This window comes from Gallinula chloropus, assembly GCF_964237585.1.
Source record: "Gallinula chloropus genome assembly, chromosome: 5".
NCBI lineage: Eukaryota > Metazoa > Chordata > Aves > Gruiformes > Rallidae > Gallinula > Gallinula chloropus.
The window spans coordinates 17,861,156-17,933,244 of NC_140090.1; the positions used below are offsets into that span (position 1 = coordinate 17,861,156).

Sequence of the window (72,089 nt, forward strand, 5' to 3'; positions counted from 1 at the left end):
TTAATGGGATGCTGGAAGAATCTCAATATATTAAGTTCAGGATGACAAAGCCCATATGCCATTGTGTCTCTCAATTGATTTATTTTATAACATGAACTAGGCATTATGGGCCAAACTGCCAGAACTCTGGCACTTGCAAGTCAAAAGTGACTTCCTCTCTCTGCAAGCCTGGAAATCCCCCTGGCAAGAATCCACTATCTGAAAAAATAACTGTTCATTTTGCAGAAGAAATGGCTATTAAGGAAAAAAAAAATCTACCACATCATCTTTGCAATACGTTTGAGAGTTCCTAAATTTAAAGCCAAATTTTAATGCTGGCTCATGAGCAGATTCTGAGACGTATAAACACAACATACAAAAGCACAAATGTTCCCAAAGGAAAAAGTTGCAGGCAAATGCCCACTGCTCTGGGGCCTTGGACACAACGGCTCCATCTGAATGGCTGGAGGTTTATGGTGTGGGAGTATTTCCAGTTCCTGGCTTGTCCCAAGGGAGCCAATTTCTGCATGGTTCTGCCTTGTATCCTCCCCTCATCCTGCCACAAAGCAAAAGCTCTCCAAGGAAGGGAGCCCCTATGGTATTCATACCGATGGCTGCAGGGGTTTTCCCGGGTATGGGTACCCCAGGGGACTCCCGAGATGGAGAAAACCTCTGTAGATTGTGGAGTTTCATGCAGAAGGCACGACTGCTTGCCAGTTCTGATCAACTAATTGCTGTCACTTCTCTCAAACTCAGAAATGAGGATGCTTTCTTCCAAAGCAGGAACGTCAGCGTTAATCTGTGGCAAATAGGCGTTCCTAACCCACAGTATCCTGCGGAAGAGTCGGTTGTTCTGTCTGTACAGGCACCACAGAAAAAGGGAAACAGCAGTCAGCATCACCAGTGTCACGAGCACAGCCACAGCTACAAGCCCATGGTATGAGGCTGAAGGGGAAAGACAGAAACTGTTATTAAGCAAATATAGCTATAATTAGAGATAATTGTAAATATAGACAATAGATGTCTTATGGAAAACACATTATTACTCCTTATACGTTATACATTATAAATTACAGGTTTAACAGTGAACAATGTTACCTCATGAAATATCAGCTCAGAATGTGTTAACCACTCCTTATTAAAAAAAAAAAATTATAGAAGTACAGAAGAACTTACCTTTTTCAGAGGGTTCTGTTGCATCAATATCTGAAATAGAATGGAGAAGTCATAAAATTACCCAGAGCTAACAAAAGTTCCTCTGTACACTCACTGTAAAACTAATAGTGAAAAGACCTAAAACCAGGCTCTCCTTTTGCCTCGTGTCAATGGGATTCCTACTGGCCCAGTTAAACATGACCTAACCCGTTATCTAAAATCCCCTGCATTTGGCAGGGTACATTAATTGACATTTGTGTGAGGATGAGTGGCGGTATCTCTCCACTGAAGTACAGATGCTGGAGCAGAACTGTGCAGCGGTAGATTCATCGGGCCAACAGTGCCTCAAGCATTTTGGGTGGGCTCTGGAAACACTTCAGCTCTCTCACAGCCTCACATTCCTACTTGACAGGGTGTCTGCTGCTCTCCCAGGCTGCACCTGCTGGTCCCCAGAGGGTCAGCTGAGGTCAGCCCCGTGCTCTACACATAGCTCATCCGTGCCGTGGAAAGTCTACTGCAGTCAGCAATAACGCAACAGCTGCCCCGCTTCCTCAAAAGGAGGTCACCCTGCTTGGTTGGGGTTTTTTACCACATTTTTCTTTTTTTTTTTTCCTCCTAATACCAAGGGAGAGAATTATTTAAATGAAAACTAACAGCAAGTAAGCAAGCAACAAGGAACATGTAAAACAGTGGTTACAAGGACACAGCTGCCGCCTTTTATGTAAGCCCATACCTGCATCCATTTTACATACAAATCCCTTTTTTTCTCTGCATGGAGATAATTGCCAGACTCCATCCGTGGTCTTCAGGCTGATACAGAAATTCCCTTTGAGATGATCAAATTCAGGCTCCCTGATGCCCCAGTTAGAATAATTTAAGGGAGAACCATCAAGCCAGGAGACTGTCTCATCTAATGGGCAGAAGATACAGATCAGTAGAAAATATCTGTGTTTCAGTTGGACTTATTATGGAATGCCAGGATTTTGTTTGGCCACTATGGTTTGGTTTTTGTTTTTTTTTCTTGAAGGATTAAAAAACATCCTATAAGGCTGACACAGAAGACAGCCTGTACTGCTTCTTTAAGAAGAAAATAAAGGCATTCACATGCATGCATACATAGTAAGTATTCAGAATACTAATACAGTTACAGAAAACTCACCTGATTTTACTACATAATAAATAGGTAATAAGCAGAAAAAAATATCTCAAAAGATTAGTGTTTTGGAAGATGGTTCCACCAGCATTAAAATTACCAAAAACCAAAGCAGGTTCTTACATGCAGTTCTCTTCCAACCAGAACTTACTTTCTGTAACAAGCAGGATGTTCAACCAAATTGTTTGGACAGAATAACCAAAACTGTGCAATTCTTCCAAAATGAAGGCATTTTCATCTTCATCTTGAATAGTCAGAAGATTTGATCCTACAAATTAAAACACAGAACAGATTTTCAAATGTTCCATGCCATTAAAACGTACCATTGCATTTCAAAAAATTAAAATTATGAGCCTCAATTTAAAAGCTTCAAAAAATCTGGTTATACCTTGCAAGCCCATAAAACTTCGAGTAATGTGAAAATGCTCGTGCTGATATAAAACTGTTCTTACATGATTCTAAAACAAGTTTGGAGGGGAAAAAATGATTTTATGTATTATTCCAGAAATCAATATTTTCACTTGGAAGGGAACTTTTTTTTGATGCATTTTGATGGAATTTCATAGCTGGCTAACGAGCTCCACTATCATTATCTCGAACAAGAGAAAAGACATGCCATGATTTCAGTCATTTCAGAAAACACACATTTTAAGACATCAAGATGACATTTTGTAGCTACAAAATAATCACTTACCTTGATTTTTGCAGACTTCGTATGCAGTATCAAAACTTGTGCCCTGCAGAACTGTGGAAAAGCTGTAGCAACTGTTTTTGAATTTGATCCAGGGAACATTTTTTTCTGAACATAAGCCTTTATAGGCAGTGAGTTTCTTTTCTGTGGTAGAAATAACAGCACAGCTTTATTGGCACAACAACACACACATTAATACAACATTCCACACGCTGTTTTGGAGCAATGCTAATAAGCACGCTCTTATGTTACGCCTCTATTTTTCAAAATGAAGATCTATTGGCTGTGTATATTTGCATTAGAAGAGTAAAGCTGGTTTTATTTCTGATGAAAAGCCTTGCTGGTTCACAACATCAGGTCAATCTAACCACTACCAATGTGCAGGGGGGGGTTATGAGCAAAATACAGGCACATCAGAGCACTCCGGGCTGCCCCGCGTGTCCCAGAGGGCTGGGGATTTCCAAGGACCGCAGAGTTTCTCTCCACTAAGCCACAAAGATAACTTGTGCCAAATACCATGGCAGAGAAGAGAGCTTCCTGTCAGTAAGCAGCAGCTGTTTCTGCGGTGTGCAACGTGCTGCAGCAGAGTCCCTCCGACCCAGGGCAACCCCGCCAGCTCACTCTGTGATGGCCAGCACTGCTTTCTGGCAGTGCAGTAGTGCTGCCTACAGTCTCACATGCCTCCTACTTTGCTGCAAACCACATTTTTTAAAAATTAAGTAAACCTCAGGCAACGTATGATTATGTAACTTACAAATGAATTAGAAAGTTAGTCAGCTTCATTACAAAAACCACACTACCGAAAAATTATTGTCTCGAAGGATTCCAAACCAGCTTCTCAACAGGTCCAAAAGCTATAATAGGCTGTAGGTGAATCCCTGGAGCTCAATACCACCAAACAGGAACTCTTTGGAGAACTAGATGCTGCCGAAGGCTCTGCAGTCCAGAATGAAAGGAGTTCCAGACCTGAATCCTGGATTCAAGTTAAGGCTGGGTAATTGGCAGAGCTTTGCAGGATGCACACCATATTTTAGGGTATAGTAAAATATTCTTATCTTTTTAAAAAAATAATTATTGCAAAATCTTTGATGTGCAATCAGTGAAGATATGACTCATTTTTCACTTTGCTCTAAGTGCTTCCCTTCTCTCATCCTACAGTTAATTGCAGCAAACTGAATTTATTTCCCTTTGAGCTACGTTATTAGCAATCATCATTTTTCACAGATAATGTAGTGTTTGCTGAAGAGACGGAGTAGGTGATTTTCCTGTTTCTTTTCTATTATGAAAGGTCTCTTCCCATTCTTTTGCGGACCAGACCTGATGGCCGACATGTCGTGGGTGGTTTCAGAAATAGGAGATACAGCAAGGGAAGGCCAGAAACATGCCTCAGTTTTGTAAATACTACTACTACCACTGCTTAACCTCAAAGCAATTCATTTTCTTTCATCTATTTCCGCTGTCAATACGCACATTTGCAGCTGCAAACATTTAATGGAAAACTTCGCTCTGACTTACTAGGTGGCACATGGCAAACAGCTCCTTGCAGAAGTCGTTCGCAGTTAGCACTCTTCCAGTGCCCTGCAGTGTCAATGTAAACACAGCTGCCGAAGGCCTGGGACTCATCATCTTCCCAGAAGGTAAACAAAGACCTCGTCCCATCCGACCATTCAAAGTTCAGCCCATTCTGCCAAAACAGATTTCAAATTATCTTTCTGATATGATATAGCACCTCACGAGCTCATCATTTTCTGGTGGCATCCTCACCAGATATTGCAAAATGTCTTTTAGGTCTCTGAATTTTGGGTAGGTCCAGAATGATCTACAAAAGACAGATCAGAAGATCCTCCCAATTTACTTCTGGGAGACTACAGACTGCATCTAACCTGCTGTTTTCAGCAAGCGGTTCTTAGGGCCGTTGAGCAACTGCAAGTGAAAGAACATAATTTCAATGTTGACACTACAAGAGAGGTTTTTTGTATGTTCTAAAAATATTTTCTATACTTTTAGTTTTCAGTAGTAATTGCACTGGTTAGATTTACACATTATGTTGCAAAAAACTCAAACCAGTTAGGGCTTTCCAGGGTTTCATTTCCAGATGCAAACTTTCTGTGACTTCAAATGAATGACACAGCCCGTGAGCTTGTTAACTGGAAAAACTCCTTTGCAGCAACATGTTCATAGCCAGGGAGTCCGCTACATACATCTGAAGTGAACAGCCCGATCCAGTGGTTGTATCCCAGCCGATTCACAATGACTGTGAGGAAAGCCTGGTGGTACTGGTTTGTAATGCTGACCAACTCCGCACCATCTGCCATGCAGGTTTTTAAAGCTGAAGACCAGGTAAAATTCCCACGTATTAGTTTATAGGTTCTGTTTCCATATTCTAAAGTATCCGGCACAGAGTACATTTCAGAAGCATTGATGACATGTCTGGATGTGTCTGTTATGAACAGAAAGGAAGGATTTATTTCTTTTTTAAAACAGACAGCTTGAACATAGCAGAACAGCTCCTAAAAAATCACAACTATCCTTAAAAGCAAAATCTGATTTTGCACAGTCCTTGATTTCAAGAAGGCACCGTGAACTTCAAAAACAAAACAGACGACTACTGGAACAGTGTCCGAGATTCCATCACAGCACAAAACTCATCACATGGGTAAATGAGTGTAATGTAAAACAAAAGAAGGAAAACCTGGGCAGAGTTAGTTCTGCTGACTGGATCTTTGAACGTCTATAAGAAATCACCTAGGACCCAGCAGCAATGGGTTGCAGAGCACTCTTATCCCAGATACTCTGCATGTAATTTAGATTACCTCTTTTTTGACTCATCATTTTTAATCAAGATCAGTCTACAGCACAAAGCCTGGCCTAAGGAATAATTGTACGGACACAACTGAGAGGATGACAAACTGTGGCTCAGGGTACAAGTTCATGCTTGGGAGCTTCTTGAGCTCATCTTTACTGTCCATGAGCCAACGTAGGGAAGATCACGGTACTGGCAATTCTATAGAAATCCTCGGTGCATGGAGGCTTAACTTTGTTTTCATGATAAACAAGCACAGCAGCATCAAAAAGAAACTAAGTGTCTCCCATGAGAAAAAAAATAATCAGGAGACAGAGTCCATCTCCACCCCAGCCCAGACTGTGATGCTGCTGGGCTCACTTTTCTACAGGAAGCTTTTAGCCTTTGCTAATGTCTATGAATGCCCACAGTACACTTTAAGCAAGAGAATTAAAAATAAAGCAATGCTTCAGTTTTAATCTCATTTGTCAGTTTGGATTAAGCACTTCTGTCTGTGAAACTTCTCCATGATTACAAAATGAAGAGGTTGCTTTGCTATGAGGTCGAGTATTTTTAGACTTGGTTCCCTTTATGACTAAGATAGAAGGAGCGTTAGCAAGCATCTTAAAATAGTAAATTATTTTATTATTTGTCATTCACAATAATTTAAAATTAGAAATTCCTAAGCCAGAAGTTCTGTGCCTGAGCTAACTGAAGCACTCTATTTTGTTCCAGCTTTCAGTGTGTCACAGCTAAAAAAAGTTTTTAAAAAGCAGGAAATGCAATAAAATGCTGAGACAATTCTAACTCAAAGCCTCACTAAAGGATTAGAGCCCAGTTCACATCTCCTGCTAGCTTATTTCATTTTAGTTCCCAAGGGAAAATAATTTAAAAATGGAGACAGGATGTGGACAGGATGGCAGGAGCAAAGCACCAGCTCATCTTTCCAGGAACTGACACATTTGGACATTTGAGAAAATTTAGCAGTCCACTACTGCCAGCAAGAGGCTGTTTCACGTTTCCCTTCCTTGTTTCTCTGCTCTGACAACTGCATGTTTCCAGGCACGGATGGGTCTGGTGTTTGCCTGACCCTGCACCAAGCCAATGCAGCCTGGAAAAGCTGCATGAAATTACATCAATTATGGAAAATAATGAAGGGGGGAAAAAAGAGACAGGAAAGTTTCCTGCAGAATTAGCAAGCTGAGCTGCCTGATGGCAGTCTGGGAGAGTGCAGTGGGTGTCACACTAGAGAGGACAGGACAGGTCCCTTCAGCCCCGTGCTGGTGGGCAGCAATAAGACCAGGGTAGAACATAGCCTCCATCCCCACCACACTTTAGCCAGGCCCCCCAGCCCACTCTCATCTGGCTGGGAAGCGTGGGGAGGGTCCTGAGTGGCGCCCCCAGCCCCTGTTTCCCCAGGTGCCCAGCAGCCTGGCCATCATAAGGCAACAGTTTCCCTTCCTGCCTTTTAATGCCTTTTCTGTCTGTCTGTGGCACCAGCAAGGGGGTAAAATGCAAATGTTTGGGAGGTAAACAAAACAAACCAGCAGGAAAAACAAATTTTTAATTTTTTTTTTTCTTAACAACGTGCAGGATTACTCCATCACTCCCCACAACTGTAGTTCATAATAAATGATGTCAAACACAGCTATAGTTTGCTAGAGCCACATGTGAGCACTGCCCAAAGCTTGTATTTGTGTATTCTACCTCAGTCTCCCTCTCCTCCCAGGCAGCTGTCAGGACAGGACTGTCTCTTCAGATCCAGGGCTCAACTAAGAGGTGATACATAAAATTTGAGCGGGGTAAAACCACTCCTGCATACGTACAACACCCAAGGACACTCCTTACAGACTCAGATTACAGCCCTCACTTTGCTTTGAGGTTAAGAATTTGCTGCTGGTCTATTTTGGTAACGTGCCATGGCAGCTTCCCTCTGGCAGAGCTGCGGCAGCCCCTGGCACAGGGCTCCAAAACTGCCCCAGCACCCTGGGGTGCACTGGCTCCCATTTCCAGAGGCAGCGCTAGAAAACAAGGAGAGCATCTTCCCCACAAAAGCTTTGTGCTTCCAGCAAGTGACCTTCATGGCAACATTAGAGAAGCATGAAAGAAAAGCCAAACTCTATTTTATGGGCCAGTCAGTCCACAGCTTTCACAGAAATACATTTTCAACAGCCTCTTCCGATCTAATATTGCAAATCCCACCCCCTAAAAAAAATTAAAAAAACCCAAATTTTCATCAATACCCTTAATTTTGTCTTTTGTGATCTCATGCTGTTTCTCTGCTTGCCATGACAGAAATCATGAAATCCTGAATCTCAGATGCACAACAGAAAGCTCAAAGTCAAGAAGAAAACTTAATAACAAAGTCTTTTTTTTTCAAAATTACTTCTCTATCACAGCTATTGATTTATTGACTAGCGCAGAGTTAGTCTGTCTATCAAAGTAGAACTACCTTAGAAATCTTTTGTGTGTCTGGTTTTACAGACACCTCTAACAACCTGCTTCTAGATGAAAACAAGGTAAAATTAATTCAATACAGTAAGAAAAGAGAACAGAAATGAGCAAAAAGAACCTTACCCTGATCCTTTTGGCAGACAAACCCATAATTTTTCTGACAGTTTTCTAAGTACCATTTTCCCGTAAAATAAAAATTAGGGCTATTTGATACCAATGTACATAGTGGAAGTTGTTCTTGAATGTTTACATTGTTAAAACGCTGTCTCTGCAATCAACACAGAACCTTACATTAATTTAAAGAGACACTGTGGAAAAAACAACGAAGAATTCTTACATTACATTAAGAAGAATAATTATCTGAAAGTCGCTGTTACAAACATTTAGGGAGAATAATGAATGCTCCCATAAGCACAGTTTGAAATAGTGACCCCATAATAAAAAAAAAAGTCACAACTTTCACTGAACAAACTAAAGCACTAAGACAAATACAGACTAATGTGGTGTAAAACAATATACTAAAATATGAAATTCAAAATCTTACTCCTAAACTTCACTCAGACCCGGCATATGATACTAACCATATAAACAAACTGTATATAAAACCACACAAACCAACATATATGTATCTGTCAAGCTTTGGTGCTTAAAAACAATTGTAAGAGAATGTGACTATAGTCACAAATTACATAAATAACTGCCACAGTAGTGCCTGATTTTTTGTGACCTCTAGTTATGCCTGTAAATCTGTGCCCATAGTTATCTCTGAAGTTGCAGAATTAAAGACTCAGTTGATGTAACAAGTTAGGTCTCGTCTTCGTGGCTGCCATGTTTTTATGGATAAAACAACTTCCCACTGTCCTTAACCCCCCTGGAAATACTCACGCGCATCGATTCAATCGGGGACCAGTTGGAATACGTGGGAGGGTTTTCATTCACCCACTTCTCATAATCGTCACTCTGGAAGCCTATCCAAACACTAGTCTTCTGTCCAAATAGATTCATCGTTATGAAAGCTGGAAAATGAAACAGGAATAAAATATAATTAACTGGTAACAATTTAGGGATAGATGATGTCTCTCCTGACACACTAAAGCACTGAAAAAATGAATTACTAATCAATGGCATTAGTAACACAGAAAGTAAGAGGCTAAGAACATGAGTGGCATTTCAGTGTCATCTAACTATAAATTCAGTTAAATTTATTAACTGCAGTTGGGCTAGGATCTAGACCATTAACTAATAAGGTCTTCCAGAAACGTGCACAGCAGCTTGAACAACTTAAAGTACTAATTCAAGGTACTGTTCCTGTGGGAAGTTTTTCTCATTTTTAATTGAAGGTAAGATAGCCAGTGAGATTCTTTGTACCTTCAAAGAAGGGGTTTTACAAATGTATGAAATTCAAAAAGTTACAATTACACCTTAAAACATACCTGTCATATAGATTAGTGAATATCTGAATCTTTACATTTTGGGAAACTGTGAAAGAGAAACACTGATTTGTTTAAAACAGTGGAACCAGAAGTAGGATCTGAACATTCGTTTTTCCTAAACCTGTGCCAAAGATGAAACTTTACTACAGCATCCTCTACCTTGTTCCAGCTCATCCTCCAGGAAAGCAAGTGACCCATCATAGTTACCGCAGAACTCTTGTGCAGAGTACCAGTTCCTCAGATGCTCTGGTTCCTTTGGTATTTGTATCAAAAAGCACTGTTAAAAAAAAAATAAAGAAAAAAATAGAAAAGCAATCAGCCCTGGATTCGACTCAGTTACTTAAAGGCAAACACAATTAAATTTATCCTTGTAGTCACTGCAGTTCAGCACCAGGATACATCTGGCCAGTTCAATGCATGTTGCTATCAAGAAATGTATATATAAGAGAAGCTTGATGAAATAATTGCCTTTTGTCCTTCAATCACAAATAGACGTTGTTTTAACATTATCTTTGATGAACCCTACTTGAAACAGCATCTTTTGGAGGGTGGCAGCAGTTAGGGAGCCATTTAGTACAACAAGGGGTCAGAGATCTGTTTGGAGACCATAAAAGACTTGGAATTGTTGTAAGTGGAAAGAAGAGGATGGAGCAGGCTTTTTACAGCAAACGCACGGATACATTTAGATAATACACATACATGAGGATTCACTTCCTTGAACAAGAGTAAAATTTTTGATACCTTATTAAGACAATTTCAGTGCACAAAGCCACTTAATAGCCATAAACCTTTGTATCACTGTGTCAGCAGTTATGCCTAAAAGCCCTGCTTTCAAAAAGGAAGAAAATCTTCAAATATTGAATAACCCTTAAGAAGTCCAGTTTCTGTCATAAATATGGAAACCACTGTGAATAACCAAAGAGCAGAAAAAAACGTTTTACTTTGAATCCAAAGTGCAACCAGCCTTTGGGACATGCTCCTTGTTGGTCTTTTGGAATCTCTTTCTCTATTTTCCATGCAATTTTTCGTTTACAAATACAGGGAAGAGAGGCAGTACAGTTCTCAGCACCCCAGAGTCCTGTGTAAAAAGATAAGTCATGGTTCAATATTGGCTTGGGATTTGGAAAGGGTTTTTTTCTTATCTAGCTTAGATATTATTAAGAAATATATCCTTTAATGATTAAGATGAGACTCTACATCAAATGCATTTGGACACACCACATTACAGTGGATTTGATGGTCCATGGGGCTCATGCTTTTATTCCCAGTTTGATTTTATTATGTTAAATCAGTTCCTCTACACTGAGTCAGGTAACATACACCTCTATCATATATTTAAAAAATCAGTTATGCAAGACCAATATGAAAGGTATACAAATTATGCCTTCCACATAAAATAGTCTGATTTCCTCACATTGAACATTTTTTGCAAGATCCAGGTATTGATGTAAAACGCTGACCTGATTTGGAGGAAAATACATTTTTCAGTGGACCCAACAAGTTGTTGGTCAGCTCCCATCTGCTTCCTTTTATCAGATGCTAAAGGTGGCAGCACCAAACTCAAGCATTTGAAAGTCAAGAATCTAAACCCCGAGATCACATCTGGGGAAAAAAGGTTTTACACTTCTTTGGCTTGGGTTTTGAGGCTGAGTTTAAAAGAGTGCAGCTGGATTAATTTTTTTTTGCTCTTCTCACAGATACAAAACTGGATTTATTTTTTTTTTCCATCGCACCTGACATGTTTAGTTTATCACATAATTTGCAGATCTTCAGAAAATAGAGACCATGAGATGACAAACATCACTGGAACCAGCAGCACTGTACATTTTTTTATTACTCCACTAAATTCTAAAGCCATGTGATGATATAAAGGCTAGTACAAAACCCATGGTACTCAAAAATCCCTCAGCAGACTGGCTAGGAGATCAAAAATAACCTAGAAACCTGAGTATTTTAAGTTGGATGCTGATAGAAAAACAGTTTATAAATGTAGGAAAAACTGTTGCTCAGTCCTTCTGGCTCATTTGGCTACGAGAAAGCTGACTGTGAAAACCAGCAATGCATTAACATCTTTGCTGTGCCACGTACCAGATTCTTAAGCAAAACTAATGTATCAGTATCACTGTAATCTTTGTTTTTTGACATTAGAGGATCAGAACTATTAACATATGTTCAAATCAACCTCATCTCTGAGCATATTAATGATACTTCACAGAATCGTAGAGGCTGGAAGGGATCTCAAGAGATCATCGGGTCCAACCCCCTTGCCAAAGCAGGTACGAGACTTCAATATGGATTGTGTTTCTTGAGAGCCATTTAAAAAACCAAAGGTCCTTTCTGCCAACCACAAAATCAAGTCGCAGCAGCACAAGAAAATGTAAAATAAACCTGTTTGTGAAGAAATGAAGCCACATCGTTTCCCAGATTTCTGCAGATCTCGTTCCCTCCCTTCATTCCAGTTCTGGTATGTTACTGGTGATTTATCTCTCCAGCTGCACAGAAATGTTAAAAATGTAGTTACACTTCTGCCTATCTTTACCTAAAAATACACTCTCCATTCAAAGTGTCTGTCAGAAAACAGGAGGCAGAAAGCACTCCTTTATTAACTAAACATTAAAAGAAACAGACAACCCACAACAACAAGGCTGATATTCATGCTTTTGACTTGTATCTCTTATAACTCTGTCAGAAGAAGTCCTGTAACATGAAATTAAGGGCAATAGATTCTGAGGGATATTTACATGAGAAGTGAAGTTGCCTTGGCAATATCCCAGCCGACTGAACGGTACCCTGTAAACGGCACACCAAGGACAACCCTCAGCAGCTGAAGTGTAGGTATTCTTACCGAAATACATCACTGGATTCTTCTGCATGCAATCCAATCCACCAGTGAACGTCAGTACTTGATAGCTATAAAAAAAAAAAAAATTAATGTTTTGCCATATGTTTAGCTGTTGTTGGCCAGTTAGCAAAGCATTATCAAACTCCTAGAGTCAGACTCTGTATTCAGACAAATAGCATCTCCATTGGGTTCCAGTGGGAAGAACAGGTGCTAAATCCCACCCCTGTTCATTTATGTCACTTCAGTAAGACTATTCATGTAAGTAGTGCATGATTTATCACCCAGTTTCCACCAGATTGCTGATGTATCTTCTGTAAACTAGGGATTTACAATTTTAGGGGTTTAGAGTCCATCTGGCTTGAAAAAGGACTGTAGCCTTAGGCAAGAATTCGGCTTTCTGCAACTACTACAAATAGACAATAGCAACTATCATTCCCCTTCAGCATTAATATGATGCTGGTTCTTTGGGTTTCCAAAATGTTTTCTATGAGCATTTACTGACTTTGTGTAGCTCATATAAGAGATCTCTAGAGACATGTTCCAGGCTGACTGCTCTTCTCATGAAAGGCTCTAGACCTCCAGCCCTAAGGGGTGAAGTACTGTGGGTATAAGTCAGAGATACAACGTTATTCAAAAAGCCACTTCTTATTGCTATGCTGGCTTGATTCTGCCTTAAGCTGCGAATGCGCTTTGCTTTCAGGGTTAGCCACTCAACAGCCACAGTTTTGGGGTTTTAGGGAAAGAGCCATAAAAGCAAAAATGGTTCTGAATGTGCAGAACAGTGGCAAAGCCACCCAGCCTCTGAGAAGCATTTATTTCCTTCCAGAAAGCACTGTAATGCAGCCTGTGCTGTGGCAGCCCAGTCTCCTTGGAGTTATCGTTAGGATTTCACCAGGTTACAACTTACATAGCAATATCAAACAAAGGAAACAGGCCTTTCTAATCAAGAGGAGACTCGGAATCACTGATCTGGTATTGCCTAGTCCCTGTGTTCAATTTCTAATCACAGCACTCAGCCTATACATCGCAGGTTTTAAAGAAATAGTGAGAAGTGGGATTTCGAATTCCCTGCTAAGAAATTTTCACCAAGTTTTATAATGACACATGCAAAGTCAATTTGGGCTGCTGAGCATTACTGTAGTGATTGCCATTCTCACTCCTGCTTCCACAGTAAACTGGTTACCATCACTTGGAGACACACCTGGCTACACTGGGGAAGCTTTGCCAAGGACAGCAGGCTTTAAAATAGCTGCATATGTTATATTCCAGGACAAAACTTAAGGAAGTTAACCTGATTTGCAATGCCAAGGGTGTAAACTTGGCTTTTTCATTGCAGCATGCACACAAACTGCCACAATACCCACTAATATTAATGATAAATCCACTTAAAAAAAGATTAAAAGTAGACGTGACTTTAAAGCAGCATGCAAATCAGCAATTTTAAGTGATCTTAAGTTGCAAAAATACATCTACTTTTTATAGTTATATGATTATATAGTTCATAAACACTCATCTATAAAATTACTTCTGAAGTAAAATGTCTTTCAGATTCTATCTAGAGCAACAGGCACCCAGATATCCTAAGAGATGGAGCACAAAATAACCAGTTATGGCCTTAGCATTTGTTTCTTCAAAGGGGTAGTTTTCGTTACCTTCTTGATTTTATTTTGGATAAAGGCTTGTTCAGCAGAAGAATTTATTGTTGCCATTCCACTGCGAAGCCAGCTGCAGACAAACTCGAAGGTTTCCCAGTCTGTAGGGCTGACATGGAAAAGGTATTCTGCTCCTTGATAATACGACCATGGCAGTTCTAGAAAACAAGCAAGACAGTCAGCGCTGCGCAGGGGGAAGAACTCATGTCAAGCCTCATTCTTTGTGGGCCCTGTGGCCCATCTTCAGCCATGCATCACAGGACAAATAAGTGATAGCTAACAGAACCCTATTTGACATATTGAATTATGGAAGCAGAAATAAAAAGAAAAAAAAAAAAAAGAGTAATTTTTGATGTTTGATGTGACATTGCAGTAATGCAAATAAAGAATGCCCAGTCTTCTCAAAAAGGCAGTGTTAATGTGATGGAGAGGTTATCAAACTCCCATGCTCATTACTGCAACACTCCTGTACTGAACTGAAGTAGCATCTCTGATGTTTGGGGCCCTCAGCACAAGGACGTGGACCTGTTGGAGCACGTCCAGAGGAGGGCCACAAAATGATCAAAGGGCTGGAGCACTTCTCCTGTATAGGCTGAGAGAGTTGGGCTTGTTCAGCTTGGAAAAGAGAAGGCTCTGGGGGGACCTTATAGTGGCCTTCCAGTACCTGAAAGGTGCCTATAAGAAAGTTGGGGAAGAACTGTTCCTGAGGGCATGCAGCAGTAGGACAAGAGGTAATAGTATTGAATTAGAAAAGGATAGATTTAGGTTGATTATTAGGAAAAAGTTCTTCAATATGAGGGTGGTGGATCACTGGAACAGGCTGCACAGAGACACAGAGAAGGCCCCATCCCTGGAGATATTAAAGGTCAGGCTTCATGAGGCTTCAAGCAACCTGATCTAGTGGAGATGTCCCTGCTTACTGCAGGGAGGTTGGACTAGATGACCTCTGAAAGTCTCTTCCAACCTTACACATTCTATGATTCTATGTTTCAGTGTCCTAAGCAAGAGAGTTGCAGATTTCAATCTGTGACAAGAAGTTACTACAGAGTACCTTAATGCAAATCTGCAACTTAGAACATTTTAGTTATTTTATTTTTAGCAATAGCTTAAGTTATATTTCCAAACATACTGCTTCAAGATGCAGAAGAAGAAAATGTTTTCATACCAGCAATGTACCAATTTGGATTCTTTGGTTTAACACCTGCAAAAATACATAAATAAATTAAAACACTGCTGATTTAAGAGTGAAAAGAGACATTTCACCAAAATTTCTTTCTCCACATGGCAAAGATTTATTAAAAATAATGAAGAATAGAATACTGCTGTACTCATTCAGGGGCAAAAAAGGAATTACACACAGAACAAAGTTAAATAATCGCCACGTTTACCAAACCACCTTTTTAGTAAACTTTATAATCAAAACCTTTGATCAACTCCTGCTATCTAACTGCTAATCATTGCCAGCCATTTTTAGAGTGATTGCATATATTAAACTGCTTAACTAGCCAACCAACCCCAATGTCTACATACAGATTTGCCATGATTTCATGCAGAAGACCTACGAGAACTCCAGAAATCACTGAAAATCAGGCTTTTAGATTTACTTTATTTTTCCTTGACTCTCCCAAATTGCAAGTAACAGATATAATAGACAAGGTATGTTAATTAAAACTTCACCTTTTGGTATTTTGCATATCCATTCACGCTTTTCATTGCAGTGTGCTGGGAAGACAGTTTTATTTACTTTGAACACAGCGCAATTTCTTGAGTCATCTTCCAAATACTTGCTTTCCAAAAATGAGGACACAACCTGAAAACAGCAGGATGAAGCTTTTCAAAAATCTCATTATGGAGAAAAAGGAAGGATTTGAAGATGTGTGTACAGTAAGAACGTCATGTGTAACAACTAGAGGATCACCTAGATTAAGGTGTTAAAATCAAAAAAGAAGGGTCCTTAATCAGGTTCTCACCATGTCCTGTTCAACCTTCCCATCTTCTATCAGACTTCTTTATAAAAATAATTGAATAGCTATGAAACCAAACTTTTTTTACATGATTAGCAGCAGTTGCCCACACCTAACAGCTTTTGCTTTGGTGGAGATCATCTAGCCCAAACCCCCTGCCAGAGCAGGACACACGACTGAATTTTGCACTTGCATTCTGAACTGACTTAAATATTGATGGCTGAGCTAGCACTGCCCTTTAAGGCTGAAAGCCAATTACAGTTTAAAAACTGAGCTTTATTCAGCTACTCAATCTTAAATCCCAGGTACTAACCATTAGTGTGGTGTGTGGCACCAGCATCTTCAGGGATGCAAAATCAAAAGTGGTATTAGAAAAGGAAAGATGTAGCTCTGAATGCAGGCATGAACCTAACAGCCACAGAACAAAAAAAAGCTTTTAAGCCCAGCTCCAAAGCTTTCCAATATGTGTGTTTATATATATATATATACACACACAGATATATGTGCTCAACTCTGCACATACCTGGTGCTGGGTTAACCACAATGTGCTTTGCGGGAAAACACACATCTGCAAACCTTTATAACCCTAACAAATTCCTTCAGCAGTTGCACAGGCTGCTATTTTAAGGGTAGTGTACTATTAAGCCTATTGTAGCAATTACTTTAATTGAAATACTTGGACATGGAAAACAAACAGTTTTCCTCAGATGTGACCTGAAAGATTACTGAAATATGTAGTATGCAGATAGTTACAGGTGTCCTGTCAGACCACTGCCACGTCCCTCCAGAAAGTGGGTTTCTTTTATTAAATCCAATCCAGAACTGCCTTTCTTCTGTCCTATGATGGAAACAAAGAAAATACCACTTCTCAGGTACTTTTTCATTAGCTGGTTGATTAATTACTTTTTAAATAGTGGAAATACTCATGTCCATTTCTTCCCAAATTCAGTATATCATTCTGTAGTAAGCTTCTTCACTTTTTAGTATCCTTGAAGTAAACTCTGGTTTTCCTATCAAAATGTTAAATTAGATCTTTAAAGATGAACACATGTAAAATAGGATTAAAATTGACAAACTTCCATTTCAATGGGGAATATAAACTCACAAGAGTATCACCTTGACGTTAATAGTTGTTCAACAATTACTATAGAGATCATCCAAAGAGAATCACATTAGTGTTGCTAATACACTTCTTTTCACCCATTTCTAAGTTCATGTTACTCAAGAGTAGACTTCTTCAGCCACTTGTAAAGAGGATGGAAGAACCTAAATTGTAGATTATTTAGTATGATACAAATACATATAGGAGGTTAAAAGATATATTTACCTGTCAAAAATTGTATATAGTAAATTGTTTAAAAATGTCTCTTCATAGACATGGCTAAAACTTGCAAGATGCGCTCCAAAGTCTTGGCATAAGGCTTCTGCTTCATGCCATGTTCTTCTAATCAGAACTTTCTCCTTGTGAAATATCTGCAATAAAATAAACACTTCCATAAATTTAGTTGATTTTGGATACAAGTTGTTTCAGAAACCCATAAAATATTATTTGCAGTTTTTTCCTACAATAAAGCCATGTATTTTCCAATTATAGTTCTGATACAAGTCTTAAGACTTTTACTCGCTGAAAACAGTGAATGATGGTAGCAATTGACTTCTGTTTGTTGAGTAAAAGAAATGCTTTATCAAAAATTTTTAGGAACAATGTCTTCCTAAGTTTATGTAGAATCAGAAAAATTCAGAGCAAACGTGTCATGTACCTTGTAACAGTAGAGCAGATTAGCTTCCGACTCCCACCCAAAATAGCAGGAACTCAAATGTTTTTGAAAAGTAAGTTCAGGTTCTTCATAAGAATTGATTTTTTGCTTGCATAATGACATTGCTTTGAAGTTCTTACAGCTTTTCACTTCCCAGTAACCAACAGGGTGCTGCCCTTGCATGGCCACACATCCTCCAGAATGACCTAGACATGGAAGTACGTGTTGAATATCAGAATAAAGCATCTGAATTTTGATGAAGTGACTGGTTTATTGGCATCAGGTTCTGGGTGAACCTCGATGAACTTAAAAAGTAACAAATTCTCTGGTCAGCGGCAATTTTATAAGCTTTTCTTGGCTGACTTCAGCTTATAAACCAAATCATGACGAACGATTCCTCTAACAAAATGCAGGAGATGAAATGCAATTTAAAACAGTACTTCTGCAAACTGCAGTAGAAAAGCAATAAATGTAAAAAGTCCAAAACTCAGAATCAATTAGTGAAATGGAACATCGTTATTATGTCGTCTCTGTTCTCAGGTAGTGCAACCAGATTTATATTTCAAGAGATGAACAACTACTTCATTTTTTTCTTTTTTCCATTTTTGTTTCCGTGGAATGTTTTCATTTGCATTAATATAAACAAAAAAGGTCAAACAGCAAAGTAAAAGGGATGGAGAAAAAAGTCCATACATGTTCTCGTTGCTAGAAATATATCCAAGGCAAACTCTCCTCTCTTTTTTTGATATTAAATGCAAAGTTACAAACTGTGACTGTTACTGAATAAAATTCATGACTTCTCTGGGATCTTTAGCTCAGAGTCTTGGAAAGCCATGATGGCCTCTTTGAAAAGGCCAAAAAGAAATGTATGAAAAACATCTCACAGAAAAAAAAGAGTACATTTTCTTCCTGACTCAGTCTTTTCCTCATGGCTGCTGCTGTAAGTGAGATCACTGCCAACTCTCCAACTCACAAGTTTTTATATTACTTTGTCTTCCCTACAGATGAAGAAGAAAATGTTAATTTTCAGCCTGGGGAGTGGGCCAAGCAATGCCCAGCATCCTGCCACAAACAGGGTGCCCGTGACAAAGGCACATGGGTGAGAAGCAGGAAAGGAAGCTCCAGCTTCTCCCCAACATCCAACTAATCTAACTAAATCTGTGGAAGGAAGTTACATAGCTGACAGAAAACATATACTTGTCTCTCTGCTCCCTCGACCAGGCAGAGAGGAAAGGACTGGGACTCTTCAGCCACTGCTAAGTCACTGGTTGGGGGGAAAGAGAGTGCATTGCCCCCCCTCCCAGCCATTTCTTGGGTTTTTGTCAGCATGTTACTCACGTGGCTGGTACTTGTTCCAGTTTGTGTAGCTCACGGAGCGATTCTTCCCTGCTTCACCTAGCCAAAAGTACTCCCCTGTGTTGTTAAGGTCTTGCAATCCTATCCAAAAATAAGCTCCCTCAGATTTTTCCACACTACGGATCATGCTGTTGATAAAAGCTTGTTCAAACCTTAATAAAATAGTCAAGACAAAAAGCTTATTAGAATAAAATAGGCCAACTGGTATTTCAGTGAATAATTGATTAATCTCATTAATTGATTTAAATTATGCAAGGGGCAAAAAAAAAAGGTACTTCATTTTCTTTATAGAATGTTGTGGGGAACTTCAGGCACAAATCTGTAATATAAACCAGAACTTTACCCATTTTTTGCTCTTCCCTCCCTGCCCCCTCCCCCAGCATCTGGGCACAAAGGAAAAAACAGTAGATTAAGATTTTATAAGACCAATGCTTATACTGGCAGATGTAAAACCCGAATACATTAACGATGCACAGATAAAAATAAGACACTCCTTTTATGAAGAAGAAAAGCAGTGGGTCTGAAAAAGCTAAAGAGAGCAAAGAAGCAGCTCTGCACAGAAGTATCCTATTAGAACCAGACACACAAAACAGCCTGAGAAACCAGAGCTGAAGGGCTCAAAGCTCTAGCTGGCCTGAATACAGAAGGAATCACTTTTCCTTTTTAAATTTCCTCATTAAAGTTATGTGAGAGATTTACACCTTTCTGGAAGTATTAATTACTGCATATAGTAACCCATTTGTCACTTGCATGCAATTTATTCAGCTATAATTGGTATAGCATTACACAAAAAAATGCTATAGTTTACAAGCTCATTTAATCAGCTTCCTGTGAACAAATATACAGCAAAGTAAATCCCAGTTTGGTAAAGACTTCCATAACTTATTGGTTTCACATATCGTGAAAAGAATGGCTAAATACCTAAGAATCGCATTAATGTAAAAAATTGAACACATCTGCAGCACTGAGAGTGACTGAGAACTTTTATTTAACTTTCATTTCCTCTGCATGCTGTCTTTGTATATTAACTCTCCATCCTCTACAACCTACGCTTTAATGAATATTTCAGGATCAATACAATGAAAAGGTTTTGCATTTTTCACAATAGAAAAACAAAGCTCAGCAGTAATTTAGAAAAGAAAAGAAGAAGTTAAAGTAAGTTTCCTTTGCCATTCTGGGAACATAATAAAGAGCGACAGCTATGCCCAGGAAAAGTTGTCAGATAAAAAGCAATGAAGAAAAAGAGAGAAGGTGTGCTTCCAGCAGTGTGCAGCATGCCCTCAGCTCCCTGAAACGCTCAGCTTAAGAATTTGTCCTTATTCCTCCCTGTAAGGATTACTGTCATCCTGCAGCACAGTGCTGTATGCAGGCCTGAAACCCCCTGGCAGGCCAAATTCCCACCGATCTAAACCCTTAGGAGGAGTAGTCTGTGTCTTAATATTTCTAGCTATCATTCCTTTTATTGCTGGTGGTTACAGTATTTGCCCTGTCCCAAAAGGAAAGGGGATTTCCTCCTTACTGTTTTTTTTTGGGGGGATTTCTTTGTTTTGGTTGACTGGGTTTTTTAAAGTATGTATGCAATCTATCGCCATAAACTGTAACGGGAATCCAACATACAGGGTAAGTCACTAAGAGATGAGAGAAAACCCAAGGATCTGGACACCTGCCAAGGAGAAAGCCTTTGCTGAAGCTGGAGTACAGGTAAACAGGACAAAGCAAGGGAAGACAGACATCAAGTGCTTTCTGACATTTACTCTCTCCCTATTTGCTGAGAACTCACATAAAATGCATACATAACGAGAAACACTTATAAAACATTAATTTGAATTAAAGTTTTTATACATTTTTATTATAAAAATACATTAAATTTTTAGTATACTTTTCAAGTACACTAATAGAGTTTCTTAAAGATGTTACATACCTCTGTAGAGGGCACCTTGTTTAGAATCCTGCACGCCCACGTGTGCACACTGCTCCATTTATTAGCCTAACAATTCCTTTCTACTAAATTTATTTTCAAGTGAACAATAAAGCAAAGTGTATGTTTGATTTTAGCCAATGTTAGTAATTACGTTTGCCTCTCACACAAGTATTATTTCATAATGGTAATATCTTTTGCCATGCAAGACTTTCTAAAGTTAGAATAGCTCTTGTTAGAGGTATCTTCACGCTGTCTAATAGGATTAACTACCTGTTTGTTACTGATACAAGTGCAGATGGGCAGAAATAACCACTGGAGGCATGTTCAAAACTTCGAGGGGTACTGTCGATTTTGTAACAATATCCACCATGTCTTTCCCATCCCTTGAAAGAAACGAACATTGTTTTATAGATTATTAGTAATTATATATCTGTTAAAAACTTGATCCCTATTTGTACTTTCCGTCTGATCAGCACTGACATCCCTGTAGCCCTTTCCCTTTCTGCCACGGTTCAAGAGTAGTTACCCTCAAGGTCACTGAAAACATTGGTAAATTTAAGAAAATTCTGAAGCTTAAATCTTTAAATTATGCAAAAACTGGCTTAACCCACACACTCATTATAAAATCTTCAGTAGGTATGACAAAAATGCAGGCATCTGTTAAAGCTCTTCTCCCCACATTCTACTTGTGTTTCCGTTTTAAACTTTGAATATTGTTTTACTGTTGGATTTTGGGGAGGTACACCAGGCCCCCCAGACAGCCATCTCTTTGCATGAAGCGTGTAGTAGCACTTGGTGGTTTCCACTCATGGTAACTCATTGCTGATACCTAATACCTGAAGTGCAGGGTAAACACTGCCATGTCAGATTGAGTTCAGTTGTAACAAAAAGGTATTACAGCTGCTCTCTGTCTTCAGCTGTAAAAAGAAATATTTACTCCAGAAATTGCTGGCTTTTCATACAGTAATTCATTCTAGTTCTTCACCTTTTCACAGCTCCCTTTCCCATTTTCAAATAAGAGCTTCCACAAAAAAAATAAAAATAAAAAAAAAAAAATTACCAATCATCCTACTCTAATAGTGCAGAATTAAAAGGACTCATTTCCATGGCTTATCAGGTGATGGGAGCCAGAACACTGAGTCAGTGGTCACCCTGCCTAATTTCTTCTTATGAATATTTTATTCCTTATTACTCATCTCTGGGTGTCCATAAGATGCTACCAGGACTGGGGTGAGTTCTGTCTGACTGAGTTTATGCAGAGTACCTGCCTGCTCTTCCTGCCTGAGTGTTTTAAATAGCCAAGAGAACAGAGAAATGATAAAGTATCTCTGTCCAATCTATCTTGAAGCCACGTTCAGACAGGAGAACCAGCTGATCTCGCTGTGCCTCTTCCATGAGGGAGGTGCTGCTTGCAGGGGAGCTCGCAAAGCAGCACAACAGGGAGCAAGCACAGCACACAGGCAGACACCAAACAGCACTTGATGGTGATGCCATCCACAAAAAGAGAAGAAAGGGGACACTGGTAAGCTCTTTTTCTGCTCTCCATCCTCAAGTGCAATAAAATGCACAAGAAGATGCTGCAGACTTATTCAGGACATCAAGCAAACCTCAGGCACATCCTTCAGCCCTGCGGAATCTGGGGAGGCAAATTTCAGCTTTCAGTTTGGAGCATGTTTGCCCTCAGGGTAGCTGACGGTTCTGCTGCCAAATATTGTCACCCCCTTCAGCGCTAGAAGATGGCTGGACACAGTCCTTTGTACGGCACAAAAGCAAAACAAACCGCAGGGCCCATTTCCGTGCTTTCACCTGAGCGACACGTACACATCGCTCAGACCTCAGCTCTGCAAACAGCAATAAACATTCGGGTGGAGTCTCTTCCCAGTGGGACTTCCCCATGGCAAAAACATGTTGGCAGACACCCAGAGCTCGGCAGCACCTGGGGACCCAGTGGGCTCTAGGAAGTCGCACAGAGGACACTTGAACCCAGGTAGTGGGGGCTGGAAGAGGGTTAAGTATTGCCTAAAAAACCTTCTATGGGGATGCAGGTAAGAAACAGCACGTGTCTGGTTTCCCTCAGCTGGAATTTTTGAGTGATAAATGCACTGACTAGAATGAGGCAAACAGAATCCTCCTAACTTCTTGGAAATTTTTATCTGGCACAAATAGCACTGCATGACCTTCCTCTTAAAGCTTTCTTGGTGCCTAGAGGATGGAGGAAGGTAATTTGATACTAATCTTTACTCTGGAAAAAAATAACAGAATTGTGGAGTAACAGGAGGTGGGTAAGCTTGCACTGAGGGCAAGCACAGATTGAGAAATTCCACATGTAAAAGGCTGGTCAGTAAAATGGCAGATGGCATTCACAGCAGATATATATGAAGTGAATAAAATAAGTAAATAAATCTCAGGAATGAGATTTGGCAGTTATGATGGCCACATTCCAGGAAACAACAGCTCAGTCAAAAAGTCAAATTGAACCTTAAGAATCGTGAGGAGAGAGAGAGAACTGAGAAGACTGACCTGTCCTTTTAATTTCATTTTTTGTCATTTTTTGGAGTTCTGATCCCTCAGAAAAGAATATTAGAAATGTAGGGTATCAAGAATGATGAGCTGCTTCCACAAGAGCAGTGACTGAGCAGGCTGGGACTCTTCAGCCTGGAAAAAGGAGAAGCCTCAGAGAGGGTACAACAGGTCTACAAAATGGTGAGTGTCATCAAGGCGGGTGACTACATCAGAGCAAGACCTTGGGGACAACAAACAAAGCTAAGCTAGCAGGAGGAAAGCTCAACATGGAAAGAGGGTGGCATTTCATCATTCAACGGGTAGATTTATCGATCTCTCCACCAAGTAACTCCGTGAAGGCAAAGAGTTCGCGTGAGTTCAAGAGGAAATCATCAAGCACTCAGAGGGGGAAATCCAATGTGGGCTGTTAGATACACAAATCTTAAAAGGCTCAGGAAAACCCCTGAATGGTTGGGCGTCGAGGTAAAACTGAGGGAAGCTTTAGCTGTGTTTGCCTTGTCCTGTTCTTCCCCAAACATCAGTCTGTGCCGCCACCCACGAGAGGCAGAACACGCGGCTGAACAGACTCTTGTTCTGCACAGCTGCCTTCCTGCTCTTTGTGAGGTTTTGTAGCCATAACAGCAATTCTCTTCTTAAAAGTCCAATTACCTCATGTTACAACAGCCATAAGGACAAAAGCTTGATTTAGTACTATACTGTTGCCTTTTGATGCACTAATTAAAGTGTAGAGGACTGAAGAAAGCCACGGGTATGAAACACAGTCAGTTCTGCACACAGAAACCTCTGACTTGATAATCAAGCAGCTGACAGCTCCACAGCCCATTTGAAAAGCTGGTTCAAAGAAAATGTTTAAGAACCTGTTATTTCAGTGTTGAGGAAAACTGCCCAGAGAATCTGACCTTGGCAATAAAATATTTATTCTCCTGATCGCCTGCTGACTAGGGAAAAAAAGAATAGTTGACCTGCTAAAGGAAGAAAGTGCTTAGCACTTTTTATGTCTTAGGATGACAGAAGTGTAGGAAAAAAAGAGCTCAGGTTTCTGGTAACTTGATATGGACGTATTGCAAAACCTGCAATCAGCAGAACCACAGAAAACGTTGAAGGCTAGTTCATCTGATGCACAAGTCATAAAATCAACATGAGATGAAAGCTCAGTAATAACACATAAGACTATAAAGCTTTATAAAAGCAAACAACTGTGCCCGAGGCCAAAGCTCCCTGAGAATCTACTAGCAATCCAACAGGAATGACAGTACAAGGTTAACGAAGCAGAAGATCAAATGTGAGAAACACCAGCAGATATTCTGTACCTTTTAGGTGACTTAGCAACAGAAAGATGGGGAAAAGGGGTAAGTCTGAATGAAATAAAAGCTTAGGCCTGGAAAATTAGGCCAAAACTACCAATAACATACACCTTCAATGTTAAAAGAGAGTGAATCGTCAAGACAAAATGTCTGAAATCAAATGTAGCTTTAGGAAAGCTTGAGAGAGTTCAAGCAGTGTCTGGACAATGCCCTCAGTCACATGCTCTGACTTGGCTGGCCCTGCATGGAGCCAGGAGTTGGACTTGATGATCCTTATGGGTCCCTTCCAACTCAGGATATTTTGTGATTCTACTACTGACTTCTTTTGATTAAATGAATATAACTTTTGTCACATTGGAACGAAAAGGATCTATTAAAACCAAGGTTTTGATAACAGGCTTCAGCATATGTTTTTACAGGGTGTGAAAAGTCAACAAGCAGAAATTTATCCTGAGTAGGAATTCTGGCAGAGCAGACCAAGCTACCTCTAAGCAGTGACCCCCATATCACTTAATCCTTGATCCTGTGTGGTATGAGAAGCTGAAGTGCTGTCAAGTTCCTGACTGCAACTGGAAGTCTTGATGTTCTGCGCGTTTTTGACATAGTCAGGACTGAGACAAATCTTTCTTACACTAAAACCCCACAGAATTATTGAGTGATGAAATACATTGGCCCAAATGAAATGAAGTTACCCTAAACTTTTGGAAATGTTAAGCTGGAACCAAGCAGTAACTTCTGCCTCCATAATGGTATGACCAGAACGCTCCATCTGGGGAAAACTGCATCCAGCTCCAAACAGGTCAGCTTCCACATTCTTATAGTTTAACTGAACTGGTTGCCTTTCTTGATTTCTTAAGAAAAAGGACAGGTAATTAAAAAAGGAAGACAATGCACTAAGAGTTAAAGAAGCTAGAGAAGAGAGATTTTTGTTGATTAAAAAAAAATGTTTAGAAAACTCCTCAGGAGTTTTGAATAAAATTTTAACACCACAAAGTCCACGTTCGTTCTTTTCACACTGTGAAAAGGATGGCAAATAAAATTGCATTTTAAAACACTGCCTTTTACTTCTAGAATGCAGAGCCTAAAAGCCTGAAAACCTGTTGCAATATCCTATTTAGATAGCTGTGCTCCTTCCCACTTTTGTTTGAAAGTAAAAGGAATGCTAATGTACGAGTGGAAGAGTTCACTCTCCGTGTCAATGAAACTGATTGTTTTTCACCCTGACATTCCATTTCTCTGTATGAAAACCATGTGTGGGATGAGGCATCATATAACATCCATTATTTGCACAGATGGTGGACAAAAGGGTTTTCACTTTTGATCTAGAAAGAAATAGGAACTTGGGTCACAACTGCTGACAGCACAATGAGCCATGAAAGGTATCATGGGAAAGCTTTTAATCTTACATTAAAGTTTAGTTTACATACTTTTAAGGCAAACAATGACATTTTTCCTAGAAAAACACGCATGTTGTTAACATGAAAACCTAAAATTATCTATTTACATCCACATGTTCTATAGCTGTACTTTGGGATTGCCTATAAAGAGCCTTACTAATAAAATGGAATTAACATAAACAAAACCACAAAACCACTTACCTCTGCACAACTTGACTCCAGCTCAGGAGAGACACCATTAAATTCTCCTGCTTTTTTGCAAATGTAGAAAGATCTGTCTTCACATGTTTTAACTTTCCAACGTCCCTCCTAAGGGAGTAAATAAGTGTAGTGCATATGTATTCATATTCTCATGTATACCTATACAAACACACACACTAGATTACACTCACTCCTTCTAACTTTTCACTAAAGCCCAGTAATTCTTCTCACTCCGTTTATTTATCCTTAGACAAATCATTTATTTCTACCAAGACTCTCAGTCAGACTGTTGAAATCAATCCCACAAAAGGGTTTTCCTCTTTGAATCACTCTTTGGGATATAATGCATTTTAATTAACTAACACTATGGCACAACACTGTTCAGAACAGACAGGAACTTTCTTCCTATTATAGCTCTTTGAAAGATCAATCTTCATATTTGAACAGTCCTTACTCATGATATTACAAAGGGTGTATGATACAATTTTCAGACATCTATACATACTGGACATGTACCAAAAAAGAATGCCTGAAGAATTGTATTTTAAACCTCATTTTCCCATGTATTTTACATTTTGTTTGTTTACACTTGCAAACTGACTAAAATACTGTTCTGTGTACCTAAGCCCCAAAATTTTACCAAAGTACTATTTTCTGTTTCCAACAGGAATCTGCTTTTCCAGGTCATCCTAGTGTCTTAGCTTTCCCATGAGATAAAGTTCATAACCTGGACACACTACCGAAGAGACAACAGAAACCCCTTTTGGTCCAGTTTTCACACTTCAGCCAAATATACTTCACAACAACAAAAACCAAAATGATGCGGCCTATTTTAAGTCACGTGTTAATGAATTTAAGTACAGTTAGCTGTAAAAGTAAAGCACATTTATGTCCAAATTATGAAACAATTGACAGTGCTGTGAGTTGTGATTTGTCAGGACATAACACTATTTGAACACTACTCCCAGTTTTACACAACCTGGCTGCTTTGGGGGTCAATCGTCCTGTTCTCAACTTTTATAATGTTACGTAGATACAGACTACTGTCTGTTTTTGAAAGATACTACATTAAATTTATACATATTGACAGCAAGATAAAAATTGGCCCAGTTGACAGTTTTTCAAAGCATGACTTTGAAGCTTTCAAGCCAAGGACCGATGCATCATAACTTATAATGTAAACTACTTGGTTATTAAATTATTTTACCAAAATAGCTACTCACATTCGTTCTCTTCCATTTGGCAAGTTTTCCATATGTAACATTTTTTTATTGATCATAAGCTCAAAATCTATGATTAATTTTCCGTGCATCAGCACTGCAAAATGCATTGGTTTCTACATTGCATCTATCACATGAATACATTAAGAATCAAAAGACAAAGCCTATAGGTCATGGTTTGAAAAAGTAGACACTGAGAAAATAACTTCTTATGAGCCAAAACACGAGTGTCTTCCTCTTTCAAATAATAAAAGGAAACTTACAGGTCCTTGTGCTGAAACACAGAGTTGTCCTGTTCTTTGAAAGGTGCTAGGTTCTTGGCTGTCCCAGTTTGTAAATTTTACTGGGGTGCCATCTGACCACTCAAAAACAACTGGGGTGCTATTGCTGTATAACCCAATCCACGTTTCAGTTACATTTTCTGTAAAAAAGAAAGTGAAGAATGGTGAAGAAATAATGCCTGATTTTCCTGTACCTTCCACGCCACTACGCAAAATTATTCCTGGGGTTTTCCTAAGAATTACCTTCTCTTGGGAGAACCAACCAATCAACCAAATCGCTGTATGAATTTCAGGAAATCACACTGACGAGATAATGTTCTGCTGCCCTTGAAGATTGAATTGTTTTAAAAATAGATCAACATACAATAACATGATTTGAAATCATGAAAAATACCAATTAAGAGCGTATGCACCTTTTTTTGAAGTGCACGGGGCAGAAAGCCTGACATGGAAGGGCAAGATTCTTTTTTCTAATCTCCCATGGCACACTCAGCTTTAGGTTTCTCTGAGTGATGCTTTTAAGTTCCCACGACAGCCCAACAGTAGCCACAGCAGCTGGCAAACACAGGAATGACAAGCCTTGTGGTTTGAGGTAACATCTTGACCAATTACTGCAGCTAGAGAAAGCAGGCAGGCTTTCAGGCATGTCAGCCCTTCCCCTGAAAGGAAGCCGGAAACAGAAGCAGTGGAGTTCGAAGCCAGATACAAAGCTGAGAACAATCACATCTACCCATTCCAGCATCTCTGGGAAAAATGGTGTTTGTTATCTATGGAAGGCGTGAACGGGAGCGAGGAAGATGACACAGTGGTTCGTCTCCAAGGAGAAGGACAGGCAGGACAGCGAAGAGGATGGGTGGCAGGAGGGATAGTAATGGGAGATGATGTTAAGTAAATCCAGTGCAATGCACCATTCTGTGGCCAGAGCTGATGAAACATGTCACTGTGTACCAGCTCTGGCACATTCAAACTCACGGCCCAGCTGTGCAGCTCTGCCAGCACTCCAATGTCAACTGCAGGCACAAAATGTTTACTTTTCTTTGCTGCTGCTATGACAAAAAAAGTCTGGGTATTGCAGCACCCAGTAGCTTTTGATCAAGTTCCTTGTGCAATTATGCTACCTCTTAGAAGAACGTGGACTAGCAGAACTCCTTTGACACACTCCGCTGCCATCAGAGGAGAATCTGCCAGCATACCAGAGGCAGCAGCTCTGCAGTGCGGGCAAGGGCAGGATGAAAGCAAAAGATACTCTGCATTGGGATTGCTTCCAAACACAATTCTTGCATAAGGATGATCACTGAGTATTTTGAAATGCTTAGGAAGGAACAAGCCAAGACCAGGAAAGGACAAAAGCTAGTGTGTTTGCTGTGGTCTCATTGTGTTTAATTAGTTGATTCATTCCTTTATTTAAAGCACGATTGCTGGCGAAGGCAGCGCTGTGCATTTTTAAGCCTCCTAGAAGGAGCAGGCATCGTGCTTTCTCTTTTTGTAAACATCATTCGGGAGTGCTGCGGAAGATGGTGCTTCAGCGGCTAACAATGTCAAAGGTCTGCACAAAAGAGCATCATGAAACACTTCAACAAACACTGCACAGAAAATCAACTCCCCAAACTCACCACTTTCAAGCAAGTTAAGGAGCAGCTCTGCATCTGCCATGGAGGATATACTAATGAGCTCGTTATTGTCAGCTTGGCATGAGATAAATGCATCGTTCCAGCTCTTCTCCTCTTTATGAAGTCTGTAGCAGTTGCGATTGTGTGGGTACCAGCCAGCGTCACAACGAGTGGCATAATACTTCCATGTATCTTTTAATTAAGCATACAAAGTTTGTGTACATTAGATAGAATTGCCAAGGTTATGCTATGTTCATAACGCATTCAGAGCTATTTTTTTTAATCTTCAAATGCCGAAAACATTCATCCAAGCTGACTTAAGGAGGCCAAAACACATGCTCTATGGAACATCACCTACCAAGCAAACTGAAATTTCTCCCACTTTATTTTAGGATTCAACCATTTGGGCTGCTAGACTAGTGCAAGCACATTAATGGATCTGTTATTCAGTTTAAAACATGTTTTATCTCCCTTATTACCTCCAAACACGATTCAAAACCAGCTAAAGCTCTGTCAGATGCATTGCCTCATTATCTGAAACAAGCAGGGAAACTTTCTTTTAAGTTATTGGGAAGAAGTTGAATCTGTATAACTTGTTCTTATCAAAACAAAAAGTAACATTGTAATAAATTCAGTTCTCTAACTTTCTCACAGAACGAGAGTCTGAGACACTAATATCCTGCACTCATTATATAAACACCTTAGAAATACATGTACAATGATATTTTTGTACATCAAAAATAGAGCATGGCATAAAAATAACTGCAAGTTTTGAGCTGTGCTTATACAACTTTCTTCTCTGTGGGCCACTGGTTAACTCCCTCCAAAGCTGAATACCTATTTTTAAACTCAGAAGTGTGGCTCTACTGTACGATACAGACAACGAGCCTCTGGCCATGTAAGGAACCAATTAAATGCTATGTACATTAAAATTACTTGTTAGCTTTTAAACTCTCAACATGTTTTAGAGGGCTACATTTAAACAAAATGTATTTAGCTTAAACCAGCAAACCCATTCTGCTGACTTTATATTCAGGGGGTTTCCTCTTGTCCTTCCACACCCATAAATAAGGTACAGCAACACAGAGAGACTTACCCCATGTTTCATACTCTGTCTTGTTTAAATACTTTTTACATATAAAAGGCAACCCGGCTTCACACATGTAACTCTGCCAGCCATACTTCAGTTTTGAGCTAAACACTCCACAATGATATTCTCTATAACGGTCATCAGAGACACCTGCCAACACATTTTTGAGAGGCACAAATTATGAAAAAAAAAAATCAGTTCTTACTTGTAAGATGGCATTGTAAAGGCTCTCAGCATCTTACTGAATGAATGCCTCCCCACACTCCTTCTAGTAATGTTACACCAATACCACAGGCAGCTGAACAGTCATCACACACATGTGGCAATCCTGCCTGGGCTGCTGCTATCAGATGAGAGGCTGAAATCAGCTCCAGTGTCTGTGTTATATCTGCTGGTGGGCAGACCTCAAAATACAGCAAACTGAGTCACAAAGTTCCTGTTAATGTGGTCATGTTAATTACAGCATGTTAACTTGAATGAACTGAAACTCCTTTCCTCCACGAAGCAAGCTACAGCACAGCTTTTAAATATGCAGCTGGAAACCTAAAAACACTTTAAAAGTAAATGATGAAAGGCCTAGATCATTAATGCTTTGAACAGGTCATCTCAACTGGTGCTACATCCTTTGAAGGGGCTTTTAGTTCATGAATATGAATAAATATTTCTCAAATGGAAAAAAAAGCAAGAAAAAAAATACTACACTCATTCACTTGATTTACTTTCAAACATAGCTGTAGAAACAGCAGTCTTGTTACAGAGAACACACAATTACACTGCTATAACATATCCAAGAGGAACATCAAGTACTTGCTGTCCAGTTCACAAACGCAAGTGGTGCTCCATCTGACCATTGCCAGCCAGCATTCTGCTCCAGGCGATTCAGGCCCATCCACAGCATCATGTCCGTGGCATTCAGCTGCTCTGAAACAGGAAAAAAAAAAAAGGCATGAAGTAATTCATCATGCTTTGCCCATGTTTTAAAATATCTACAGGTACAGATCTGCTCTCCTGACGTCTTACAACAGGAATCAAACAAAACTTCATATCAGTCTCCAGAAAGTTCAGGCCCTTTTGTTCTGTCCTTAGAAAAAATCTATTACTTTGTTAATCAACACAGAGATGAAAATTAATGAATTTGTAAGGCTGCATCCTTCAAAAGCTACTCAACCTACAACCCGTTCCTGCAGAAGTTATTGCTGACCTTAGAAGTTACATCTAGAATGCCAGCTTGCTTCAGTTTTCCATACACCAAACAACCTCCAGTCCCTGGACAGCCCGCAGCAGGCTTATAAAAAGGCTAATGAAATAATTTTTTTAACTTCCTGTTAGTTTACATCCTGCAATTGAAAATCAGCACTAATGGGAAGAAATGGGCAAGAAACCCAATGCAGCCTGTTGCATCATCAGAGCCCTACCACTCCCTAGTCCTCTTGGTCCTCCCCACACAACCTAAATACTGTCAAAAGGCTCTGCAAAACTCATCTGAGGTGCCTGCAGCACAGGGAAAGGAAAAGGCTTATCAGGGAAGGAGTACCACCCTCTTATGGACACAGAGTTGACACTTTTTCCCCCCCCCACAGGACATTTATTTCAAGCCTGCAGAAATGTTCTTGTCATTCACATTTGGTGCAGTCAACCTTGCACAGAACACCTAACAGGAGAAAGGAGCACCAGGGCAGAGTGGAGAAGAGGTAAATATTTGTGTAATTCACCAAGGAAAACGAATATGCTCCATAATGGCAGCTGCAAGAATGAATGGGAGTCTCTGTGGGGAGGGAGAATTAAGAGAATCGCACCCTCAATGTAACACATACCACCTCTTCGGGACTCGGGTTATTAAGGTGGTCACTCACCTTCACCCTTCCTTTTCAAACAGCTCTGCTGATGCATGTTACGTGACAAAGCCTCACAAGCAGCAACAGCAGAGACATCACACAGACTATTAAGCTCCAAATCTTACTCTTTTTTCGCAGGTAAAGAGGAATTCTAGCTACAGGTTTCCTACAAGGTCCCCAGAGAAATGTCTACTCACTGCTTAAGTTACTTATGTAGTTCTGCTCCTCAGGGTCGGTGACACTCAGCAGGTCTCCTCCTTGCAGCTGACAGGCAGCCCGTGCCTCGTGCCACGTCAGCACAGACGCAAGGTTGAACTGGTAGCAAAGGTGTGTGTTGGGGTTCTTCTTCCAAAAAACATCACAGCCACTCTCTGCTCAAAAACAGACTTGTCACCAACAGCCTGAGACTACAAACTAATCAGAAATATAACACCTCGAATAACAAATGACTAGCATCCCAATGGAAGCAGGATTATGAATTATTTCATGTCCCTGTGTTAAAGAAATAGGGCACTAATGGAACAAAATGCTGCTCCATATTTCATACGGTTGATAAAATACTCAGGACCTGATCTGCAGCTGGTGGTGATTTCCACAGCTTTCATGAAGCCAACAGAGCTGTGTTTTAACCTCTACCAGCTGACCATTTGTTCCTAAACCTGCATGTTGAAATAGGCAACTGATGAACATCTCACCCAACTTGTCAGGGAGCGGTCACTGCATCTCCTCCTATCTCACACTCAAGGGTATAAACTTACTGTGATTACAAAGTACAAGCAAGGCTGAAAACACCACCTGTTATAATGATGGCCCAGAAATCCTCATTACAAGGACACATTTACACCTGTTTTTAAGATGCTTTGGAACAGAGACGAGAAATGTAGCTTGAGCAGGGAGCGCTTTTCCAAGCCATTTCTGCTGACAGAAGATACTACTCTGTTTATTTTTGCAAGAAGCTGGAACATTCACAAGGATTATACATCTGAAATCTTTCCGATGGCAAGTACTTGTAAAGCTATTGCTTCAAAGTGTTTTAGGCCCACGACGTGTCCAAGCAGCACACGGCAGAGAAGGAACGTGCAAGACACAATGCAGTCAAAAGCAGAAGGTGATTTTGCAAGAGCAGCTCTTACCTTTGCGTGCTTTGGAGAAGCTCCCTATGTATCACCAAGACAGAGGAGAGAGGTTTAGCTGCAGAGGAAGGTCAACGGGGCTGCACAGAATTAACCTCCTCTTTGCTCACCCACTGTAGTTTTACTTTTGGGATGAGGGCTTTGGTCTCCAAAGGCCAAACGTGATAAGCTAAGATACAATTTGCTGAAGCATTTTTTTGGTGTTTTTTAAAGACGTTCCCTTCCAAGAGAAGGGAAGTAATCCAAACCAATGTATCCTAGAATTACCAACAAAGAACAAAGGTACTCCTGGGGAGTGAGTTCAAGGGGAAGAGAAGACCAGCAACATCTTACCAGCATTTGGGCAAAACCCCCACTTTTCATCTTGTTCATAGTGAGTTGTTGTGGCACACCAGTCAAATTCTTTTCCATCTCGGGTGCACTCATAATACCACTTGTTGTTATATTTAAATGGGAAAACGCATGGGAAGCCAAAAGAATTTCCCAGCAAGGTGTATGTTTCTGGAATAAACAAATTTTAGAGATTAAAAGAATGCAGACCACAGAAATCTCTTTGGTCCCATGTTTCATTATTCTCCTTTTAAGCAATAATGATAAAAGTAAAATGTCTAAAGTTGTTTTCTAATTTTAATTGCTAACAGAGCACTGCAGTTATGAGCAGCATAACTTCAGCAAATGGAATTTGGACATTACAGTTTATGAAATCTGTCACCAGGAAACTAGGTACATTCTGATAATTTACTGCAATTGAAACAACCCACCACAAAACCAGAACAATTAACATATAAAACCTGCACTTACACTTCAGAACTACATAAAACAACAGTTAGCAGAATCAGTACACTCTGAGAGGCAAACTCTACTTATTTTTTATTTGTTAGTCCATGACAGATGAACAATTCAGCATTTTTTCCCCTGCTCCTCCCACTCTTGATAAAAAGTGGACTTAAAATGTTTTTCCCACTCTTTTTGCCATTCTCTGGGAAAGGAAATGTGAAAGACAAAGGAATATTGAATAAACTTTATTTTTAAGTTTTTCTGCTGTGGGAAACAATGCTAAAGAACTGGTGTACATTCATCCATTGTCACAATCAATTAATGTCTTATAAAATATTTTAAAAGTTTTTCTCCTTGGTACTTTGAGTACCAAAATATTGGCAGAATCCAGTGCAACCAAAAGCTGTAAATGCTTTACCTCAGTGACCGTCAATTCAACCTCAGAGCTTCTACAAAAGGTCAAAGAACCACAATCACACTTCCAATGAAATTGTTTATCAAAGGTCCCATGTTGATAGCCTAAAGATCAAAGTCCTTCAACTACAGAATCAGTACATACTGCCAGGTTCCTAGAGATTTCCAGAGTTAATGGCTGGCTGCACACATATAAACCAGCAGTTTACACACTGTAAATCCCCTTTAAAGCCTTCTCTTATGAACAGATGATACAAAGATGACAGGTTTTAAAAAAAAAATAAATAATCAGGATTGCTTCTCTGTCTGTCTGCTAGCATGCTGCTAGCCATGAAGGTGCAGAGGATTATCTCAGTCCTGGCAAGAAACCAAATTCAACAACTATAGACCTCTCATCACAGTTATATAAATTTTTGCTTTGAAGGTATTGATGCCATCCCCCAGCCTGGAGGACTAAAAGGCTGGCTTGCCTGTGCACGTGCTAAGGGTGAAGGATGAGAATAGAAACTGGAGGCAAAAGATTTTGCAAATGTGATTGCTTATTTTGGTCCGGAAACGAGACTAGAACCACCTGCCTAAGGCTGAGCCTCTTGTCCCAGATGCTGCAGAACTAGGGCTAAGCCTGGTCTACTTTCATGCCATTACGTGTACATAGCAAATGTGTAAGACTTCCTGAGGGTTTAATTATTTTTCTGTCTGGTCTTAAGTATAAATGTCCCTAGGTTTTAAAGAAGAGGTGGGCACTGTGGCTTTCTCAGTTATCGCAGCTCAAGAGGAATGACTTTGGAGTTAGCAGAGGCCAGGCCCAGCTACATGTACAGTGGAAACCACTGAGACCAGGTCTGCAACCCAAACACCCAGTTCAGATGGGGAAAATCAACAGCTCCAGTCTGAGACACAGTGTGCAAACATTAGGTCTGTCTTTCTACAGAAGGGGTCAAGGTACAGTCTGTCTCTTGCCCTTCATAGCCAGTGGGTTTATCTTAGTTCTTATACCTGAAAAACTGTTCAGGTCTGCAGACCTGGATCTCGACATACATTCCTACGCCTTCGCTAGCTGTACAGAGGGATTAATCAAAAGCCTGATCTCTGCTCCCCCGTTTGGCATGTCCAGAGTTCAGGTGCTGAACGTTGCAGACATTCAGTTCATTCACGCTGCGATCACAGGCTGATTTTCAGAAATGGGAATTCCAAATCCTATGTTCTCTCTCTTTGGGTTTATCTGATAATGAAAGCTGCAGGACAAGCAATGGAAAATCCTTAGTTCCCCTTTTTATTTTATAGAAGATTTGAAATGAGCGTTTCCTGATTTGCAAGGATACTGGTGATTTTTTTGGGTCTATATAACATCAACTGTGTGGTATACTGACCTCAGCCACCGCATATAAAAAAACCCCAAAGTCTGAGTCCCAAACCACAAGAGGCTGGCAGGGATCAGAAACACTCGACCTCACTTCAAAAGAACTTGTGAAAACTTCTCCCATCTACATTCTATGGCAAAATTTTATTTTTACCTTGAAATGGGCGTTCACAGAGGCCTTCGTCATACGACATGTACTGTTTCCACTGATCAGTAGACTGTTTTTTGGCCACGATACGTTTGCTCTTTTCAACGGCTAATCTGTACTCCGATACACCAACTAACGCTCTTCCATCACAGTTCCACCACAGTGAGTATTGAGTTGAATCGCACTCCAGCATACTTAGCGGCTGCTCTGGCCTGCTGAGGTTCAGTCCCAGACAGGTACTTCTGCCTATGTTGAAAAGACGGCGATTGGACACCCATTTCCATAACATGTCTTTTGAGAGTCGACCGCAGTCTTCCAGAACAAGGCCAACTGTGTCCACTTTAATGCACATGTTGGAGTCTTCACTTTGGATAATAAATATCCCTTTATCTGTAAGAGGTGGCAGGAATAAAAGAAAGGAAGTGTCATTCTGGAGAACACAGCAATTGATCAAAAGACAAATGTTTTAGTTGGAGCTATTTAGGAGGAAAACTGAAAATATCCATCAGAATACCTGGCACTTCAAAAAATAAGAGCATTGGTCTAAATTCACTGCCAACCGAGTTTCTTTAACATGCACATCACTTGCAAGATCACAAAAAGCAAGGCTAGGTAATATTTCTCAACTTGGATAGGAAAAAAGAAATGGGCTGCCCGAAAACATCAGTCATGTTCAAATAAAAAACCCCAACTGGTCACCAAGAAATACTCAGTGATGGAGTACAGGCTTGAGTGTTACAAGTCATACTGTATCTTGTAACATAATTCTGAGGGGGCAGAGGACTGGAGGCTGCAGAAGTTTAAGGCTGACACTGCCATATTCTCTGCCACATTCATTCTTTGCTCTCTGCAGCTATAGAGGCAGAAAGAAAATATTTTGCATGGTAAATAGGAAATGGGAAGATTTATCTAAGCCACGAGAGCTGGTGGCCAAGGGTTAAAGAATGTCTTCCCTATTGGGCACATACTGTTCAACCATACGTGACTGCACGGGACCACAGCAGATGTTGTGGGGTTAGCCTGACATCCCAGATTTCTTGGAATTGTGTAGAAATTCACTGAACTATGTGACATCACATAATAAGTATGTGAAAAATAGTCAGCTGTTTAACGTCTTGGGAGCAAATGTTTAACTGAGCATATAGACCAAAAAAAAAATGAGGGCAGGCAAGGAACCGAGAGTCAGCAAAACACAAACTCCTTAGAGCTCAGCTACTGCATTCACTCTGAAACCCACTGCTGATTAACCCACACAGTTCCTCTTATGTTATAGGCAAGGTAGTTATTTTATGCCTTGGGAAGTTACACTTTGAAAGCCCAAGCAGCACTTCCATTTTGCACTGAAATTTTAGTGCTAAGTTCTGCCATACATGCTTTCTAGCTGCTGCAATCCACCTCCCCTAACATCCTGATGCAATAACTATAACACCAAAACCTTCTGAAACTGACATAGCCCACATCCAAAGTATGAGAGAGGCAGAGGTCAACCCAGACACTGTGTTTGGGTTTAGCACATACAGTTTAGACACAGCTCTAGAAAAGAAACATATTTCGAAGCAGCAGTGGCATGGTGCTGTGTAACAACTGTGTAGCATCACCTGCATAACATACAAACACACAGCAGCACAGAGAGGAATGCAGACCATGGAGAGGATTTCAGTTACAGATTCTTCGCAGAGCACATCAGGCAGGCTGACTTACAGAGATGACATGGTGCAGATTGTACCACTGGTGACAGGGGCTGTTTTCCACATGGCTGTAGGCATCAGCAGCTTGTGATCCCATAGAAACAGGGACAAGCCTCTCTGACTGGCAGCAGGTGAGAATCAGCCAGTCCTACCTAACTGCATCTCCCAAGCACCTAACAGATGCCCTACATTAAGCCCTTAACTGTTCGGGGGGCAGAGCAAGGTTCCTTTAATCCATCATATCTCTACAGCTCTCAGGTGTCCAAGCTCACTGAAAAACCATCAGACACTGCACTGTGACAGATACCCAGCTTGGCCCTTTGCTTTCCAGTCTTCTGTGAAGGTATGCGTTTAGTGCTGGTTTCATCCTTCTTATCCAACCAAACCCTCCACGGGTGACACAGGTGTCTCTATCCACATGGCCAGAAAGGGTTTCTGCCTCTGCTAGCATATGTCTTTCCCACAGCAAACTTATCTTGGTTGACCAAGAAAATACACTGTTAATTTGCTAGATAAGTGGAAACTGGGATGATGTTAGTACCAGTAAACACTTATTAAAGAGGTTAATTCACCAGTATACCAGGACTCATACTTAAATAAACTTCTTTTGCAAACTCCCAATCTACCTCCAGGGCACATAGCACCTTCCTGGAGGTGGGGGTAGCAATGCTGCAACCCAAAGATGAAGGATTCTCAACCTTCGGATGCCTTTATCTGTAAGGCTCTCAAGAGCTGTAATGAGTGTTGAGAAAAGATAAGGGTCTCACATCCCCACACAAACAACCCAGCTGGGCGATCTCCATTAATAACTGCATGCTTCCCCTATTTGTTCTGCAGCAACTTATGCCAAGATGGACCAGGCCATAATTCTCAAACCATACAGCACCCTTCCAAATGTCAATCCCATTCTGTATTTGGGGAACAGAAGTGACAAGAACACTGTGCTGGCCTGACTGTCAGCTCAAGGCAGAAGGAAGACACAAGAGGTGGCAGGCTCAGCAACAGCTCCACAGAACCTGTCTCAGCCCTCCCCTCGAGCGGGGCAATGAAACAACTAGAGCAAAACCAAAACCCTGGGAATGCCCAAGGGCTCCCCTCCTTCAGCTCACAAAGCTACACCATGTGTTTCACAGGTGCTCTTATAGAAAGGTTTTGTTACAAAGCTCCCGGGCTTGGGGAAGATTCTGTGCCCCAAATCCTGCAGGTGAAGAGGTGAAAAGGGCTGTACAAGCCTGCAAACCCCCAAGGACCCAAGCACAGACCAGCTGGCCTATGCTTTAGGAGTCAACAGGGTAGATGGAAGGCATCCCACTTTGCCCTCTTCCAGGGCCCTCCTTTACAAAGGACAAGGTGACAAGAAAGAAAGTCCCAGAAGTGAAGCCAAAAGCTAATGTGAAGCCCCAGATGAAGAGCTGATTGCTGACCAGGACCTCCAAGTTCCTGTTTACTTAGGTTGGACACGGCTAATAGTGAATAAAAGGCTGTAACAAAACTAGGAGAACAAGTTATCTTCATTTCCTTCCTCCCCAGCTCCCACTTCCTTCCCAACCCCCCCAATGCAGAGAGAATTGCTTATGCGGTGACAGGGAAAAGAGCTGTAATTTATTAGAAGCGAGAAGAAATCCTCTGTGTTTGCTCCAGGTGAAACAAAAGCCACGGGCAGTGGCATAATAAGCAGGGACAACGAAAGGGGCACTCGGGGCCGTGCCAGCCCTAGGCTCCTCGCACCTCCGAGACCTTAACCCCCACCCCCGAAACCCCGCGGGCCGGTGCCGTGCTGACCCTAGCAGGAGACTCGCCCCCGCCTGGGCTCGTTCCGGCCACCCCCAGCGCTCAGAGCCGCCTGGCACGCGGGGCAGGCAGCAGGGCGGCCCCCCAGCTTCCGCACCCTGCAAGCGGCGCACGGGCGGACGGGGCTGGGCTGCGGCCGGCGAGGAAGAGACCGGCTCCGTCCGGGACCCGCCGCTGCAGCCGACCGACCGACGGCACCCCCAGACCCACCGCGGGGCCCCCGCTGTGCGCACGCCGCCCCCCTCCTCCCTCCTTCCCTCCCCGGGCCGGCCCCCGGAGGCGTCACTCACTCCGAAGGGAGGGCACCTCGTCCCGGCTGAGGGCGGCGGCGCCCCGCGCCGGGCCGCGGCCGCCGAGCAGCAGGCAGCACGCCAGGAGCCGCAGCCGCACGCCCAGCATCGCCGCGGCACTGCACGCTCCCGCTCCGCTCCGCGGGACCGGCCCCGCCGAGCCCTGCCCCGGGGAGGGCAGAGGAGCGATCCCACCCCGGCGGCGCCCCGCGGCAGGGAGAGGGGCGGGGCGGCCCGGGGGAGAGGCCCGCGGGTTCCCGCCGTGCGGCCGCGGGAGGGGAGCGGGGGAGGTCGCGGCAGGCTCGCTGGAGCCGCCCGCCCGTGTCCCCGGGAGGGGGGGACGCCCGCCGCAGGAGAGCGCTCGGCCGGGCATGGGAGCTCCTGCAGCTCGGGCCGTCTGCCCGGGCTGGAGTGGTGCATTCAAGCGGACAAAAAGCTCTGTATTAATCGTACTTTCCATCTGAAAACACTGCCGGCTCGTGCCTGCACTCCAGGGGCTTCTGTCCTAAAAAGAACCAGAAACCACCACATACCCAGGCATCCCGGAGGTTGGGGACCACTGTCAACACAGTCCATGTTGACACAATTGCTGCTCTGTCCCCTGGCAGCCCCACTTCTACAGAGACTTGGGCTTTCAGCTGGGTCTGCTGGTCAAGTCAAAGTCATTTTATGTTTTGGCATGCAGAGAAATAGTTACCTTCTTCCACTGTGTATGTCCCTGTCTTCAGTCAAGTATTTGTGGGAGCTGCCCCACTTGGGTTGGGTTTCAGGCTTAGGGAAGCTATGAGTGGTGGGGAGAAAGCCGAAAGCAGAACCGCTCTAACCTCTGGGTTAAAGATAGAGTGGTTTTACTGGAATCAGCAGGACAGTTCAGTTTTCATCTGCATAAGCATGTTTCTGCATTGTTCTTTATGCATAGCAGACAAGTATATAAATACACATAGACCTATATGTAAACGTATAAAAGTGCAGTGCTGGAGCATAACTGAACTGAAGTTCTGTTCCCGTGTGCCCATCCAGTTGTGATACAGGGATGGAACAGAAACCTCCGGGCTCTGGGGGAGCTTCTTGCTGGTAGTTTGGTAGAACACGAAATTGAGAAGCAAGTGAGGCCGAACCCTTAGAGAAGCAGATAACTGGGGAGTGGGGGAAGGGTCTCCCAGTTTAACAGAAGATAAAAATGTCTGGCAGAGAACAAACAGCAGGAAACATTGCTGAACAAGCTGTTCTAGAAGTGACCTGACTTTACAAGACTGGAGGGTTGTAAGTCTCAAGGAACTGTAACATACCCCTCATGAAAGCTGCAGCTTTCAGAGTGTTTCAGATTCTGAAGCAGCAGCCTGTTAATGAGCCATTTAATGAGAATCGGGCCACTCAGAACTGGCTACATCACTTCAGGGTGTTTGGGCTTTGAGTACTGAGCTCCAGAAAAGGGCTCTCTTGCTCCAGAACCTGCCTCTAGGTCACACTGGGAGATCACACTGTGTTCGTGGTACTAGATTTAAAAATAAAGGTGTCAGTGAGCAAAAATGAGCCTGCTCTGGGCTGTGGGAAGAAGCCCCACCTCAGGTGGATTGTTCTGGTCATTTCAGTAAGATCAAAGTGTGCATGTTCTGATTACAGATTCCTAATAACGTATCAATAATGTTTTTGTAAATATTTTACTGAATGCAAATTAGCAACTTATTAATTCTGAGTTGTTTTCTTTGCCTTTTTTTTTTGATAGTCAGAACTTCCTCTTAGACTAAACAGGTTTTTACTGTCTTGAATCTATTCTGTTCTTAACAAACTGTTAAAACCTTTCTAGTGCAGCTGCAGTTATACTGACCTAGGTGTTTATAGCTAAGCTATACCTAATTAACTGCAGTAATAAGACATCTTTTTTGACATGTAAAACCAATATGGTTGGCATTATTTTCTGAAGTAAACTTAATGATACAGTTTACGTTATCTTAGACAATAAATTGTATAACTTTTCTGTTTATTAATCTGGTGCTTTACCTGTCTTTCTGCAATGCATTTGCTATAGTGATTTGGGTCCTTTGTTTAATTTTCCATCTGGAAGCCATTTTTGGGTAAATGTTTTTCTCTCCATTTCTCTGTTGATGATCTGTTCTCTTTTTGTGAGTACTTGGACCCATATATATATATGCACACACACACACACACACATACACACACTTATATGCACTTATCTGATCTGGTTTTGCCTTTGCTATTTAGGTACTCGACAGAGATGTTCAATTCCTTCCCCTGTCTTTGCTTAGACTTTAACTCAGCCTTCTGTATGAGACCTACACACAGATACAAACGCTGTATGTGTTCAGGGCCCTCATCCACAAACAGCCCTCATCAAATCCACGCTGATTCCATGTTCTCACAAACCCATTGCTTTTCCAAAGCATACACAGATCCAGTGTGTAACGTGCTCAGTGTCTTCTCGGGCAGTGCTGAAGTCTGAAGGCAGGTGTCTGTTTTTTTTCCCTAGCAGCCAGAATGGGAATACCAAACCAAAGTTTAGCTGGAAAGAAAGAGCAGACCAAACCTGCTTGCATTAGCCATGCTCAGCAGGCAGCACCTCTGTCTTTTTCAGAGGCACCATCCTAGATGCCATTTAGCTCTGAAAAATGACAGTTCCTGGGCATCTCGGATCAACTCCCAAGTTTGTATTCATCTTCCCTTTCACTTAACAGTTTTCCTGTTTACCCCAGGCACAGAACTATTCCCAATTATCAGCTCTGCCACTCCAGTTACACCTGGCTACAGGCACTGCTTTCACCTTCCCAACCTCCTTGGACACCTCCCACCCATGCCTGGCATTTCTACGGTGTGTTTCTGTTACACCACTCCACCCTGCCACGCTCCTCGGTGATCGCTGCAGCTGCTAGGCTCTGCCATTTCAGGCCCCATCAGCCCACATGGGGTGAGACAGCCCCATGGGACAGCATATAATGGACAGGTTCAGGTTAGCTGAAATCTCCAAAGTGCCAGTTTCATGTCCACCAGTCAGAATGTGTTGGGTTTCCTTTTCCTGATAGTGACTCCAAGTTTTATTTGTTAGCTGTTCATAGCTTTAGGCTAGAATCTTCTTTTTTTTCCTAGAAAAACTCCCTTTTAAGAGTGACACTGGGAGAATTAATACAGCCTTATGCTGCTAAAACTCTGCTAGACAGCTGCTATTCTTGCGTGGGCACGCAGTGGTGAGAGTAACTACCAATGTGTCTGTTACTCTGCCCCATGAACCACGCCCTGGCAGTGAGTCCTCACCTTTACAAGCCCTTCACCTGTCCTCTCCCAGTAAGTGCTCACTTGCCACAGGTCTGCCATAGTTTGCTGTAAGGTAGATGCTTTAGTATTGGGTAGAAATTTTCCTGTCAGTTATAAATCTAACATGTTAGACTGGCTGTTCATTGGCAGCAGTATCGAATTCAGTAGCAGACAGACATTCATGTAATCCATCGGATGCAGCATTAAGAGAGAAAAAAAAATCCAATACTGCAAAACTTGCAATAAACCCAAACTGTCTGATGGGGCCAGAGCTGCCTCTGGCCTGTCCCCATCAGCTTCCCTGTTAGCTTCTCAAAGCCTGTCTTTGCCTTATCCTTTCCCTTTGAGATCCTTGGCACAAGCACACCGGCTACGTCACTCATCCTTCCGTGTAACACAGGCAGATTTTGCCATTCTTGTCCTTTTCTCATGAGGGATCCCTCTCCACGCTTACCCAATACAGAGCTGCATACAAAATCTGCCTGCCTTACCTGTATTTTTTGCCATATTGGAGGCTTTTAAGCACGTCCTCATCTCACTGATACATCCACACCAGTAACATGCTTTTCACATAATTTTAACCACCTGCAGCTAAAGGAAAAATGTACCTATGCTAATAAATTATACACACGGCCATTCCAGATGCCTCTCAGCAGTGGGGCTAGAAGGACATTGGTGAAATAGAGGGTGAAAAGAGGTCTTTTCAGCATCCCAAACTTGTGTGCTGCATCTCTGCAGGGAACACAGGGAAAACAGGGAAGCGGCTGTGGCGCTCTCTTACCCTTTGAAGCCCCTCTCCTGCACTCCTGGAGGGGGCAGGGGTGCTACTGTACCGTGCACGGAGCAGCTCTGGGGTTGCTCTTGATTGCCTTTTACTGAAGAGAAAGGCTGGTGTTAGGTCAGGACTTGCTGGCCTAGACAACCTGTGGCTGGAGACGCTTTCCAAAGTCTTCCTATCCCTGTGAACTAGCGTGGCTTTACAGAGCTCAGAGCCCTAAGGTGCAGCTGATCCGATGGCTAAAGCATTTCAGGAATTTCTTATGTCACGGATCTCAGTGTTTACTTAAATTTTCAACTCCGGCAAATAAGCTAATTTTTTGCTTAAATTTAAAGCATTTATGTGCTTATAATGACTTCAAGCCTTTGTATACGCCCACCTACATCTACAGGGTAAAAGAGACACGCAAGTACTTTGCTAATGTAGGGTCAGCATGCTTAAAACATGCAGCATGGCTGCCATCAAGGGAGCCTTCCATTATCAGTATTATTGTAGAGAAATATATAGTAGAGTAAGACAATTATTGCAAAGATTTTCTACAAAAGAGTACTTGTGCTCCCCAGAAAAGCTGTTAATATTAGCTTGTAGACTTGTTTACTGAATAAACCTATGACTCATTGTACTCAATACGAGAAATTACACATACTGTGATCAACAAACATTATACTTTTAAAACAAAACAATAAAGCCATCATTTAATTGCTTAGCAGACACTTTACAATAAATATAAATCCCATAAAACTTTCACAACTTTTGTTTCATGGTTTAAATGCACCTGAGAGACTGTTTTCTCTGTGTTTCTCAATCATATGCAAACAGACCTGTAAGTGAAACCATTCCTGAATTGTTTGCCAGATGTGCCTTCTACCCTGTGCTAACCAACACTTTAAGCACAACCCCTCTTCATTTTATCAGGATGAAGCTTCGTAAATCAGGGTAATAGGGAATAGGCAGGTTCACCTATAAAAAATGGGGGTGGTCATCGATTCTGAGGGTGAGGCACTGAGGGAACTTTTTTTCAGCCTCAGGAAAACTGATGTTTCCAAGTAAAGTCCTTTAGTCAGCATGTTCCCTCCACACCTGCATGCCTGTGCCACCCCACCAGCCAGTACTGGTTTGGTAGCAGAAGTGCAAGGCTGCTCAGCAGCAGTCCAAACCTGCAGTCGCTGGTCTCCAGCAGCCACCACCACCAAAACTCCTCTTGCAGGTCCTGTTTCCTCTCTGCACATCCTGCCGACCCAATGGTGCCTGTGTCCAGGAGCTGGGCTTGGCTCTGGTGCAAACTGGAGTGGGCAGAAGTTGGAGGGTTGGATGTAGCGTCACGCTCTGACATTTACTACGAGACTAAGAACAACGATTTAGGAACAACGATTTAGGAAGAACAGACAACCCCTAACAATGCACCATCAATCTAGTCGGAAAAAAACCCCAACTGCACTGGGTGTAACACTCAGAGTAAGAACAAACGCTTGCAGAAACTCTAGGGCATAATGTGTACACGGTGCTGACGTGACTCCACAGGTTAGCAGAAGGTGTGCCTTTCCACCTGGCATGCTCCTTCTCTGCAGAGCTGATCTTTTCTTCCAGCTGTGTGTACACATTTACACTCAGAAATCCTACAGCTACTGGAAACATTTACTGTGCTCATTAGAGAATCTGCATGCAGAGAAACCCAAAGTAATTTTACATTGCCTCTTTCCTTGAACCAGTTTCTTCTCAGGTGGAATAAGTTTTGCATTAGATACCTTACTCGGTATTTAATAAGACTGTATAGACATCTATTTTTTGTCATCTTCAACGTTTTGTTTTGTAGCAAATCAGATATAGTCAGTCTTATATTTGAGAATTTAAGAACCAGGATTTAAGAACGTCTGGAAGCCAGAGCTCCTGTTGGTTTCACACAACAGTAGAATCTGTCTTCATTACTTATATAATTATATTATATCCACACACATGTGTAGGCACCAGGGAACCACTTGTCCAAATTTCTGCTCTCTTCTCTGGATTTTACGCTGCTGAGATGATAGAAAAAACAAAAAATATTTTTCCTTTGCATAAAATGTCTTAACAAGCACCAGAAAGTAATTAGATTGAAACATCCCAATGATCTGTAGTCACTGCTCTTTTCAGGTAGGAGAGTAGCATTTGCTGGTGGATTGTTCCTGAGAAAGAGATAGACATGTTTGCAAGAATAGCATCTTTTCTCCACGGGGAAATTCTGTTTACTATCATGAGACTGTTTATCATCAGATACAAAACCCAAACACTTTTCATGCAGTAGAGCTGGTCTTCTGACTGTGAGTCATTGAAAAGCTCTAACCACTTTCTAACCAGTGCCACTGATGCCCTTAAACCAGTTAGGCCAAGTATCTTGGCCTTTGATATGGCGAGAGGCAGGAAAACTCCCCATTTATCTCCCTCCTCCTTTTATCTCCTTAGGATCTCAACATGGAAGAACTCAAAATTTAATCTAAATTACATCAGTGACTGTACAGGAAATCACACAAACTGAACTCATCTTTACTTTGGAATAAAGATTAAGATTAGATTCAGACCAGTCCAATTCAAAGTGAACATTGTTGACAGCGTTGTTCACGTGGATAGTCCAGCCCACAGGAAATTCCTAGATACATTTTGGAATTAATTTCCCGAGTGCCACCAGTGGGCAAACCCTAAGGGAAAGTATTTCCACCAGCTCCTTTGGGGTGCTGACTAATTACCTGCCATGAACACAGCAGTGAGGGAGAAGCCTGCCCCTCTTATAAAGCTCTGCATCTGCCAGGTCCAGAGAGCATCAAAATGGGAGTCCAAAATCTGTACTCTGTGGGAGGGAGATGGTGAACTGGTTTCTGGCCGCTGGTGTCCCAGGCAGCTTGAAGCAGTAGCTCTGGGGTCTCTGGGGTGAATATGAGAGGTACAGAGGACTGTACAGTAAAAGGCCAAATTGACTTGCTAGACTGTGGTTCGCTTGATTGTCACCTTCGTGTTGGCTCATGACACCTTACCACAGAGAACTTTCTCTCCTTGCACACACTGGTGGGGGGAAGCGTGTCACAAGTTTTTGTAACAATTCATTGATTTCAAGGATTCCTGGGACTCTTAGCCTAAAATCTTCTTTTGTTGGTTCGGGATATTTTTCAGGCTTAATTTCTCCATCACCTTTGAGACTATTGCAGGTTTTATGTTACTGTTGTTTGTTTTGCTTTTCCTGTTTGGTTTGGAGTGAGGTTTTTGTTTTGTTTTCCTTTTTATTTTTTTGAATCTGCCCTTTTTCAAGTCTACTGTAACCTAAAATAGAAGCAACTGAGAGGTTGTTACATTGTAATTACAGTATAATTATAGGTCTGATTTTTAAGTCAGTTGAGAGTTCTGGAGAAAGCAAGTTTTAACCTCTCACCTAAGAAGATCAACAGGAGATACAGTTTGTTTTTGAACTAGGGTTATTAATTTTGAAGCCCAGAGTTAGTGGTACACCCTTTTCCAAACACAGTTAACATCTAACTGCTGAACACTAAACAGAAATTTCCTGTTTCTTCATAAATAAAGACCTTGATTTTATTTACACTCCTACCTATGCTAAATGTGGAAACAGCAATGAAAAAACCCACTGTTGAGAAAAGTTACCTGGTGGAAAAATGGCTTTAAAAAAAATTATCAGGCCTTGAGAACTTCATCTGTCTGAATGCAGAAGTGTCTCAAAATTGGTTTAAACTGTCTGATTTGATTAAAAACAAATACAAACTATATTGAAATAGCATGAAGAAGAGAAAGGTTGGGAGAAAAATCAGGTTTCAATTCATTCTGGTTTTGTATGATGAGTCGTAAAAAAGAGAGAGAGACTGACCCAGCTTCAAGAAACCACGTTCTCATCTACCAAGATCTTTGAAGAGCCAAAGACTTTATATTTATCTGCACTACCTGTCATTATTGTGCTTTTGTCCTCTCTGTCACTATTAGCTGATATGTACAACAGTGAAAACAGAAGAAAAGTTTCTAGACACAAACCATGCCTAGAAACAAAGCAACCCAAAAAAGAGCATAGGCTTGGGGGTATAATACATGCTAAATTACATGCCATGAGTATATGTTGTGCAATTGTATTGGTTTCAGTGTTCACATTGCACTGTGAAGTGCAGGAGAATGTGCTCTCATGGTGTCCCTGGAGAATACAACAGGCTCTGCTGTATTCTGAGCTCTGTCAGGGGTGCAGAGGAATGTTCTCCTCCTCCGAGCAGGAAATTAGCAGACATCAAAATACATGACTTTTCATTAGAGGGGAAAAAAAGGATTAAAGAGATAATAAGCACTTTTCCATGTAGTTCCAAAAAGATATTACTGCTGTCACACTTCAAAAATGAATGGATCTTTAGCTTTAAGCAAGTCGTGAAATTTAGAGATCTCTCTATAAAGGAATGCCATATGTAATCAATCAGAGTTCCAGAAATAGGTTGCTTACAGCATTCATCCATTAACTCATTTCCTTGAAAAGTAAAAGGATCACAAGCAGAAGAAAATCCAGACATTAAATCTCATGTGCTGTCTTGAAAAAGGGAGGAGAGAAGTTACAAAGTTGTGGGTTATGCCAAAGCAGGAGAAATTTGCTAAGATTTATCAAGTGAGGTGAAAACAATTATAAAGACACATGGCAATGTTGAAAATTAAGAAAGAACAATAAAAGTGCATTAAAATGCATTCAATTTTACAATCTTTATTCAAGGTTAAATACCTCCTTTTTTACATAACCAAGGTGAAGCATTTTATTCTTTCTTTCAATTAAACCAAGATAAAAATTGCCACCATTCTTTTTTTTCTTCTTACTTTTAGATTGTCTCTCATAAGTTTTGTGGGGCAATAACTCCCTTATGCCCCCTGCAAAACCAATTTGAACTTCTATATAAAGGCAGAATACAACATGGAGAGCATTGCACTTCACATCTGAGTCTTGTATCCCAGACTCACTACCCACAAGTTACATTACAAAATGAAACTGAATGCAATCTGGGAATACCAAATACAGGTTAACATGCAACTTTCATAAATCAAATGAAAAAATATCCCTTTAACATATGATACTGAAATGATGGTTCTACAGGGTGTAAAAGATACAAAAACACCATAAAATTGCTAATGATTATTCTTTTATTCAGTTTAATTCTTCAGTGAACAGAAGTATTACTATTAAAAAATGTTTTGGCCTCTCTCGAGGTCCAGCCTCAGGCCAAAACAATGTTCATGAAAACAGCAGAAAGACTTTTTCAACCCACTCACCACACACAAACCCACCTATAATTTGCTGGAGAGAAAAATAAAAGATGGACTTTGGTACAAATGACAAATGCTACAAGATAAAAATAATATAGTTAAAAAATATGAACACCACTCTTGTTTCTCAAGTGAATGCCAAGTAAGATCTTGAAAGTTCTTGAAATCTGAGGGTTTAGTCAAAATTTATGATCTAAATTAATGCTTTTAAAAGGATGGCTCATATAGATGGGCCTCATTCTTTGATACCTCTCAATATTAGAGACCTTCCTCACTAAGCCTTTCTGGTGAATTCTCTGTGTGATATCCACCCTGATGATTTTGAAAGTGCACAGAACATTTAGAGTAGTCAGTTACAGCAGGGAAATTGCAAAACATAGTGCCTGATTTTTGTCAGAGAGATTGCTAGGAGTAGTGCTAGGACTGTAAACATTGTCTACATACCAAACTGGATCCTTGCCGATGATCAGAAGATGCAAGTGATGAGAAGACAGCAAGTAGCTTTGTGAAAAGAAATCTCCTGTAAGAACAGGGAGTATAGACCACCGCATTTGATATGAAATGCGAACACCATTTTGTTAATGTTTGAATACTGAAATATTTCATTATTGAAATGGGTGACCTACAGAAGGGCTTCCAACCCTAATGTTAAGCAGCAGTATCAGCCTTCTCAGAAACAGAACTTAAGTTATTTAATAATCTGTGTAGATTTTTACTACTTTAAAAATTAAGAAAAATATTTTCATTTCTTTCAGAGGATGTTTGTCATTTGGTGACTTCTACATGAAAACTAAAGAGTAACAGACAATTTACATGGGCTAAATCCAGATGTCCCTAGTCCCTGAGGCAATCCTTACCCAAATGGAATCTGAGACAGAATGACAGAATTCAGGGGGAAACTTTGCCCCCTCTGAGTTTATTCGTGTGTCAGGGAAACAGGGTTTGGTCCCACATTTAACTTACACTGGTATCTGTGGGAATCCAGTGGTTGGAAGGGCTGCAGATGCAAGCCTCTATCTGTGCATAATTTCCACTATGAGATATGCAGAAATACTGGAGAGCAAAGATGCGAACCTGTAATTCATCTGTTCTGGATTAATGACAGCCATAATTTCCTGCAATAATTTTGTGTTTAATACGTGGTTATAGCATCACCTTTTTTTCAAAGGCATCTGACACTGTTCATTTCTCTTTGCACAAAAGTATATACTATAGGGTGTAATCCACTAATAGACAGCATTGACCATTTTGTTTAAACAAAACAATTGTTAAACCAAAACTAATAGTTTCACTGAAACTAGATCCTCATCTGTAGCCATTGACTCCAGTCAGCTTTGGATCAGGCCCTAAAACAGGCACGGGTCAGAGCCAGCTCACAGATCAGTCTCGAATCCAGGGACTGGAGAGGATGTAGAGACTGAAGTTGCACAGACTTTCCAAATATTTATTGTAAAAATGGACACAGAGCTTATTAGATCAAATATATGATTTACCATAGGGAATGTACGTATCTGTCTGTGACTCTGTTGATGTACCTGCGATTTCTAAACCTTTTTTCTTAAGTACATTCATATGTACATTTTGACCATCTGTTCCAGAGCACTAAAAATGCAGAGGAAAAGCAATATTGCAAAGTAAAGTACATTACTGGTAGCTTAAAATAGCCTGATGTTGTAATTTTTTATGTCAGCATGTTAGCTGTTGGGGCTGGTTTGTTTTTTTTCTCCCTGGTGCTAGGCATAACAACAGCATTACAATGTAAGGATTTATGGCAAGTCATTAGTAGCTAGCTAAAACTGAGTTTTAAAAATCCTCATTAACAACAGGGAAACAAATGTGAAGTGGAATCCATAGATCTATTTGTTGTTTAGTTTGGGAAAAAACCCCAACCAACCCAATCCACAAAAATCCAGCAGCCTAAAAGAGCTGAATACGTTATTTCACACATAAATAAATGGTTTGGCTTCTGGACATTGAAAGAACCTCGCAATTTTGGATGTGTCAACAAAAGAGTATTGTCCTTGTGTGTGATACTGAGTCTTTGTGTGTGAACTTTCCCTGCCTGGGAGGGGCTCCTTCAACGGTTCATGTAACAATCTAGTGTGCAAGGTTTATTTTGAGGATGTAAATGGTGAAATGGAGGTTCCAGTAATCCTCTGGTTTAAAGTTTTGCAAAGAGGGTCTCTAATTTACAAATATTGGAAAATAAAAAAATAAATACTTTTGTAAAAAGCAGTCTCTGCCTGGAACATAAAAACAACTCTGCAAGTGAATAAGGGCTTGATTTAGCTTTCCCTGAGATAACCCCAGGGACTGGGTTCTTAAAGAGCTTCAGACAGCAACAAGGACAAGGAAAGAAGGAAACAGAATGAGAAATAAGAATCGGAGTGCGATGTTTCTGTGTACCTTAGATACACAGAAGATAGGCAATAACACTCCTTTTTTTGGATGAAAAACTACTCAGTCACACAGGTGATACAAGGAACCTCTAATGTCAGTAGTTTAAGCAGCATTTATGAAAAAAACCAAACAACAAAACTTTAAAACTTAAACCAGCCCAAAAATAGACTGGTGTAAATACATTCCTAAACACCAATATATGGGATTCTATGTATGAACAAAGCCGTGTACAGCTCATTGTATACACCTAATTTCACAAAAATAAGCCTCCATGTGATAATTTTTATTCCTTAGCATTAATGAGAAAATTAAAATACTTACGGTGGTTTTTTTTCTTAAGATGGGGGGCTTTAATATTAAGAAAGGTTTTGTTAATATTTCTACTAATCTTTACCACTAAGATGTTATCTATATTTTTCCCAACACAAGATATATTTTCTCTAGCAGAAAGATTATGCCACTGCAGTGTGCAAACAAATACCCCATAATCAGCTGAGAAGAAACAAGTGCTTTCAAATTTCTTGCCAGGAAAATGAAGTTTGTAGTATCAGAGGTGCTAATAGAAATCTGCAGCCATGGTCCCTTTTTGCTTTTCTTGGTTCTTGTAAGTTACATTTTTAAAAGTGGTTGTTGAGCCTCTGTACAGTGGATTTGTTTCCTAGAAAAAGCAAAAAATAAAAGAGAGAGATGAAAGAAATGAGAGCCATGCAGTGACTCATCTTGCACTTGCAATTGCTTCAGCTGCAAGCAGAAGCAGATGTAGCTGCACACCACTGTCTTGAGCATACCTCCTTGGCTTCTTTGGAGCCTCCTAACTCACTGCACTTTTATGGGACGTCAGTTTCCCCAGTCATGATTTTGAAGAGCAGTAACACACCCTCCTTCTGTTGTTTCTTTTCCCTAGTGAGGGCTTCTGGTCTGTTCTTTGTACAGAAGTAATTTTGTACCTTTGCTCATTTTAGAATAGCCTCCAGCACCTTACTTGTAATTCCAAGCCACTGAAGTTCAGACTAGTCCATATGAAGCAGCACCAACCAGTGTAGGGTCAGGAATGTGCTTGTGCCTCCAGAATGAAAGTAAGGCTTTATCAAATATGTCCAATTTGTTTATCAAATGTTGTGGATTCTAAAAGCACAGATAGTGTCTTGGGTCGTGAGAGGTGACTAGTCATGGTCCTCTTGCTTGAGCTACACAGACTACCATGCACTGGGAGAAGAGGAGATTCTACCTGTTTTTTTGTTCCTGGCCTCTCATCATTCACTTCATAGACTCACATAATGGTTTGTGTTGGAAGGTACCTCAGAGATCATCTAGTTCCAGTCCTCTGCCATGGACACCCTCCGCTAGCCCAGGCTGCCCAAAGCCCCATCCAATCTGGCCTTGAATACTTCCAGGGAGGGGGCATCCACAACATATCCAGGCTGCCTGTGGCAGTGCCTCGTCACCCTCACAGTGAAGAATTTATTCCTTATATTTAATCTAAAACTCCTCTCTCAGTTCATAGCCATTACTCCTTGTCCTATTAGTCCATGCCTCTGTAAACAGTCCCTCTCCAGCTTTCAAATCTTCCTATCAATGAAAAAGAAAATTAAAAGGCTTCTATCAAGTGTATTCTTTGCTTCCCTCTTACCATACGTAGCTCTTCTGAAGGCTTAAAAAACCCCAAACATTCTCAAGTGACCTTGCCTGTTAGTAACTGATTTTTTCCCATCTCAAAAGCTGAAAGGCCAGCAGTGTCCATTCTTGCAGAAATGTTGCAATCACAAGGGTCTGTACAAGAACGGATCAAACAGCAACATATTGTCCATCTGCTCAACACCCACCAGAAATGCTTACTCAACATGCTTTTTTTCCAGGGGATCTCATAAGTCTTAAAACTTTTGCAGAAGAGCAAAAACATTGAGGGCAGAAAGGAAAGAAGAAAAGGGAACATGTGGTGTATGCTTGTATAAGTCCACAAGCTATAGATAGAAGATAAGGGCTGGATCTGCCTGTTAGCCACGTTCTGGTCTGCTTGCTTTCATTGCCCCTCCATGTGAGTGGGCTCTCATCATGACAGAAGCCATCAATGATCTCTCTCTCCTAAAATGGGCTCTACTTCTGGGAAGAAGGCTACACCTCTGATAATTATATAGGCAGCAAACAACCTTGCTGAGATTAATAAAAGACAAGGTACTAATTAGGAAACAACTAATAAAAGAAGTGTTAGCTGTGCACTTTTACACATGGAAGACATTAAGCCAGGAAATCAAACCAGTTATTTCTTCTCCCCTCCCCCCAAATATTAATAATAACAAAAATAATAGTTTTACTTTATAAACTACTAAAGGTAGTGAAAACCTATCAGTAAAATCTAACCATTTAAAAGAACAAAATGAAGATATAGAATTTTAAAGGTGGTTGTGCGTCATGCAACCAAATTAAAGAACCTCATACAAAAATCAAGCCATTTAACTTACTGTTTGCCATTTAACTTTCGATTTTTCTGCTTCAAACTTGGCCACCTCTTTTCTGTCTTGAACTGACACCAGTAATTTCCATATACAAAGTAAACCAATGCCAATGAGAAGGATTGCAAGTGTGACACCCACCATTATCATTGGGATATTTGGAATCTGTGGGCAATCTGTGGAAACAAAACCAGTTATGACCGTGGATATCCAATTGATATATTTTTGGCAATTAAAACCAGCCAAGAGGCATGCTGGGCTGCTTCTTTGCTGTGCATGCTTTTTCTTTCAAGTCCGTGTTATTTTCTGCCAGCTAGTTTGCTGTAGCATTTGTGAAACTGGCTGGAAAATACTGCATTAAAGGTAAAAAAAAAAAAAAAATTAAAAATTGCTAACTACTCCTACTGTTTTTTATCACTTTGATTAGCAGCTGCAGGGCCAGATTCTGAAGAGAAAAAATCAGAAAATTGTTTTCAGATCTACGTCAATATAATTCTAAAAAACCAGGGCTGAGTTGACAAGATTATGAATTTTGCAATGTTACGACTGAAGCTCTACTTTAATTAACTGATACTCAGTGTGTTGCAGAGGGAAAGAGTCTAGCAAGGTCTGTATGAGGGTAAAGTCACCAATGATATGGAGAAAATAGAGGAAACTGCATTTCTGTCATGAAAACAATGAGGAAAAAATCTACTAGCTTTCTGAGAATGCTGGACTGAACAATTTGAAGGAATTTTATATTTCAAGTTGTGCAATAAATTTTATCACACAATATTTCAGAGAGTCAAAATTAAAACTTAAGGTTTTACTTCACCAAAACACAAAGAAGTTCGATGATTTTTCATGTTAAAAAGTACTGCTCATGAAAGTTGGTGAATACTACTATTTTACTGAATTTTCTGCTGAACCATTGTAAAACCCAGCTCAGTCCTATTTGCCTGACATGACTGTACTTTACAGTTCTTTTTTTCTCAGTGTCATCATTTCACTAATTCTGAGGGTCAGGCTTAAGCAATGGGTTAACACTCAGGCTACTAGTGCTGTCTTGGCTTTTGGTTTCATAAATTAAACCAATTTTCAGAGCATTTCTGGAGGTCTCCTCTCAGTTCATGTTCGCATGCGTCGCAGCCGCCGCAGCACAATAGTTTCAGTGCGTAGGAGCAGAACAACAGATGACAAAGCTGGCTGTTGTAGAGGGATATGTTGTGAGAGGACAACTAAACAGCACTTCATGATCTGTGCCTTCCTTAAGGTATTTCTTACACACACACACACACCCAATCTACTTAAAACGCATAGTAAATGTATTTAATAAAGATAAAACCTTACTCTTAAAGTTTGAGTCTCAGGGGTGGAGCTTACAAAGGGATCCATTTCTTTAGTATTACCTTTGTTACAACCATCTTTGCTGTAATAATAACCTGTACAAAGCCAGACTACTGTTCTTGCAGTACGAGCTGCTTTTCTGTGCAGTGCATTCCCTTCTATTCTCACTCAGATGCTAGAGAAGGGTGATGCAAAGGGTTAACAAAACAAATGCTGTTTGTGCCAACAGAAAAAGGGTTTACAAATCTGCATTTAGCACCGAGACACTGGGTGTGTCAAAAAAAATATCGTTTTTATTGCCTGGAAACTAAACTGTTTGGCAGCTGCAAAGTGGTGTCTGTGTTCTCTCCTGTCCTACAGGATTAGGAGCTTTAATAAAAAAACAGTAGTGAAAAAAAATGGTAAATAAAGAAGCAATGTTAAATAAAAGGATATAGAGAATATGTTGAATATCTATTAGCTATGCAAATTTTTCAAAACCTAATGATACTGCAACATTAAACATTTATTTTAGGTTTTCATCAGGTATACCCAGCCAGATAATCTTTGGGATATTTGTCCATCTACAAAGTACACGTCATTTCAAAGCGAATTGCAGTTTTCTGAATACAAACAGCTCTGGTACCGTCATCTTAAAACGTCAGAGGGATTTAGAAAAATTAGCTTGCTCTTGCAGCCCAGGGATTATTCTGCCCACCTTTCATGAAAGGCCAAATACTTCTTTTGCTGCTGCATCAAGTAAGTGCTCTATTGACTGGGCAGAGGAGAGTTACAAACGCAAGGAGGTGCAGTGCTGCTTTAAAGAGCTCAGCTTCTGGATAGCTCACCCCGCCCATGTCTTTAAATCAGATTTCACATAGAAAAAGCAACATTTACTTCTTACCTTTCTGTTTTATGCTATGAATTACCGTCCTTCCCTGTTCATCCATAGCCAGTAGAAACGTGGTCACACATTCGTTTTCTCCCTGCAAAGAGCAAGGAATGGATTTATCCTCTGAATAATCTGCAGAGGGAGGGGAAGGAAAAAAGAAAAAAAAAAAAAGTCATTCATCAAATGAAATGAAATTTAACATGTAACAACAAGAGAGGCTGCTGGCATCATGTTTGTCACAGCCTTGTCTGTGGATGGTAAAGTGTGAATAATGAAAATGGAAATACCTTCAGAATGTCTAGTAAATTTAATGGCTTTTCTTCCACTTCAAGTTTTGTTTTGTTTCAGATTTTTCATTTAAGTTTCCAAAGAACTGATCCAGGTTGTCAGTCCCCACTGACCCTCTAGTGCACTTTACTAATCTGGGGTACCGCGGATTTCAGTGACTTGGAAGTGCTTCCAAGAAACTTAGCTAGGAAATGTAATAGTCCTCAGTTATATGGCAAAGTAAATGCTGTGTTCTCTCTGGGTTGCAGCTACTCCTACCCTCCCTAGATCATGTTTCAGAAGTCAATATGCATACATCAAACAGCAACAGATACTGTCAAAAGTGCTGCCATTTATTTCTTCCATGATACCCCATCAATTATTAGCATGTCCAGTATCCTCACAACAGTAAATGTAAATTAATAACAGAAAACTGTGATCTTGGGATCTTCAGAATGTGATTCCAGGGGAAGCAGGTAAAAAAAATGACCTGAGATGACAGTCTGCCCTAGTTTGTCTCTCCATTTAATGTAGAGCTGCAGAAAAACTAAATCATTTTTTTTTCCCAGATGATTCTTAGCTGGGAAGCCCTTTCTGCTGAGAAAAGTTTGTTCAAAGGGAGCAAGGAGACAGGGGAAGGCTGGCTGTGAGGCACGATATAACACAAATAAGATGATTGAAAATTGAGACTACAGGTCCAGAGCCAAAAATACCATAAATGTGGAACCTCACTGTTGTGTAATATATTTAGAGAGCAAAAATATCCAACCCTGTAACTGTGTGCAATAATACCTCTGTGGCTGAACTCTTGTTGTGTTTTCATTTAACCCATTACTTAAAGAGCGTTGGGAACCTAGGCACACTTTTAATACATCATTAGTAAAACTTAGGGGTGTTTTTTCCAGAGGCAAGCATCCTGGCTTTGGCTGGGAGAGAGTTAATTTATCTCCTAGCAGCAGATATAGTGTTGTGGTTTGGATTTAGAACAAGAACAGTGTTGATAACACACCGATGTTTTAGCTGTTGCCAAGCAGTTGGGGACTTTTAAGCTTCTCATACTGCCCTGCCAGAGGGAAGGCAAGGGGCACCCAAGGAGCTGGGAGGGGACACAGCCAGGGCAGCTGACCCAGACTGGCCAAAGGGATATTCCATACCGTATGACATCATGCTCTGTATATAACTAAGGGGTTGACTGGCAAGAAATGCAGGAACTAGCTGAGCATCAGCTTCAGTGCTGAGCAATTGTGCTGTGCATCACTTGTTTATCTTTATTATTATCTTCCTTTTCTGTCCTATTAACCTGCCTTTAGTTCCATCAAGTTTTAGGTTTTTTTTTTTCCTGATCAATTCTCTCCTCCATCCCATTGAGGGGACCAGAGAAGGGGAGTGAGCATATGGCTGTGTGGTTGTTGTAGCTGCCAGGTGGATTAAACCACCACAGTAAGAAAAAATAGTAAACTCCTCAAACATTTCTTCAGAAATAATCATCACTTTGACCTCTCCAGTATTTCTTTCCCAGGCAAAACTTCCTGTGAAATTTCACAAACTGTGCTAAAAATCTCAAGTCCTTAAACTTTGATAGCAAGAAGACTAATGAAACATAGGCAGGAATCTCATAGTAATATGGATTTTAAAGGTATCTGAGGTACACAAAGAAATAAGTTCTCATTTTTTTTATTTATATTGCTTATTATCATGAGGTTTGATCTTGTAGAAAAGACTATTAAACACCATAGAGAACATGAAACATAAACAGTTGACTACCCCACAGTCCTTTCCTCTGCTTGTTTCAAAGCAAGAACCACATTCGGTTGGATTGTAATGGAAGTGTGCTCCTGATTTGTGATAATCTTGTATTTAACCTGTTGCCTGTCCTTGGTGGCAGAGCAATGTGTTATCTTTCAAGGTGACAGGTGGACAGGACTTGCTGATTTAACAAGATTTGGTTTCGTTAGAACCACAAACTGCAGACTGAGTGCACTCAATGAATGGCACTCAGTGCCAGGTCCGAATTCCAGTAACATTGTCACAAGTTTTGCAATATTTGTTATTTCCCAACACTTTTAAGCAAGAAGATCCAAAGAATATTACCCTCCCCTTTTTTTTTTTTTAAGGCAGTAGTTTGCTACACTGAGCAGAGAAAATCTTGCAAACGTATTCCAAATATCATCCTGAAGGCATAACTTCAAATATACCAATTATTTTTAAATATTCATTCTTACCACTAATGCCATAGTTTAAAATCAAAAGGACCAGAGGTCTGATGAAGTACAAGATGTAGAAACAAAAGCAAAGACACCAGTTCAGACTACTGAGAACCAGACTTACGCTCAGTATTTTTATTTCTCAGATGCTATTAGGATGTAGGATCCCTAAGGGATGCTATTACATAGACTATTTTCAGTTCCTAAGCACAAAAATTAGCCTAGGTAGGTAAACTTTACACCTTTAATTTACAACTTGTAAATTTTCTCTGTTCTGCAGTGAATCATCAGACTTTTCCCAAGCCTGCCTTCATCCTACTTCCATTAACTTCAAGGTTACTTCAAAACAGTGGAGTCACAGAGGAAGAATTGGGTAATGGTGGCTAGCTGGACCTTTGAAGTGTGAAAGACTGTTTCCTAACAGATACTTACATAGAAGATTTAAAAAAAAAAAGAAAATAAATCTGGAAATTTAAAAGTTCTTATGCCCTTTATTGTTTGTCTTTTGCTCAACAAAATGTTTGGGTTGTTTTACAGTTTCATCTCACTGAGTCAGAGCAGAGCAGTGCTGACGTAGAAGCTTCCTGGGGCTCCAGCACCCCCTTTGCTGCTGTGCCAGGACCTTTGTGAGGTGTCGACACTATGGGGTAGGAAAAACCATCTGTCCAAGGGAAGTGTAACTGTCCCTGTTGGGCCTGTGGTGGGAGCAGTCTGGTGCCCTGTGTCCTTGCTGCAGGGATAGAAGCCCAGCACCCCCTGAACCAAGGCAGAGGAGGCTCAGAGGCTGAAGCAGGCATTCACAAGGAAATGTTTTGTTTTGGTTTGATTTTGGGGTTTTTTTTTGTTATGCTCCACAGTTTCAGTCATTGTGTTGAAACATACACATGCAAAAGAGAAAGCAAATCTAAGTGGTAATATTTTCTTAAACAGAGAGCTATTTCTAGTTTTCAGAAAGCCTTGAAGTGTTAAAGAACTTGGAATGTAAACCAGAAAGAAGCTGCATGCTACCCTATGAACCTGCCCAATAACCTGTCTTAAACATCAGTGGTGGTCTAGTTACCTTTTTTTTTGGTTAGGTAATACAGTTTTGATTTTAGGATTTATTTTTTATTATTATTATTTCCAAGGGTTTTTTTTCCCCCCATCAGGACTTCTTAGTGAGGCTACCATGCCAAAACCAATCCTTTGAGCTATTACACAAGCATTTAAGATGAAACACAGTTTATAACAGCTTGGTTGTTTGGAGTTTTTTTGGAGGATGGGAAGGGTTATCCAACCTTCTTGACAGCAGCCATAGCTGCTGCAAATACATTTTAAATCTAAAGTACTAGCTGATGGTCCCAATTAGGGAAGCACAGGACATGAAGAAAAGGAAATAAGCAGGAACAGGAGGTGATGTTGCCATGCTCATATCCCTGTGACCTCTGTGTGTGGGAATGAAGCCACGTAAGTGGCTGTTCCTGCTCTTGATTAGAATTCATTGTACGTGAAAAGAAAATGTCTTACATATTCCAAGGTACAAATATCTGCCATTTGGCAGTAGCAACCTGAAAGTTTTACAAACTCCAGAGATATACTAAAAGGTCTCTCAAGTTTTTAAAGCTTTTAAAGACATTTTTGTATTTCTAAACAAATACTGATGTTTAGAAAGACAAAGCATAATAATAATCTTAATAAAAATACAAAATTAGAGTTCATTTTCCATTTAAGGGCCAGCACTGCAGTTTTTGAGCTCCAAGCTATGGAGTAATGTAATCAGAAACAAGATGTGTAACGTTGTTGGAAAGATGCGTATCAATGAAATTTATGCACACATGAAGCTCTGGATGGGCTTCCATCAATTTACAGGCAGAAGCCTTAGATGGGCATACAGCATTCTGCACTGTCATCCCAGTGTTTACATTTGTCTGACTTCATGCTTATGTTCATGCCTGTGGTATGGATATAGAGCATTTGTGTCCTGCCTCACCTAACAACTGCTTTTTGCCATATGGGGTTAGAGTTGCCATAAGAATAAATACAGACTGCCTACTGTATGGGCAAGCAACTTCCTCCACAGGAAAGAAAAAGACCTTGATGTAGTATTTCATTATCTAGTGTTGGGGTTTTTTTTCCCTGAGAGTACTATTTTATTCAAGGTTAATTCCTATTCCAGAAATTCCCATTGATGGAGGGCAATTTTGAAGATGTGCTTAGCCTTTAGGATACCAGGAATGCATCAATAAAACCCAAAGAGCAGCAAAATGCCTTTGCCCCAGGTTAGAGGGCCTTAATCAAGAGTCTGAATAAAGGCTGGAGTCAGGTTTTGCATTTGCGTGGTGAAAGCAGCCCCACTGGAGCTCCTGGTGCAGATGTGCCTTAACCTCAGGGGTTTTTACCAGCCACTGATTTGCAGGGATCAGGGATTGGCATTTATTAAATTCTGCCCTTTCTTGCATAAACTGCTTGGAAAGTATGCATGATCCAATGAGTTAATTAACCTGGAGGAGTAATAGCAGCCCTGATCTGCATTTCCTACTTACCACAGAAGGATTGTAGACAGACAGCAATTGCCTTATGATCCCTAATATAATTTCACGGCAGAAAACCAAGGCTACTTTCAGATATAAAATTACTGAAAGCAGAAACCACTGCTAATCATGCACACAGAGAAAAGGAAGACTGAGTGTACAAACCCTCTGCAGAGCTGACAGTTGCATCAACCAATTTGCATTTCTCACTGCATTCTCCTGGTGACTTGTCGTCGGAAGCCAAGTGACATTCCACACAGCTCCTGCAGAAAACAATTCAGCGGCTCATCAATCTCTGCCTGTCACCACGGAACAATATAAAAGCCAGTATGTATGCATCTGCATTTTAAAAAGAAGCTAAACAAAAGGTCTTGTGCTATGGATACAGTACTTCTCAGAAATATGATAGGTATTGCCACCAAAAAGAAACCCCGACTAAGACCCCCAAATGTACCTGAATAAAGGTATTGTGGATAAGCTCTCTCCTGGCCTCTTTTTGTCCCAGCTTATTAGCTACCAGACGGAAGCCCAGGCAACATTATACATGTAGGTCTATCAAAGACATGGGGTTACTCACACAATACATTAATTTTCAAAAACAAATACCCTGACCCAGCTCACACTACATACCAGCTGGAGAAATCCCTCCCAGTATGAACGGTGTCTGAAAGTGACTTCGGAGACATCAAGCTGGGGCACCTATTGTAAGCCTGCCTTTGTTGAAAGTCTATTGAATAATGTATTAAAACACTATTCAGGTGTCCCTACAGATGCTCTTGAATGCGATTACCTGTGTCAGGAATTACTTACTCAGATGCTAATTATACTAATGCAATTTATTGGAAAATTACTTATTTAATGGTGGAATGACAGAAGTATTATTTAAAAACACAGCATTTAAGCCAATTCCTTTAGAAGTGTCTGAAAATCTCCCCAGAAATTCAATGAGGATTTTAATAAATCCAGAGTTCCTTTACGGAAAAAGGAAATGATGAACCAGATTCATATATGAAAATTTCTAATGCAAAATGTATCTTGCTGATTCTTCAGAAATACCTTTAGCCGGATGGAGGGGCTGAGACTGAGCAGCAGCCTGAAGGACTGACTGCTTAAAGAAAAGGAAAGAGAACTGCAACCAAACATCCAAAAAAACCCCGGCCATCTCCTGTTGCATTGAGTTACATATATCCATGGGAATAGTCTGAGACTGCTGAGATTATCTTCACAGGATGGAGATGACCTTGTCACTTGCTCTGGAGATGGTGAATAGTAAAAGCGAGCGTGTAATGAGATAGCCTCTATCTCATGGAGACAAATCCTGTGTTGTTGTTGGTTTTGCCATATTTGCCATGTTTCTCATAGCTCTCTTTCTCAGCTGCCTACCCATTAATCTCAACCCCCTCTGACCTGGTCTTTCAGCTCCCCCAGTTACCCTACCCAGGTATTCCCCATGTCCTCTCTTCTGGCTTTCCCTGCCCTGCAGTTCAGGAAGGAAAGTGTGTGCAAGAGAGAGGAGAGATCTAACGCTGCATACAATATACATGTTTAAATAGGCTAATGTAATGCCCAACACGTAACTTCCTATTTCTTTTCCTCTGCCACACGGGGCAGAGCAGAGCACGAACATTGTCCTTTGTGCTTAGAGCAACTGTATGCAGGAGCTCGTTTGCTTGAAGCTTGAACAAACTGTTTGGCTTGGTTTTGCAGGTCCAACCTAGCACTGACATACAGGATGATTAAATCACATGCCACAGAACAGCTCCTCATCTAAGATACCGTGCAGCCTGCAAAGACAGGCATGAAAGTGCAGCACTGGATAGGTGGTATGGAAGAAAAATGGGCCTCAATTCTAAATATCATAATTCTAAACATCATAATGAAACATTAATACAGCTTACACTGACTGGGTGCTCAGCAAGCAAAACCAGGGTCATCAACAAAAAGCCTAATTCAACTTATATCTTTCATTTCTACTGAAGTCCATTTGTTTTGAACTGGCATTAGTTCTGCAAGAGGTCACATCATACAAGTGTAAGCAGAGGTGTGCTTAGAGCAGTCAGCTTTGTGTTACACCCATTTTGTATGCTCAGTGAGCAGAAGATGCCTCACCATTTATAGTCAATTTATCATCAACTTGTACATGACATACAGCTACCCACTGATTTCATCCCAAGACTATGACACAGTTTATCATAGTTGGGTCCTTAATTCAGCCAGGTTTAACTGAATTTGGCCTATGAACTCTCACATATGTGAAGGTTGAGCAGACAGCATGACCTTATTAAATCATGAGAATGGTAATACAAACACTGGGTTTTTTCTGCAAGCCCTCTTTTTTGCTGTAGCAGCTACACTGGGATGTTTTCATTCTACTCTGTGGACTGGAAGGAGGTTCATCTGTTTTTGTCTGATGTCACTGTGTAAGGGCACCATTCCAATTTGCTGTCCAGCCAGGGACAGCAGTGAAAGTGTGATGTTTTACTTGTGATGCCTGAAGGTGCTTAAATTGTTTTCCATGAAGTTCTTTTGAACAAGAGTAATGCTGACAAATGGTTGACATACAAGTTATGACTATATCCCCTCTTAAAGGGTGAAGCAGCTCTTGGGCTCTACTCTGTAAATCCAGTTTACAGTAGTAAATACACTGCTGAAACTCTGTAGGAAATAGAATCATCGTATCACAGAATGCTTTAGGTTGGAAGGGACCTCAAAGATCATCTAGTTCCAAACCCTTGCCATGGGCAGGGACACCTTTACTCAAGCAGGCTGCCCAAAACCCCATCCAACCTGGCCTGGAACACTGCCAGGGAGGGCAAGCCACAGCTTCTCTCGGCAGCCTGTGCCCATGTCTCACCACCCTCATAGTAAATAATTTCTTCCTAATATCTAATCTAAACCTACTCTCTTTCAGCTTGAAGCCATTACCCCTTGTCCTGTCACTACACTCCCTGGTGAACAGACCCTCTCCCACTTTCCTGTAGGATCCCTTTAGGTATTGGGAGGCCATAATTAGGTTTCTCCGGAGCCTCTCTTCAGGCTGAACAAACCCAACACTCACAGCCTATCCTTGTAGGAGAGGCACTCCAGTTCCCAGATCATCTTTGTGGGCCTAGATACCCAGACCTTACAAACACCAGAGGTATGAAAACAGCACATTACCGCCTGGAACTGCAAGGGTCACCGCAGAGTGGGCATTTTTCACATGTATGGCCTGAAGCCCCTGGGTGGGTGCAAGCACATGACCCACAGACACATTCGCCTCTCCCACTGCACAGTGACCCGTCCTCAGCAACGCAGGCACTGGTGTCAGTGGTGCAGTTACAGTATTCACCGGTCCATCCACTGTGGCACATGCATTCCCCACAGTCACAGTCACCATTGCCTGGAAAAACAATTATTATACTTCAAATCAGTCTCTTAAGAATGCGAACAATGGCCTCTTTCCTCACTCTAAACCATCTCTCTTCTTTCCCCAGCATTTTCAACTTTAGGCCAGAGGATCAAATTTTCACTTAGGCTGGCTGCAAGCCAGCACAGCTCCATTCTCCTCACTGTGGAGTCCTCTGCACAGATCTTATCTCCTGACAGTGCACAACCTAATGGGTAAATCCTCTTTCATTTTTAGCAGTGTAATTTCAGGCTATCGGTTCAGCACCGTCTCACGGCTGGTTCCTGCCCATTTAATGCTATTCCCATTGTTTCGATAGAATCTATTCTGACTTATAATGGTATAGCCCAGGCCAAAAGTTCTCAAATTCTGACTGTATCTTATTAAGATAAACCAAGAATCATTGAGAGTACTGGGTTAAAATTATAAAAGGATCAGAATTATCCTAGAAGTGACTAATAAAGATTGTTAAGATTGCTATGCTTTGATAGTTATGTGAGATCATGCATGGGCTAACACTAGTGTATGACAATACACTTACCTAAACTTCTTCAGAGCTACAATCATCTACAGCCATTAAAAGTCTGACCCAGCGTGATGGTAGCTGATGCACTCCAATAGAGCCAAGCCAACTTAGAGTAACCATGGAGTGGGTCGAGGTGTCTCATTTTTAAATTTGAGAACAGGGTTAAGAATTGTTTCTTGCTTTAAGTCTCAGGATCACTCAAACAGTAATTACGCTTTATACAGAGTATAAGCAATGGAACACACAGCAACAAGGAAGATTCACAAGCTCACAGGCAAGAGCAAGACAATAGAATTCTGAAGGGCAGACACTGAAAAGAGCACCAAGGGACGGTACCTCCACACGGGAGCCCTCTGTGTCTCACACACGAGAAGTCGTCGCATTCACAGCGCGGCCCATACACCTTCCCGTACAGGGACGGGTGGCACACGCAGTGCCCGCAGTAGCAGTCGCCTCTCCCGCTGCAGGAGCTCTGCTCCCCTGAGCCCTTGCAGGAGCTGGCACCGAGGGAGCTCTCGTCGCATTCGCAGTGCGGCCCCATGTACCCCGGGCTGCAGACACACACCCCGCACTCGAACGATCCTTTCCCTTCGTTGCATTTTGGGCTGTTCACCTCGGCCTTTGCCTGACAGTTGCAGCTGCATTGGGGATGAATTTCCATTTCTAGCGTGTCACTAAGCCCCACTGGTTTTATCACAATTTGTCTTCTGTTTTTTTCACAAGAGGAGAGACTTACGGTGACATTGAAAGAGACCTGGAAGAGAAGGTGACAGCTGCTCAGAGCTGCAGAGTACTCTGGAAGCACACACAGAAGACACAACAAGACAGTTGTAGATACCACCTACTTTTTTTGGAGGAAGATTATTTTGCAAAGAGCAAACTCCCTGCCTTGGCATCCAAAACCCTCTGGAATTCATGTCTTTTGCGAGGTTGTTCTCTACTTACTGTGTCTCCCACTTTCACATAAGAGCATTTCCTCTGATGTGGAAAAACCGTCCCGTTGTTACAGATGGCAGTGAAAGAGAGATTGAGCCCTTCTGTCTCTCCCAAGACCTCCAGCTCCACCTCGGACCTCAGCTCCTTAAAGGAAAAATGCCTGAGATGAATGGAGTGATAAACACTGCCAAGCACTGTAATGCTCCATGCCTGCGTAAGGTGGGTTGTGACTTATCCCAACCTACACAGGAGGAAAACTGTGGGCTTCACACTTTATTGAAAGAAAAATGGAGAACGAGCAAAACAATGAAAAGTGCCGACAGAAATGGCTTTCAGTGAAAAGCAACAGTGGTATCAGTTTAATATCCACTATCACAGGGCTTATTTCCTGCCCTTGTAGGAGAATAAATTCAGCCTTTATTAAATCATCTTTCATCACTAAGTGCTCTGCTGCCTGATACAGGTTTCCTTTAGCTCTGGTCTTACCAAGGGCAGATTTGCATCCCTGATTGCAGTGCCAGCACTGGGCTTTTCCCGATAGGCAGCCTATGTCAATATTGCTCCCTCTTTATCTCTGCTATTAAAATCAGACCCCACAATCTCTCTCACGACAGGGCAGGCTCTGAGCTCAGCTTTGTCTCAGTGCAGAGCCTTCGCAGGTGAGTGGGAAGTTTAGGGCCAGAGTCAAGTCTCATGGTGAGCTCCCACAGCCAGGGGTGCTTTCCCTGTTCCTTTCTTCTCCCCATGGAAATTCCTGCTTCATGAGCTGCTGGTGCTATTTCAGGTTGGGTTTGGCAATGTACTCGCTTCTTAGATTGATTTGTTTGATCAAACCTTCATTTCTTAGGTGAAAAAATCCTACTTCCTCAACTCTCTCACACCTGGGTTTTTATATACAGCTCTTAAAGAATTTTATTGCAACTCTGTACACACAGCTTAGCCTTAATCCAAAGCCTATAGCAGACCGTGGAGAAATTCCCTATGACTTCATCACACAGTGCCTGCAGTAAATGGAAAATTTTCAAAAGTACCTTCGAAATTGCTGATCAAATGTCTCACTGTCTTGGCTTTGTGTTCTTGGAAGCTTAATTGCTTTACAAAATACCCCCTGCACTTCAATTTGAGTATGAAGAGCTTGCTGACTTTACTTCAGTGAGTCACTCCAGTAAAGGCATCATCGTGACTCCACGGAGTAAAGGTCTGGCAGGGAAAAAAAGAGCTAAAAGTAGAATAGGCATAAACCTGTACAGCCAGCAACTCCCTCTCCTTTGTATGTGACCTGAATTCCCCGGAAATTTGTCTCAGGGTTGTGTTTGGTTGGGCTTAACATCTTTTCATTTGGAAAACCTTGTCAGTAAACCAAAGCAAATTATTACAGGACAGCAGCACATCATGCACGACGTGGTCACAGAACCCACAGACCTCTTCCAAGCACGAGTGGTAAAAGTCTGCCCGGGCCAACAAGTTGGTAACCTCAGTAGCTCTGTGCCCAGCATTCCCTCCATGTTTGATTCGGAGTGAGCTGCTTATGTTGCTGTTGAAACAATGCAGAGCTTCTTTGCAAATGATCTGTTTGGGGTAGCTGGGCTCTCACACACAGGGACCAGATACAGCAAGCATCGGGACAACTCTGTGAGCGTTGGGATGCGCTCATGTCCCTCTTTGGCCAGCTGCAAAGCCACAGGGCTCAAGTGAGAGAGAAAATTAAATGCTGCTGAGCACCATGTCACAGTATTTGCATCCTGGTGCCTCTACTGGGTCATTGTGAACACAACTCACTATTGTGAGTGGTCAAAATACACCTTATGGCACTGAAAACCAACACATAACCTGTGCCAAACTCTGGTTTCCTAGGTATTAGTGTCTGTGAGGACTCGTAACACGGTTTTAAATCTACCAAGCTGCCTGGCCATGGTTTGGGGTGAAATAGCAGACAGTTTAGTGAGCTTTTGGGGCTCAAAGGTGGGGTTTTTTTTTTTGAACGAAATAACCATCAAAGCAGTGTAATGCGCCTCTAACACCTACAACACACCTACAACACTTGTAAGGAGCTTGCAACACACTGTAACAAGCCCCTACAATGGTACCAACATGGCAACACTGTAACAACCTGGCAACACCATAACACTCACTTTGCTACACTGTTACAATCTGGCAACACTATGACCATCACCTGGCAACATTGTGACACCCCTGTAATGATCATCTGGCAACACTGTGACAACACTGTGATGTTACTGTTACAAACTGTTACAAAGGGGTAATGCGGGAGGTTGTAGGATGCCACAGAAGGAAGGGTGCAAAACAAGGTGCTGCCATCCCCAGCAGCTGCTGGGCTGTTACCTTAGCTGCATCCCAAAAGGCTTTCCTTTGGGGAAAGCTGGAGCAGAGGGTGCCATAGCTTTGCTGTTTCCTCTCCTATATATTAAGGCCCCAGACCAGTTCCTAAATATTTGCCTCGCAGCAGCACCTTGAATTTTCAGTGGGAAATGAGGGCCCCGCTGTGGTGACAGCTCCACACGTCTGACCAGGCACCTGCCCCTGTGTCACCTGTTCTGTTCTAATATATTATTTCTTTGGTATTATTTTCCTGTAAGTGGATAGGGAACTGATGAGCACTGGGGGAAAAAACAAACACCCCAAACAACAACCCCCCAAACCAAATAGCTAGCGTAATTTTTCTGAGATTTTAACTTTACTCATATGGCCAGATATGTGTCACACACAATTTAGCCTACAGCTCTGCAATACAAGGTTACACAGAACCCAAATGTTAAACAAAGCAGGCAGAAATATGCTTGCAGAAGAAAATGAATCATACTTGGAAAGAATATGAGAACTCCTTGTAACAAATATTTTGACAGCTCAGACTTTCTTAACTTGCTTACTTCCTCTCCGAAGCCTTTAGATAGCAACACATGGTGAATGGCATTAGCAAACCTTGTGTTTGAACAGCAAAGCAAAGACTCAAAAGCACTTTTAAAGTGAAAAGATTTAGCCTAACTCTACTCTTGAAGGGCAAATACTTATTTATTCCTTTTTGCAGGTAAAGAAAGAGATACACCAGCCATTGAATTGCAGTGCTAGGAGTATCATGAGGGTGCTGTGACAAAAATGGAATTAAATCATGTTTTGCATGTAATTTTCAACCTTTGTCCTCCCCTTGTCAGTAAAAAAAACCCCAAACCCCAAAACCCCAGACATCTTCACCTAAATAGGGTGGTTTTCTGTGTTTCCTTCTTGGAAGATTTTCAATCATGAAGCAATAAAATTGTTAACCTTTAAGGTTAAGTGCAATAAAATGGGCTATGGGAATTTCTGAGTGTGACATGTTGCAACTTGTTCACTCTGCACATCTTGAAATGCATGTGGGATTTTAAGAACTTATGAGCAACTCTGGTGCATGGTCCAGACTTGCTGTACCTGAATGAGGACACAAGTAACAGCCCGAAGGCAAGAGCCTGGTTCCTGCAGCTGCCTTCCTGCTGCTACAGGAGGGGACTGAGCACCAAGCCCAGAGCCTGCTCCCAACCCTGCCCACAGCATGGCTAAACTTGCGACTGGTCTACACAACTCGGGAGCTGCACCAGGGTCACCACTGACAGGTCTGGGAGATGATCTGCTCAGCACGTGGCAGCTAAAGCCAACAGTGCCCATCACAAGCAAGGATGCTGAGAACAAGACAGGGGGCATCATTTCACCTCTATATAAACCTCAGTGTGTCCTACCTTGCCTATTGCAAGCTCTTTTGGTCTCCATATCTCAGCAAGGACTCACTGGAGTCAGGAAGGGTAAAGAGAAGGTTAGCTAAAGTCACCAAGGGGATGGAGCAGCTGGGGAGAGACTGAAAAGACTGGGATTGTCCAAACTGAGAGAAGGCTGTAAGGGTGGAAGGTGTCACCGTGATAAAATACTATGAAATCACAAAGCTGAATGCAGAGCTGTTATTCTCCAAACCCTGCTATGCCAGAACTAAGGCACACTCAGTAGAACTTAAAAGCATAGGGAGGAGTTTAAAATGGGGAAAAAGAAAAATGTATCCTGACACGGTGCAATCAAACTCCTTTCTGCCACAGGAGGCAAAGGAAACTGAGAATATCAGCAAGTTCAAAAGGGAGAGTAGGAAAAAAATAATCATAGACAATAGGTAACTCTAAGGGGAAGAAGCAGGGGCGCACTCTCCACCTTTCTGGTGTTCCAGCAAGGCAAAGGATGCGATGGCACTGCAATTACAGCAAGCACCAGTCTGCACTTCACACAATGTTGTGGCAAAAGCACGGGGACAAATATTTTATATTTTTCCAATATTCACTGCACAACAAAATGGTATTTCAGTTATTAAATGTAGGAACTTCTGTCTATCAAGAAATCCTGATAGGAACCAGATGTGACTAACAGGCTGGACTCCAGAGGGGAAATCCTGGTACTGCTGCATGTTTAGCAATAGATTTGCTCATGGAAAGATTTTCCCTCATATTTATTACAAAGTGTAGACTCCCAAGATTATGATCTTTGCTTATTAACTTTCCATAGGATAGGCAATCTATTTTGTATTTAATTTTTTTTTCAAATCATAACTCACTAACTGAATGTGGTTTACCTTCCTGTCATCAAGACCAAAGTAATTTTGGGCATAATGATGATCATCTCATTCAGATAAGAGGAAGAGCAGAAAGAAAAGGGGAGGGATCGTGGAGGGGGGGAAGCCCAACAAAAAAACCCCGATAAGAAACAGAAGCTCTTTGCAAAGAGTTATTTGGTATCACAGCCAGCTGGTACAACAGGTTTTTAATAAAAAGGGGTTGAGATGAAAGAGACACCTCTATGGTATATCAGCATATATGCAAATTAATATATCTGTGTAAAGACATGCAAAACTGTCAAAAAACAATCTCCTGACAGAAGAGAACCAGGCGGCCAGGATGCACTTTACAAAGCTCTGAAGAGCAGCGCTGTATTTATGTTCCTGTCATCTTTACAGCATTTATTGGTATTATCTAAACAAACCCATTCAAGTCTCGGAATTATTTAAACAAGCCCATTTCATCTCCTGCGTTCTGCTTTTTAAAACCCTCAGAACAGCCTCACAGGGGCAGCATCAAATTGCTAAAGCAGAGAAGAGCACTGAGCACAGGATAGTGCTTGGGGTTTTTTTTTTTCTCCCCCCAGATATCCCTGCAGAGCAACTGTACATCAGCTCTGGTGACAGTTACGGGTGGGAAGAGAGTTGAGTTCCTGTCGAGATATTGAACTGGGAGACCTGAAGACCTATGCTGAGGAAGGCTTAAGAGTAGGTGTGACATACAGGACTGCAAAGAAGGCAAGACAGATGAGGCACTGATGTGAATTTAGCATTCCAGCAGAACTAAGGAATGACAGAAGGTAACAGGAATCTTGTTTCTGGGCTGACTTAATCCTCAGAGTGTACAAAAAGTGAACAAAACTTTTCCTGTTAAGGTCAGCACCTAAGCATAAAAAAACCCCAGTGTTCTTGTAATCAGCGCAGGAAAAGAGTCAGAGACATTTGTTTTTACCAAACTGCAATCTAATTTTGAAGATACAGACGTGCAGGAAGAAAACCTTACCTGATATGCAGCAATAATCAACTGGAGAATATTTCCAGAATCCTTCTGTAGTCGTCCAACAGTAGCTCCAGGAATGAGCTTTGCATAGTTCTGAAGATTAAACAAAAAAAGCATAAGA

The 72,089-nt window shown here is 41.2% G+C and overlaps 2 protein-coding genes across 3 annotated transcripts in view; both read right to left on the minus strand.

Annotated features, from left to right (window-relative positions):
* Positions 1–204: 204 nt before the first annotated feature.
* PLA2R1 (phospholipase A2 receptor 1) lies at positions 205–40,310 on the minus strand (the record flags this gene model as incomplete). 2 transcript variants are annotated; one of them, XM_084265756.1, is made up of 30 exons in its annotated part: positions 205–924; positions 1,156–1,185; positions 1,868–2,044; positions 2,439–2,555; positions 2,982–3,122; positions 4,494–4,662; positions 5,180–5,418; positions 8,338–8,482; positions 9,100–9,230; positions 9,807–9,924; positions 10,589–10,725; positions 12,036–12,139; positions 12,493–12,557; positions 14,142–14,299; positions 15,307–15,342; positions 15,819–15,951; positions 16,859–16,943; positions 17,433–17,578; positions 17,866–18,068; positions 19,201–19,370; positions 21,410–21,522; positions 26,565–26,672; positions 28,048–28,205; positions 29,679–29,867; positions 30,772–30,915; positions 31,573–31,686; positions 32,798–32,971; positions 34,067–34,234; positions 36,439–36,822; positions 40,202–40,310. In XM_084265756.1, the coding sequence occupies 30 exons, from the start codon at positions 40,308–40,310 to the stop codon at positions 707–709; spliced, it is 4,383 nt and encodes a 1,460-aa protein (XP_084121882.1). In that variant the 3' UTR covers positions 205–706. The 2 variants fall into 2 exon arrangements, with proteins under 2 accessions (XP_084121882.1, XP_084121883.1); XM_084265757.1 differs by lacking the exon at positions 30,772–30,915.
* A 12,154-nt stretch (positions 40,311–52,464) lies between these two features.
* ITGB6 (integrin subunit beta 6) overlaps positions 52,465–72,089 on the minus strand; it is a gene marked incomplete at both ends in the record, with an annotated part of 32,130 nt that continues 12,505 nt past the window's right edge. The window contains 8 exons of the mRNA XM_084264797.1: positions 52,465–52,566; positions 54,368–54,534; positions 56,568–56,687; positions 61,702–61,799; positions 64,696–64,918; positions 65,787–66,204; positions 66,396–66,530; positions 71,972–72,061. Of these exons, the coding sequence (XP_084120923.1) occupies positions 52,465–52,566; positions 54,368–54,534; positions 56,568–56,687; positions 61,702–61,799; positions 64,696–64,918; positions 65,787–66,204; positions 66,396–66,530; positions 71,972–72,061 (1,353 nt within the window). The remainder of the gene's footprint in view (positions 52,567–54,367; positions 54,535–56,567; positions 56,688–61,701; positions 61,800–64,695; positions 64,919–65,786; positions 66,205–66,395; positions 66,531–71,971; positions 72,062–72,089) is intronic.